We start from the raw sequence: 60,151 nt of genomic DNA, 5'->3' as shown, positions 1-60,151 counted from the left end.
TCTTTGTTAATATATGCAAATAGGGCGTACCTCTGTTTTAACCAACCAAGAGCTACCTTGGAAAAAACTTAGACCTTCCCCTGAGTTTTAATGACAAATATCAAGAGTCATTTTAGTTATTAAAATTATAAGTTATTTTCACAAAACCTATCTTGCTCCTCTGCAGTCAGCTTCTCCAAAGATTTGAATCTTTACCTTATCACAAACAATAATGAGATAGAAGTCTTTTTCATCTTGTAAAACATAACATTCAAACCATTCCCTTTTGGTTTCCGATATTGTCATAGTTAGTACATTTTCAAATACATTCCATTTAACTAGATTAGTACTTGTAACTTGGGTAATATATTTTAATCTAACACACTATTGCTATTAATATTAAGAGGTATATCAGAAATTAAACTAAGTGTTTTCCAAGATTCCTAAGTTGTGGTCAACTCCAGATGCAACTCTGAGCTCCTGAGAAACCCCCGACCTCTGACCTGCGAGCCGGGGAAGATATTCTTTATGGCCTCCTAATTTAAAACCTTTCAAGAGCTTTGTGTTTTATGGCTGGTCTAAATTACAGCCTTGCCAAAAGAATGTTTATCTGTGAACTCCTGCCTTGCATCTGCTTTTGTCCAAATGGAATGTTGGTCTACTTATACGCACATGGCATTAGCTTAACTATATTAAACCATCAAAAATAGCCATGATTCCTTAACAATTCCCCCTGTTGAGGTCTGAGAATTATATAAATCAGACCTCACAAACAAATCGATTATGCATTCTAATAGAGGAACTAAAACTACGTACTATACTAAATGAAATAACAATTCAAATACAATTCCCCCTGTTCAAACAGAACCGCCCAGCTCCACAACCCCCCCATCAGCAGCTCCCCGAAAAAGCATCTGATAGGGCGGTGGAGGCGGTGGGCCGCTGCTTCCCTTCTCAATTGAAACTGCAATAAGCCTAATCCGAGCGTATACACGGAACACAGCAGCATCCGCATGTGACTATTATGGCCACAAACGTAGCCACCGAAACTAACAATGACATAACAATCCCTTTCCATTTACCAAACATAGTAGAGAACCACCTGTCCAAGCCGCCATCAATACCTGAATGTTCATGCATAGTGTTACTCAAAATTCTCAAACCTTCCAACGCTCGAGTGACAGATCCATCAGGGGCCGTATTGTTCGGAATGAAAGTACAGCAGCTCTCCTGGAACATAAAACAGACTCCACCCTTTTCGGCCAACAGCATGTCCAGCGCCATCCGATTTTGAATTGTCATTAAAGAAGTAGGAGCTAACTGCTCCTTCAAACCCCCAACAGCATCCCTGGTCAAATTCGCTAGCCTCAAAAGATTATAATGAACATAATTTATCCTGTCAACATTTTTATTCGGCGTGATAGGAAAAAGAGCTGATAACACCGGTATATTTTCAAAACCTGCTGCAATTTGATCCGCCAATTTATATTGATCCGGGACCCCCCTCGGCACGCCGATGGCATCTACATAAGTGGGAGAATTAGTAGTCAAATCAAATGCAGTATCAAAACGTGTATTACGCACCTGTCTCTTGTGCCCCTGAGCCTGTAAGGTGAGCACCTGCTCCGGTCCTACAGGATCAAGCCTTTCTCCTACAACCATAAGCGGCACAGCCAGACGAGTCATGGCACATACTCCAACAGTCTTAGGAGGAATACGCACATATAATCTATCACCCCCACAAAAATAATAAAGACCAGCTCTTGCCCAACTCCCGATTCCGGCCGCTGTTAAAGTAACATTACACCAATCACTAGAAATCTGTCCTAGATTGAAATCGGGCTTAAGATGAGTAAAATTAAAACACACATATAAACCTTTACCCTTAACCGGAAGAAAAGTTCCCGTCTGAGTATAGTTATTAATAGGTGGATATATTTTTGCAAGCGCATCACAATTTACGGGGTCTGCCTCAGTTGTTAGTCTCAGCATGCAATTAAAACCCCAACTATCTCCCAGATGTAATGGGGCAGGTTCAGTATACAAATGAGGTCTAGCTGTAGCACATGCAATGCAGTTCCCAATATTAGTTTCTTTAGCCGTTTGCACCATCCAATTCAGCCATAAATTTCTTTCCCTATACCCCGTCGCTGTTTGAATGATGTCCAATGGTGAAACTGCTGTGTAATCAATCTTAGCCGCATGCTGATCCGGAATTGCCATATCCCTGTCTTCCTCCCCCTCAGGTCTGACCATATTAATTTTAATAACCCCAAGTGGATCTTTATCATCAACCGAAGCACCTAGAGTCAAATAAACAGCTGAATCTGCCGGATACTGTTTAAAGAAAACATCATGCATCGAGGAAATGGTTAGCACTAAAGGATTTTTACCCGTCGGTGGAGAATGTCTTAAAGTCCCTCGTCTTATGGTAACCTTGTCATATTCAGTGACAGATTTATGAGCATACGGTGGACTCCAACTTGATCCCACCCATCTGAAGGCCGATTTCCAAGTGGGACACAAGTGTCGAACCCCATTTTCCTGAGTAATACAATGTCGTTGGAAGGTCAGATCACCACACAAATACACAGAAGTCTTCTGCCAGGATTGAGGGGTCGACCAGCAGCGACGAATGACCTCACACAGATCAATTTGGTAATTAGTTACAGTACCCAGAGTATAGTTCAACTCAATTCCACGATATTTAGTGAGGCACTTATCAACAGGAGGACTCAAAGAACGCTCCACACGAACAGTCGCATTTCCGCAAGACACTCCGCACTCGACAAGACTCGGTCGGAGATTAAGTGTCTGTGAGGAAATGAGTCCACTCGTGGATCCTCCGAAAACCCACATTCCCAACAAATTGAGTTCAAGAAACACACCCAGCAAAAACTTCCACTCCCAATTCATGTATCTTAAGATGAACCCCATCCTGCGAACCTGTCAAATGTAATCCTGCGTTATTCAACAATTTTAATACTCACCTTTTAACCGCAAAGTTGCACCGGTAAAATTAAGCGTGAAAGGCACTTATCGTTCTACAAATATGAAAAAATCATAAACTCAATTATCAGAATACAACCCAAAAACACAGTACACAGAACAGCCCCAAATGTAAAAATGCAAAAATAAGACTAAAATATGTATATAACAATAGCTAAAAATTATTCTGGAAATTTTAAAAATATACTCGCCACCAATCAAAAACATGCAGACATAAAGAATTACACAATAGTTTTCTTTTTTTTTTAAAGTTTATAAAAAACAAAATATGAAGTCTTATTTTTTTTTTTTTTTTTCAAATGTTCTTTAAAAGTCTGTAAAAAACAAAATATGAAGTCTTCTTCAAAAAATGATAAAAATTACGCGCAAAGACGAAAGTTCTTTTACAGTTCGCAAAAACGAAACTCGCAAGAAAAATGAGTTAATGTGGATCTTCTCGTAGCCTGATCCTTCTCGGTCGGAAACCTCAAGTTTCCACCTTCGCAGCCGTTGCTCACTGAAAATTGGATTATTATGCCAATATTCCAGTGAGTTTTTAAGGAGAGTATGAAATCTCCTTCTTCCTCAATGGAAGGACATCGGAACAGGATTATTATGCCTGTCCGAGCCTTTTAAACTTTGAATTTCAGGAACCTGAAGTGGTTGTGGCAGGAATTCCTGCTACACTCCCTCCTGGAAGCGCCTGACGTTGCTCCTCGTCCGAAGATTGAAGTCGAAGCTCTTCCTGTACATCACGGAGCGCACGCTGTGGCTCCTCAGCTGCTGTGCACTGACTCCAATGAAACCAGGTGTCTCCTTTCCCTTGTAGACGAACAGCATGAGACGTCCTCTCCACTACTCGGTGTGGTCCGGTGTAGCGAGGTTCAGACCACTTCCGTTTGATGACCTTCAGGCGCACCCAGTCGATTCCTGGAACTGGTCCTGAAGCTGGACGCTCCTGTGCCGTCTGGTATTTCGCAAATTCCGCAGCCAGACTCTGTAACTCAGTAAAGAAATCTTTATGAGATAAATGTGCAAGTTCACCTTTCCATCCAGGCACGCGACTCCCAGGTCCTGGAAAAATCCGTCCGGTCTGGAGCTCGAATGGAGAGAACCCTGTTGTTTGATTAATAGACATTCGAACAGACATCAAAGCAATAGGCAAAGCATCTACCCAATTTAATTTGGTATGTGCACATACTTTGGCCAATTTTTGTTTGATAGTTTGGTTCAACCTCTCAACCTTGCCTTGTGACTGGGGATGGTATACTGTACCGAAAGAATGTTTCAATCCAAGCAGCTGCTCCACTTTCTGCAGATCTTGATTCTTAAAATGAGTGCCGTTATCTGATCTCACCTTCTCTGGAAATCCATGGGTCGGAATGTAATGATTGATCAGACACTTTATGACAGTTTTACTGTCCTCCTTTTTCGCTGGCCACGCCTCTGGCCAGCCCGAGTATGCGTCCACACACATTAATACATACCTGTATCCTCTAACGGGTGTTACCATGTCTGTGAAATCAATAATTATTTCCTTACCTGGTTGTGTAGTACAAGGGAAATGTCCCACTGGTGGCCTAATAGTTGGTTTTGCGTTATGTTGTCCACAAATTTCACATGTTTTCACATATTCCTTGACCATGTCTCTCAAAAATGGATGCCACCAGTGCTCTAGATTTTTTAGCATCTGTGCAATACCCACATGTCCGAGTCCGTGAGCTTCCTGGAAAACCTGGAATCTCATATTTGGAGGAAGAATTACTTTACCATTTGGTCCCCGCCAGAGTCCTTCATTGCAGACGGCACCTCTGGCCCTCCAGACTGATCGTTCCTCAGGTGACACGGTTTTCTGATGAGAAATAATTTTTTCAAGGTGATTTTGTTCAACCTGTTCAAGTTCAGTACTCACCATCACCAGAGATGTCAGGTATCCCGCTGCCCTCTTAGCGGCTTCATCTGCGGCTGCGTTTCCTGCTGCAACTCTGGTCTTGCTCTGATCATGTCCTTTGCATTTAATCACAGCCACAGATTGAGGCAACAGTAATGCTTCTGCCAATTCTTTCATTTCAGTTTCATGTTTTATGGGCTTTTGTGTTGCAGTCATAAATCCTGCTCTGAGCCACTGAGGAAGTTCCACATGTACAGCGCTAGCCACATAAGCTGAATCACTGTAAAGATTCACCCTCATTCCCTCAGCTAGTTTCAGTGCTTCAACCATTGCTATTACTTCTGCCCTCTGTGCTGATTGGGCACCCTGCAGTTTTTCTGCCTTCAAAACATGAAACTCACTGCCCAAGTCTTCCACTATCGCATATGCTGCTCTCAAACCGTCTGTGTCATGTTTAAAACAACAACCGTCTGTATAAAAGTTTTTCACATCTTCACCTTCTAGAGGAGAAGCTTGTAGGTCCGGTCTTATCTTTTCTTCCTTCAGTACTAATTCGTCACAGTTGTGTGGCTGTCCATCTTGCATCCTGTCAGCCATATTCGCTCCGTTATGTACAAAAGTTATATTAGGTGATTCCAGAATTTTGCTCAGTTTTTGTTGTCTCAATGTAGTTAATGTGAAATGTTGTGAATTCACATATGCCACCACACTGTGTGATGTCATAACCTGTAATGGATGACCCATCACAATGTGTGCTGTCTTTTGAATCATTTTTCCCACACCTGCTGCATGTCTTGTACATGTCGGATGTCTTTTCTCCATCGGATCCAACATTGCGCTGACATATTGGAGGATTCTCCTGTCTCCCCCTTTTTTCTGAAACAGAACTGCATTGACCGTCAGTTCTGTAACAGAAACATCCAAATAAAAGGGCGAAGCATAATCTGGGACAGCCAACTGGGCAGCAGCAGCCAATTGCTGTTTCAGAGAGATAAAAGCATCTTCCGCCTCCACAGTCCAAGTCAAAGCCTGATTGAGCTTACGAGTCCCATGCTCCCTGACTAATGCCCGTAAAGGGTCTGTCAAACCAGTATAGTTAGGAACATAGTTCCTACTATATCCAGTCAAACCAAGAAAGGACAGCATGTCTTTCACCGTGTGTGGTTTAGGGTGATCGAGAATAGCAGATTTGTGACTGGCAGACATCTGAGTGCCAGTCGCAGTGATAGTCCGCCCCAAGAAAGAAACCTGCTTTCTCGCAATTTGCAATTTAGACCTGCTCACTTTAAAACCTCTGTCAGCAAGGTGTGACAGCAAACGTCGCGTGGCCTCAATGCAGGACTCCAACGACTGTGCTGCCAGCATGAGATCATCCACATACTGAATCAGAGTCACACCGTCCGGTAACGAGCAGTCTGCTAACTGCTGTTTCAAAACCTGATTAAAGAGCCCTGGGGAGAGAGCAAAACCCTGAGGCAAACGCGTATATCTCAGCTGCTGACCCCCGTAGGTGAAAGAAAACACATCTCTACATTCCTCAGCCAATGGGAGACAAAAGAAAGCGTTAGCAAGGTCCACACAAGAAAACCAAGTCTGAGAGGGATCAAGGTTCGTTAATGCAACATGAGGATTAGGGACTGGCACCGTAGGGGTCAATAAAACGGAATTAATTGTCCGAAGATCATGTGCCATGCGGTATTTACCCGTCCCTTTCTTCTCGACTGGTAAAATAGGAGTGTTCCAGGAAGAGGTGGAAGATTCTAACACACCAGCCTCCAGAAGACCCCCAATAGTTTCTGCTAGTCCCTCTTCTGCCGCCTGCTTATGAGGATACTGAGACCTCCAAATAGGAGGACCCGGTCGCAAATCAAAAGTGACAGGTGTGACATCAACAAGCCCCACGTCCGTAGGACCCGTTGCCCACAGACATTCAGGCAGAGAAGCCAACATTGCAGCTGCAGTTGGATGATCAGTCAACTCCCTGCCATGATGCCTAGGAAGTTGAAGATGTTCCAAAACTACAGAATCTACAGCAGAACACTTTATTCTGTAGGTGTTTGTAGAAGGAGAGAAAAAGAGGTCTGTATTAACAGTTGCCTGCCAGTCTGAAACTGCCAGGGAGCGCTTTACCACACCCCCTAATTCCATGGCCTGATGGCCAGGATGGAGAGCCAAAGAAATATGTGGAACAGCTTCATCTTGCATTTTATACCAAAACGACTGATCTTGAGTCAGATCAACAGCCGCAGCCACCCCCTCCGGTGCCACATAAATGTCCTGTGAAAATACAGTCCAGTCACCACCGGCTAAATGTGTCTCAAACTGCTCCTGGAACCATTCAGTCTGGTCTCGGTCATAAAACAAAGTAACATGGGGCAGATCAGGGGTCGGACCATACGGAGCCAGCGCTTGAATCCAGGGCTTCCAAAGCAGAAAACAAGACAGAATTCCAGCATGATCAGTCTTTTCCGGCTGTAAACGCCCCCAGTATATGTCAGCCAGTTGCTCCTCAGCTTGTTGCAGCAAAAACTGTCCATGGGTACAAACCGGAGAACAGGCGTGAGACGATCCATCAGGAAAAGTGACAAGTAATCCATCAGGTCCACACAAAATAGTTGCCCCCAAAGCAATCAACAAGTCCCTCCCTAGTAAATTAACGGGAGATGAGGGGGAGCACACAAAAGGATGCGTCACTTTCTGTCTGCCCACAACCGTGTGCAGAGGCGTGGAGATTGGCAGAGTCTGTTTCACCCCAGAAAAACCAACCACTGATATTGTCTGATCAGAAAGTTTATGTGAAGGCATGACAGCATTCATGGTGGAATATGTTGCCCCTGTATCCACCAAAAATGGTAATGATTGTCCATCAACTGTCACATCAATCAGGGGATCTGCCAAAGCTCCCTGACTTAGGTTCTTCCCCGGGGTGTGTCAATACTGTCCAGCCTGAGAAAACTGTCCTGGACGTTGCGGAAGCAATGCAGCATTCGGAGTTTGTTGTGATGACAAGTCCGGCAACGCACCATCGGATATATAGTGAGGGCACTGTTGAACCCAGTGACCCTCCTCCCCACAATAAAAACACCTGTCTCTGCCGCGTCCACCCCTTCCTCGCGCGACCGACACTGCAGGCCGTCCCCGTCTGCCCCCACGCCACCCCGGAAGACCAGACCGAAAACGAGGAGCTGACACGCCAGGACCAGAATGAAACACCGGAAGAGGAGCGCGTGCAACAGCCGCCAACATAGCTCTAACCTCCTGTCTTTCCTGTTTTGCAAGATTAATTTTCTGTTTAGCTTCTCCTATTTGAAGTTTCAATAATTGATTCTTAAGATCTTCTTGCTCTCTCTCCTTCTCTTTCTCCTTATCCTGAAAAACCTGCATATTATGCAACAAATGCAATTCCCACTTCGCATGGTCACAAGATCTCAACTCCGGGTTTGTCCCCATTGAAGCAGCGACAGAAGTAGGGACACCATTTAAAACAGCTTGACGAAAATGTTCCCTCATTAATGTAGCAACAGCTGGATGAACCCCAGATTGTCGCCTCCAGATATCTACGGCTTTGTCTAAAAATACCTTTGGGTGTTCTTTGGAATCCCAGAAAAACTTTGGAATAAGTGACAGCGACACAGGGGGAAATATATCCCTCAAGGCCGCACCCACAGTAGTCAGAACAGCTGTAAGAGGCGTCTCATCAGGGAAGTTCAAAGTTCCCGCAGACAGCTCGACATCACGGCAATTTGTTGTCGTTGTTGAACGACTCAAAAGTGCCCTGAAATCCCCCAATGCTAAGGTCAACCCCCCTGTCAGTGAATCTAATGCATGTAACCAAGGAGTAGCACCGTCCACCAAAGATGGTAATTTTTCAATAAGGGTCTGTAAATCTCCAAAAGAAAACGGCTTGTATCTCTGTCCTTGGTGGGAAACTATTAAAGGCATAGCATAATGAGAAGAACTGTCAGAACGTACTGACGGAGCCTCAGAATGAACCGATCTATTTGAAAGGTCTGAGTCCAACTCATCCATACCCCCCTGTGATTTCCTGCTTGAACTTAAAAGTCGTTCCTGAAAAGTGACAGCATTAGAGGTGGCACCGCACCTCCCTGGTGTGCTCACCTCACGAGGGGAGGGACTAACATCCCTTCTCTGCATGTCACACAGGTTACGTCCGCTCCGAAATTGCATCGGAGCGGAGGTAAACTTCACATCATTTTTCAAAACAGGAGGAGAAGACACTGAGTTTCCCCGAATGGGTGGGGGCTCCTCAACCAGACGGCCAACCAGTGACACATCTACATTCAACTGAACCTCCCCCTGCTCCCCCTCTTGTGAGGAAGAGGCTACGGGAGGTGCAGGACTGCTGAACTGATGTGAAACCTGAGCCACACCTGAAGAAGTCGCCAAAGGATATCTAGAAAAACAAAGTTTTTCACGTTGAACACGATCCGCCATAGGAAGACTATCAGAAACAGAGCGAACACCAAGAGGGGACGCCGGGCATGGCGTCATTAAATCGGGATCCTCCCGCGCCGGTGGAGCAGAAGAACTCTGAGGAGGAACCCTCAGGAGATCCCATTCAGCTGTGCCCCTCCGAACATCCAACACTGGATACAACCCCGTGCAAGAGGGATTAGTGTCATTATATGGGGGTGGGGGTGAAGCAACAGATGGATTAAGCTTCTGTTTCGGCCGGTCAGAGGAAACCCCCGAAAGATCAACCGGGGCGTGTAATGAGTCTGAAGCCTTCGTAACCGAACCCTTTCCATAAAGGTGATCCGTCCCCTGCCAACCCACCAGAAGCTTAGCCCAGAATTGCCTATCCTGTTCCGCATTTTCCAGCTTTTTAATTAGTTTCTTTCTGCGAAACAGAGTAGCCCCATCCTTTTCACCACGCACCGCATCCCTATCAGCTGAAGCCTGACTTAGACAAGCATTCAGAATCAGTCCTAACGGCTTTTCAGCACTTAGGAGTTCATTGTTTTTGCTGACCGCATTTTCCAACCTGACTTTCAATTCCTCCGCCGTCACATCAAGCGAATTCAGACCAAGTTGTTTATCATAAATACAAATGAAGTCCGCAATCTGGTCCCGCAGAGTTTTCCACGGAGCCAGACTATATGAATGGCCTATAACATCATTTGTCAACCCAGTATCCATAATAACTTTACAATAAATGTAGCAAAAACCACGCAAATTCACACAAGCAGCGCTTTTTTAAACACAGCGTTCCGCTCAAGGCAATTAGCATACACACACACAGACACACGCAAATACACACGCAGATACACACACAGATTCAAACAGCCTCGTGTCGCAGCAACAAGCACAGATCGCCACACACAGAGAAACACAAAGAAACACAGAGAAACACAGAGACACAAAACACAGTTTCGGACAAACGTACAAGACAGAGGGGAGAAAAAATAAAAATAAAAAATCAAAATAAAATGCCGGCTAAAAACTGCAGTAATTTCCAAACTTATAAACTTAGTCCTCCGAGTGATCCAACTCAAATTTCAGTCCTTAATCGGTGATTCAACCTGCTTTCAGTCCTTAATCGGTGATTCAACCTGCTTTCAGTCCTTAATCGGTGATACAACCTGCTTTCAGTCCTTAATCGGTGATACAACCTGCTTTCAGTCCTTAATCGGTGATACAACCTGCTTTCAGTCCTTAATCGGTGATTCAACCGGCTTTCAGTCCTCCGAGTGATACAACTCAAATCTTAGACACAAACTTTCCCAATTTTTTCGAAGGGACAGAATTAAGCCTTCAGGAAAAATTCACTTAAAACCTAGCCTTATAACAGCGGTAACGTTAAGCCGACTGCTTGGACCTGCCACGATCCTCTGTACCCGTGTCTATTCAAATCTATCAACAACAAAATCTTTTAGAAGCATCAACATACATCTGCAGTTTTCCAGCCCTGTAGTCACACACCAAAACAGCCAGCACCGATCGCCCACGTGTCGCAGACACGGAAACAAATCAAAGAGTCTTACCCGACTGTAGCGTCCGAGCCGAACCGGGCCAGCGCGTGACAGAGCCGTCCGCTCAGAATCCGCAACCGAACGAGCCCCCAAATTATTAAGGAAGGAAAGTTATTTGGTTAGCTTAAGTTTTGGAAACAGCATGGCTCTGCTTTCCCTCCTGTTCGCCGAGTCGCGAGCGGATGTCGTCACGGCTGGCAAGGAGACGGCGAGGCACAATGACGTCACAGAAATGCAGAGTTTAATTCAATAGAAAACACCGTATGAATTTAACAAGAAAACTTCAGAGTACACAGAAGTACATTCTTTACCTGAGACAAAAGAATTAAAAGAAAAAGAACAAAGGCGCCTTTGGAGACAGCTGATGCTTAAAAGCAAAACAGGGCAGTTGTCTGAATTCTTATTACTGAGCATTCCCTTTTCTAGTGAAGGCGTTTCTCTTTGTTAATATATGCAAATAGGGCGTACCTCTGTTTTGACCAACCAAGAGCTACCTTGGAAAAAACTTAGACCTTCCCCTGAGTTTTAATGACAAATATCAAGAGTCATTTTAGTTATTAAAATTATAAGTTATTTTCACAAAACCTATCTTGCTCCTCTGCAGTCAGCTTCTCCAAAGATGTGAATCTTTACCTTATCACAAACAATAATGAGATAGAAGTCTTTTTCATCCTGTAAAACATAACATTCAAACCATTCCCTTTTGGTTTCCGATATTGTCATAGTTAGTACATTTTCAAATACATTCCATTTAACTAGATTAGTACTTGTAACTTGGGTAATATATTTTAATCTAACACACTATTGCTATTAATATTAAGAGGTATATCAGAAATTAAACTAAGTGTTTTCCAAGATTCCTAAGTTGTGGTCAACTCCAGATGCAACTCTGAGCTCCTGAGAAACCCCCGACCTCTGACCTGCGAGCCGGGGAAGATATTCTTTATGGCCTCCTAATTTAAAACCTTTCAAGAGCTTTGTGTTTTATGGCTGGTCTAAATTACAGCCTTGCCAAAAGAATGTTTATCTGTGAACTCCTGCCTTGCATCTGCTTTTGTCCAAATGGAATGTTGGTCTACTTATACGCACATGGCATTAGTTTAACTATATTAAACCATCAAAAATAGCCATGATTCCTTAACAAGTGAATAAATCGAGTTTCAATCAGTTTTCTGCACCAAAGAATTAATAATAATAAACAGTTTTTTAACGTGGCTCATAAGAGCCATATGAATGAAATAAGTAATTATTGATATGACAAGAGCACGCGGCTTTCACACCTGGGTGGTGGGCGTGTCGATGCGGGCGTGATGTCACTAGGTATGAACTGCAAGGTGAGTGGCGTCGTGTGCACGAGGAAACGGGTGGCGGAGTGGTCATAGTTTCTGTTGACCGTGTCGTAGATCGTTGGCACTTGTGCATTGATTGTCCTGGTCAGTCTGTCGCAGTCCTTGTAAAGTTTGAAGCAAGATAATCAAAAACCATTATCGATGGATTAAATCGATAATCATGACAGAACAAAGAAGTGGCCTGGAGATGATTGACGGATGAGATTTCCTGAGTGAACCCCGTGCAGCTCTACCACCATTAGTTTGCTTCACATTTAAATATTGTTAAGGAAAAATGATTAATTTTAGTGCTTAATACAGTTAATCTACGACATGTGTAACAGTTATGTATAATACTCTTATTTGGAACAGGTCTCGTCTGAGATGCAGGGCCCTTTGTCTCCCCCACACCAGAGCAATAAAATTTACATTCCGATGGGGGGGGCAAGAGACTTCTTGGCGCCAGGGATCGCCCGTACCAGACAGAGATGACCGCGAAGTGGTCCGCCCTCGGACTTAGATAAAAACCAGACACCTTTGCCAGAAGGAGGGGAGTTTCCGGGGTTCTCTGGTGGGACGAAACGGGTCCCTGATTGGTCAGACAACGGAGCGCCTCCTTTGCATATATTAAATAGGGAAACTCCTCTTCTGTTTAAAATTCCAGGCCAGAAAACGGAGTGAGAGTTTTTTTCATCTTTTCTCCACGTGGGCGCCTTTGTCTGTCTTATGTGTTTCGTGTGTCTTCCCTTGTGTGTCTTATTTTGTGATAAAATGCATATCTTTGTTCCTCTGCAGCTTTGTTGTTCATTGTTTTGTATGAGATTAAACTCTGTGATCTGTGACGTCAACACGCTTTGTTGTTGTTTCGTTTTAGCAGCACGCGGTCGCTGCACGTCGCCCATGGAGAGCGTCACTCGTCAATCCCGGGCAAGATTAAAGAGGAAAAGAGCCAAACGTTTTGTCCAAAGCTAGCATTAAATGATCCTCTCTTTTTTAATAATATACATGTTTGAAATGTTAAATTAACATTCGTGACTGCACACAAAATACACCAGCAAATATTGCAGCAAGCCTATTTGCGAGGGGAAGCCAAAGTTTTGCGAGGTAACGCAAAATATTTTTTTTCCCATGTCCCCTAGAGGACTCCGTAGGCGGTCAGCCTGACAGCACACTGTTCAGTTCCGGGTTGCAGGTGAACTCGGGTCCGCTCTGTGGCTACCTGCTTGTGTTTGGCGCATTTCTAAGATAGCTAAAGAATATTTCTGAATCGGGCCGAAAGAAAACAACCGAACAAATATATTTGATTCTTTCTGGCAACCACTCCATGGTGAGTCGTTTATTTTGTGTACTTTGTTTTGTTTTTAGCAGAAATGTGGTGGCCCATTTTAAATCCCTACAGTAGCGATTAAAAAAATGTAAAACCCGTAATCTTTAACTTTAAATTAATTTGAATGATTACTGAGAAATGCTTTATGAAATATAACAATTATTTTATTTTTGAATGTTTAATTATGTTGGATAAGAGTATAACCCTGAAATGTGAATGTTAATTAATTTGTTACTTATGACCTTGTTTATGTCAGGTTTTCTGAACCATCAGCGCAGCCTTGCAGTAGGACATTTAATTTAGCTTTGGATTATTGGACCAAATTCATTCGGATTATCGATTGATGAACCATTAATCATCCTGCATACAGACGGACTGCCATCAGGGTGTATTTGTTATTGTTTTTGCTTATAGTCATGACAAATTATTATTATTATTATTATTATTATTATTATTATGAGATTGAATACCTTCTTAAATATATGCAATGGAAAAGCGGGTCATATGAACTTGAATATAATGATGTTATTAATCCTTGTTAGTTTCACATGTGACGTTTTGAGTTAAAAGACAGAATTATGGGAATGTTTTTTTCCTCATCTTTACAGAAAATTCAAAGAAAGTAGTATGACAGCACATTAGTATAAAAATGTTTGATATGATAAACTGAGCAGAAAAAAGAATAAATGCAAAAGAATAGTCACAAGATAACTGCTACAAAATGCTACAAATACGCAAGAGAAACTTCAAATCTTCAATTAAAATATTAACATACTGGTATAAAGTTTGTGATTTTGTGATGTTGCAACGTTTAACTAAACGCATAATTATGAAATGAATATCTTAAGTTTTTTGTGGGAGTGGAATAGAAAGCTGTTTGGTTTTCTTATCCTGATTTTTAAACAAATATTTTCTTCTCAGACTAGAGCAAAAAACGGATGAGTTTCTTGTAACATTTTTGGTTCATAAATTCACAACATTCATAGTTTCTTTTAAAAAAGACAATTTAGGTTAGGTTAGGTTAAACTTTATTAATCCCATAGGGAAATTGAGGTTATCTGTTGCTCACACATTAATTCACATCTACACAGCATTAAAATCATACAGCTGGAGACATCCATAAAAGGTACACGAATATAATAAATAAATACATTACCACTAAAAAGAGGTCTAGTAAAAGTGCTTAAATATGTTAAAATACTAGTTAGCCCGTCTCCCTCCTACAGATAGCAGCATTATAAAGCCTAATGGGCCGTGGGGCAAAGGAGTTTTTAATCCTCTCAGTGGAACAACCCAGTGAGAGGAACCAGTCCCTGAAGGAAAACAGTGCAGAGAGGACGACTGGTGTTGTCCAGGACTGAGTTTAGACGGTGTCCTCTGTTCCACCACCGTCTCCACAGACCACGGAGCCAGCGCTATTTAGTTCCATTAGTCTTTTTATTTTTCAAATGTAGCATCAGGCATTGATTTTATTTTTAAATATGACGTATGTTTATCCTTGATCTTTATTAGCTCCACTTTATACCAAACTAACTGTTAGCCACATGGAAGAGATGGTTTTATGGGTAACAGATAAATATGTAATCATATCTCTAATTTGTCAAATCGCAGAGGGAATTACCTTTAATACAGTTAAATAAATATTAGTACATTTTAATGTGTATTTTTTGCCATCTTGGAAATATGGCAAAATTTAAAGAGCAAGCTGTCTGTCACAAAAAAATCAGTTTTAAGTGTAAAGCATTGAAATAATTTCTGTTTCACTGAACATGTTACATTAAATTTTGCTCTGAATTCAACAAGTCATAATTAAACACATTAAAGGGGCCAAATTTCTCCAGCAAAGACTGTGGAAAGCAAAGGCACCTAAACTGCACATTTAAAAACAATTTGTTGTTGTAGTTTTTAGCAGTCAAGGCCTAAACAGCAAACAGTCAGCCATTTTGGATGTTGAAAATGGCGGCTCAGAGGCAAAGTGAACTGCCTCAACATTTTGCTGCTTCAACCCTGATTTCACTTTGACAGGAAGAGAGAGACAGAAAGAGAGAGACAGACAGAGAGACAGAGAGAGAGAGAGGTTTGGGGTTTAAAATTCCTTTATTTTACATTCCTATTGTCAAAACCACAAAAAACACAAACAAATCAAAAGGAAATGATCAACTCAACAGAAAAGGAAAAACTAAAAACTCTTCATCCAATGTACATAGCACATCCTTAATACCCCATTTGCACAGAAAACCCTCCATGTCTTTTGTTAACTTAAAAAACTCAAATTCCACACGAATCCGAGCAACCAACAATCTCTTAAACAATACACATGCGTCATCCGTTTGCTGACTGTTCTTTATGTTCCTCCTGGATAGCCATATTGCCAATTTCGCAGTTCCTGAAAGAAAATTCAAAAGAATGTGAATAGACTTCTTTCTCACACAATACCGCGGGCCATAAATAAAAATACAAGTTGAAAACAATTCCCCAAAACCATCAAACAACTGACTTAAAAGATCAAACAGAGACTTCAACCTCACGCACTCGACAAATAAATGAAACAATGTTTCGTCTTGAGAACAAAAACAACAAGAAACACTAATGCCAGGATCAAGATGCGCCAGATACCTGTTCGTAGCTATGGCCCCATGCACAATCCTCCACTGGAGGTCACCCACCCGTTTTTCAACAGGGGGTTTGTACAGGGACCGCCAACAGCCTCCCGTGGTAGAGCCGGAGTCAAAAAACTCAGTCCACTTCGACACCTTCACTCCCGCCAGAGAGCGTAAATTCAGAACCTTCACACAAGTACAATACAAAGCCTTCTTTTCCAGATTTTCAAAACGCCCCAACGGGGTGTCTCGGATAGACAACAATAAACTTGTATCGTTCTGCCACTGATCTGCTGCAGGAGAGACGATCAGGGAAGGAAAACTGTACTCACATTCATCATCCCATTGGTCAGACAGAGTACCGTTAACAGCAAACGCTCTAAGAAAACCTGGCAAGGACGCACACGCCTCGTCTTTCAACTTTGAAACAAGTCTGATAGACCTTATGTTCAACCTCTCCATTAAAACGTCCACAGACAGCTTCAATAAATGTCCCAACTTCACACAACCCACTTCTATCATCCTAGATCGTAGCGTAACGGATGAGAGGAGTTGTGACGAGACAAAAACATTTTCAAACAAAGGCTCTTCAAAAAGCCACATCCCAGGTGATATTTGAGTCTCTCTCTCAAATGTGAGAGTCTTCCACGCGTTTATCACTGATTGATAAAACGGAGTAAGTCCAGTCAAGTCCACAGATCCTTGCTTCAGTAAGAAAAGATGTTTACCGTACCCCATCCTTCCTGCTTTCTGTAGCAAAAGACGTGCCGTATCCAGCCATGGCATTCCAACTCCATACAGCATCTTCTGCAGACTTTGCAGCCTGAAGGCCGCAATCCGTGACGTGATGTCTATGAGTCCTTGTCCTCCTTCTTCCACGGGTAGATACAAAGCCGCAGCCCTCACCCAATGGCATCCGGACCAGAAAAAATCCACTATAGTCCTTTGGAGTCTTTGTATAAGAGAGGCTGGCGGTGTCAACACAGTCAATTTATGCCAAAGGGCCGAAGCAACCAAGTTATTGACCACCAACACTCTTCCCCTATAGGATAACTGAGGTAGCAGCCATTTCCATTTAGATAATCTGGCACACACTCTCTCCATGACAGCCTCCCAATTTTTATTCAAAGCAGTCTCTGTTCCCAAAAAACCCCCCAAAAACTTAAAACCCTGATCCACCCAGTGCATATCCCCAGGCAATATAGGGAGAGTTTTATTTTCCCATAAACCAACTTTAACTGCAGAACTCTTCTCCCAGTTAACTTTAGCCGAAGAAGCTTTCTCATATAACTCCAAACAACACTGAAGACTCAAAATATCATTCTGATCCCGAATAAAAATATGTATATCATCGGCATAAGCAGAGACTACTAAACCTGAACTATGTGACAAACCTGGAAGAACAAAACCATTAAGAGTAAAACGAAGCTTATGCAAAAAAGGTTCAACTATAATAGAGTACAGTTGACCAGATATTGGACAACCTTGTCTGATCCCCCGTTGAAGTTTCACAGGACGACTTAAACCACCCCCAACTTTAACAACACAAGGTGCTTCATTGTATAATAACCCCAGCAAGGACAAAAAACCCTCACCGAAACCAAACGCTCTTAAAGTAGAAAAAAGAAAAACATGATCTACCCTATCAGAAGCTTTTTCCTGATCCAATGAAATAATTCCTACATCAATTCCATATATTCTACAAATATCAAACAAGTCTCTCAAAAGAAAAAGATTATCCTTAATTTATCTGTCACATTGATCTTTATGTATAATAAATTCAAGAACATTTTTCAGTCTGTTGGAAAGCACTTTAGAAAATAATTTGTAGTCCACACACAGGAGAGAGACTGGCCTCCAGTTCTTCAATAAAGTCAAATCTCCTTTTTTTGGAATCAAGGAAAGAACAGCTTTCCGACAGGATGACGGCAAAAAACCCGTTGACACGCACTCTTGTAGCACCTCCCACAAGTCTTCCCCCAGCAACCTCCAGAAATGTTTATAGAAATCCGCAGGTAAACCATCTATTCCTGGACTCTTTCCAGAACCCATTTGTCCGACTGCAGCCGTCAGTTCCTCCATCGAGACGCCAACATCCAGAATTTCCCGATCCGTAGCGGCAAGTTGCGGGAGACCATCCAACAAAGTTTCCATGGATCCCCCGTCACATGTCTGTTTCTTGTACAAGTCGCCGTAAAAAGCCACGGCGTGTTCTTTCATCGCACAAGGATCAGCAGTCAGCGTTCCATCAGCAAGTTGGAGGCAACTTATCTGTTTCGCCCTGTTGGTACTCCTCTCCAAATTAAAGAAGAAAGATGTAGGGGCATCCATCTCTGTCACTGAAATAAACCGTGATCGAATCAAAGCCCCTTTAGCCCTTTCATGTAAATAACAACTTAACTGATCCCTCTTAACTCTCAGCTGACTATCAGCATTATTAGACACATTAGTTTCCAACACTTTTATCTCATTTTCTAATTTCTGAATCACTTTTTTAATTTTTGATGTAGAATAACTTGTATATTGTTGACAAAAAACTCTTATCTGAGCCTTCCCAACCTCCCACCACTCGGTTAATGACACAAATTCTAACTTTCTCATTTTCCAAATATACCAGAAGTCACTAAACGTTTGACAAAAGAGATTATCTTTAAGTAATTTCGTATTAAAATGCCAATGCGATTTACATCTAATGTCACTTGAACAAAGAAAATCTAGATAGACTAGATCAGGGGTGTCAAACTCCAGTCCTCGAGGGCCGCTGTCCTGCAACTTTTAGATGTGCCTCTGCTGCACCACACCTGAATAGAATAATTAGGTCATTAGCAAGGCTGGGAGAACTGACCTACACCAGGAGGAGGTAATTAAGACATTTCATTTCAGTGTTTTGTAGCTGTGGCACATCTAAAAACTGCAGGACTGCGGCCCTCGAGGACTGGAGTTTGACACCTGTGGACTAGATGATGATCAGAAAAACCAACCGGAGAAATAAAACAATTTAACAATCTATTTCTATCCGTATCTAAAATATAAAAACGATCCAAACGAGCCCCACACACTATCCCGTCCGTCATTTTCACCCAGGTGTGCTGTATATCCTGGGGGTGTTTGGTCCTCCAAGCATCAACTAAACCCACCTCTACCATCATCTCAATTAATCTAGAAGACGATGGAGGATGAGGTTCTTCCCCTGTTCTATCATTTAAAAAACTCGTTGTACAGTTCCAGTCTCCCCCCAACACCACACACTCATTTTGATTAGACTGCTGCAGAAAACTATGAACATCTTTAAAAATTTTAAGCCTTTGATCCCCTTGACTTGGTGCATAAACATTCATAAAACAGAAAAGGTTTTTTTTTATTTCCACTCTAATCACCAGGACCCTTCCTGGAACTAACTCAGAATGAGAAACAACATTAATGTCCAAAGCTGGTGAGAATAAAGCTGCTACACCAGCAGATAATCTTGTGCCATGAGACAAAAAATATTTCCCTGTCCAACTCAGCCCCCACTCCACCTCATTGTCATGGTCTGTATGCGTCTCTTGCAAAAAAACAACATCAAGTTTCTTTTGCCTGATCGTCTCCAAACCAACCATCTTTTTAAGTGGATCCCTCCCACCATTGATATTTAAAGTCCCCACCCTGATACTACTCATACAAATAGAAAAGAGAGGCAGATCAGACAGAGACAGTAGAAAGAAAATCACCTAGTGCACTTTAATCATTATCTTATCTCTGATTCTTCAGCCGCTTTGAACCTTTCGCTTTTTTTGCTGACACCTGTCTCCTGACACTTGTCAGGTGTTTTTTTAACCGGAAACGTTTCTTTTCATCTAACATGTCAAATCCAACCACTTTCCGAACCACTAATACACTCTTGATAAATTTTTCTGCATCAGGAAAATAGTCAAGGATCTTAACTTGTTTGCCAAATGTTTCATCCAAAAATTCATTAATTTCCTCCAGAGTGTACAAATCGCCACTAGATGTTTGTGAATCTGCGATTGAGACACTGTCTGAGTCGTTGTCGTACTCCATGTCTTCTACCTGTGCAGGTGGCGCAGCAGACTGGACCCCTGCAGCGCCACCTTCAGGCAACACTACAGCCTCTGCAGCGCCACCTTCAGGCAACGCTACAGCCTCTGCAGCGCCACCTTCAGGCAACACCACAGCCTCTGCAGCGCCACCTTCAGGCAACGCTACAGCCTCTGCAGCGCCACCTTCAGGCAACACTACAGCCTCTGCAGCGCCACCCTCAGGCAACGCTACAGCCTCTGCAGCGCCACCCTCAGGCAACGCTACAGCCTCTGCAACAACACAGCCAACCATTTGATCTGTTTCTACCTCCAGATTACTCCCCTCTGAGGAGTCCTTGGGAACACCGGTTCCAGTTTTTTCAGTATCCTCCGGTACAATATGTTTATTCAAACCACTGCTTCCCTCTCCTGCATCAAAGCTAGCGGGCGGAGGAAACGCCCCGCCCTCAGCGGGCGGAGGAAACGCCCCGCCCTCAGCAGGAGGAGGAGCCCCGACCACCCGCGACTCCTCTGCACTGCCGCTCACTTCAACCTGAGCTTCTTGATTTTTATGCGGGCAAGAAGAACGCTTATGTCCAACATCCCCACACTCAAAGCATTTCATACTCCCAGAACTCGCATAAACCATATAAGATCCTTCTTCATATTTCACTCTGAAAGAAACTTCTAGCGTCTGTGTAGCAGAGTTTAAGAACATAAAAACCTGCCTCCTGAAAGACTGAACGTGTTTCAGCTTATCATGTTTACATCCCAAACCAACAGTTTTAAAACCACTCGCCAGTTTCCCAAAGCGCTGGAGCTCCTTCTCCAACAAAACATTAGGAATGAACGGCGGCACGCCCGAGACAATAACCCGGGTGGAGGGCACCGCAAGCAGCGAGACCTGCAGGTACTCCCCGCCTACTGTCACCCCGCTAACAATCAACTGGTTCACAAAGCGCTCTTCTCTTAAAAATATCACTACTCCCTTATTCATTCTGGAAGCATAAATTAAATTGCTGTGACCAACTAGATCACCAACTGTCAACAGAACCGTTTCAACTGGGATTGTCGGATCAGGTTGGATCCGAATCCCATTTCTCAAAGAGAGGGGCGGCGGCTCTGGAGACGCCATCCCCACAAACAAACAGCGCTACAAGCACTGAAAACCAAAAACCAGAACCAGAACCCAAGACTTAGAACCAAAGCAAGTAAAGAATATTAGAAAGCAACAAATACATGAAAGAAAAAAGTCAAAAAAGAAAACGATTGAGACACTTTCACTCTCCCAAACTCACCACCCGCAGACTCACCACCACCACTCCCAGAGAGAGAGAGAGAGAGACAGAGACAGAGAGGCCTGAGGTCCATTTCCTCACTGCCTGTGCTTCTCTCTCTCTCTCTGTCTCTCTCTCTGTCTCTCCATGTCTTTGTCTCTTGAGCCTCAAACGGGGTGGTTGGCCTTTATGCGTCTTGGTTCTGGTGGTTCTGACCCATATTTTTTTAGCATCTGCTGTTGCTGTGTAATTTCTGAATGAAGACAATCTACAAAAAGAAATTCTTCCCACCTTATAAGGAAATCCTAGCAGAAGGGGGCGGGGCCTGTCCCTGCTGTCTCCATGGTAACACCTTTGTTGTTGCTAACTGAACTGTCTCTGCAATCAGACATGGAGGATCAGAAGAATCAAACTTGTGACTTTTACCGCACCGATCCGGATCTGCCAGAGAGATTCAACAATCCTGAATTTTTCAGCACTTTCAGGTAAATAATTAATAACATATTAATAACAGTCAGCCATTCCTAAACGATCCAAACCTGCTGCTGTCCTGAGACCAGCCTTTCACACAGGTGGTACTACCATAGCAGTATTAGTAGTAGTATTACTGTGAGCCCATGTTAAGGACAGACTGCTCTGCTGTTGTCTCAGCTTGTACTTTGGGTTCGGTGCCGATTAGGGCTGGGGTCAGTCAGTCAATTCTCCGTTAATGAAGCCTGTTACCTTCATCCTGATGAAGATTATGTTTGGTTCTCAGGGTGAGGAAGACTCATCCTTTATATTGGACCTGGAACCAAACATACGGCAGCAAGAAACCAACAGTTCATGAGATGCAGGTGAGACGAGTTTAGCATTTGATTAGATGATCTGAAGCTTTGGAAACATTTAATTGATAGATTTAGGGGAGAAGAAGGACAGATGCAGGGTTGGCTTTAACCCACTCCTTCCTGTTTCAGACTGGTTTCAAAGTGATGTCTCACCGCTTCTCGGAACACTACCTGCGGTTCGGGATGCAACGCGATCAGGGCTTCAACACGGCAGTGGACCGGAGCCGGGTCATGCATCCCATGGAAACCCAGAACAAGAGATACCAGCTGCAGCACGTGTATCTCTACGGACACCAATGCAGAGCGTCCAGCAATAAATGACTCCCTGCTCTCTGAAAGTTTTGTTGTGTGTATTACTCCAGCTCAACCAGCAGATGGCGGCATTGTTTAAAGCTCTACTGACTAAGTCAGGTGAAACCGTGTCATCCTGATGCTTACTTCATGTATCCATTTTTAAAATCTGTTTTATCCTTCAAGCCTGAATAATTTATGCTTTTCTATGTTGTGTAACGAAAGCGCTGCAAAAGCCTTCATCACAAGATCTCTTATTATTTCTGGACGCCTTAACATTTTAAAAAAACTCAACAAACTTTAACCAAAATTGTCCCGAGCCAGAAATGTTCAGATTTCAGTTCAGTCACAAGTGGGCGTGGCCAAACTGCTCCACAGCGTGAGATAGGATAAACCTTTGGTCGTAGAGATCTGAAGCTCGGGAGATCCCCTCAAATCAAGAAAAAAAGTCCCTGTGAGGTACCCCCTAAAATGCACAGGGAGGCGCCATTTTGGGTCAAAGGGAAAATTTTGCCATTTTTTCACGTTTACACACCTTGAATTTCAAAAAACTCCTAGGGATTTTGACCTATCTGCTTCATTTTTGGTCAGGATGCAAGCATAGGGCTTCAAAAGTTATCAAAAAATTGACCTTTCGTGTATGTTCAGGGGGCGTGGCGGAGCGGCCAACTTGGCGTACTCGCCAAAACAAACAAAACGTTAGAACTTTTACATAAAAAGGTCAATTGGCACCAAACTTGACATGAGTGATCCTGGTGGGATGCCTGACGATCCAGTGTCAACATAGTCTGACTAGTAGGAAGTGACTATTTTTTTCTTGGATAGCTGCATCTCTGACCCCCTTGACCTAATCTAGACGATTTTGTGTCAGATGATGGAAAACAAGCTGGTCTCACTTACTTTAAAGCGCTAAGAGTTTTCAGTGGTGGGTGTAGCCATGGCGCCCAAGTCACAGATGGTGCTTGTTGAAATATGAAACCGTACTGTATTTTCCGCACTATAAGGCGCATCTAAAAACCTTCAATTTTCTCTTAAGCCGACAGTGCGCCTTATAATGTAGGATCGAAAAAGGTCTTAAACTCTTAATTATAGTTGTAGCGAAGGTTCTACGTTTTAAACTTGAGGCTGGTGGAATGTTTACACTCGCCACTGTGTGTCAATCAGGACAAACTGAGGAGGGGATTTCCTGCTTGAGAATCTCTCTTTATTTGGTTGTTACAGCAGTAGTACAGATGTGCAGCAGAAGGTAGGCTTGGAGTTGGAGATGTATGGATGTGGAGGTGATGTGGTAGTAAGTCAAGAACGCACATCGACCTCAACCGAAACCGTAAGCAGCAGCTGCGTGTCTCCACTCCCAGAGCTATAATGCCTCTGCAGCTGCTGAATGTGCGATAACGAACTCGCCACCGGGTGGCGCACCTCCCTCTCCCAGTCCAAAGTAATCAACACCCGAGCCTTTGTAACAATAATTGTAGATAAGAAATAATACTCAGAGACGAGTCCTTTACCTGCAGGCCACGGCGGGTGGAGATTTATTACACTGTTCCACAGATCATCTTACAGTACAGAGCCAAATCTCAAAAATCTTCCCAAAATCTCATCTCATTCTTAGAGTCAGTCTGTTTTATAGAATCTCATTTTCATTGGTGTAAGTTGGTAAGTTTTGACCAATAGCATTACTTTGACGTGTGTCCTTACATAAGAATTCTATCAGCTTTCAAATGAGTGTGTATTGGAGTTTCTTTGGGAATATTCAGACCTATTGACCTCCAACATCTGCTCCATTTCAAAAGTGCAAAACAAGCCACTCCATCACTCATATGTTATTATCGGTCTAAACAGCTTTCCTCCCATCACAATTCGGTCCAATTTTATGCTTTGCAAGCAAGAAAAGGGAAGGGAGTTCCAAGTTATTCAGGTCAAACTGACCTTTTACGGCACCAGATTTCCTCAGTAAAAAACAACTCCATAAAGAGTATTTCCGCTCTTACAATAATCCAGTGTCCCTTATATATGGACCAATATTGAGCCACAACAGTTCTCGCAACTACAGTAAGCAGCCGCCGACTTCATTTTCCCCCGTAGAAGAAGAAGCGCGCGGTGCAGGCTGGGTTTTGTGTAAAGACCCCAAAATGGCTCCTATTAAGAGACATGCTTACGACGCAGAGTTTAAGCTCCAGGCGATCAGTCACACAGTAGAACATGGGAACAGAGCAGCAGCAGAGAATTTAACATGAACCAATCAATGGTTATAGTGGAAGTGGATATATATTGTGATTTGATTTACTGTAACAGTATCAGACTGTTTTTACGTGTTTATTGAATCGAGGAAAAGTTCCCCTCCACTATATGTTATACCTTGCTGTTGTTAAAAGATAAACTGTGTCACCAAAATACCACGTCACTGATTTTACCTCAGGAAAATAATAAAACAGCTTTTTATTCATTTTGGGAATGAACGGAATTTCAGAACGCTGGTTTGTAATCTATTAATAAAGTTTGACTGACCTATCTGACTGTTTTGTTGACATTCCCTTTAGCGCAGCTCCATCTAGTGGATGCATAACGTAACCCCAGCCTCTACTGTAACCTCATAACATTGGAACCTCAAACATTGTTCTGAGCCGTATGCAACAAAATTTCGTTCTGTATACACCCTGTGCATGCAAAATGACAATAAAGTCAGTCTAAGTCTAAGCCTCTATTCTATGCCTTATACCTTATAATGCATAGAATAACCCTAACCCTACCCTAACCCTATGAAAAAAGTTTTAAAATAGGCCATTCATTGAAGGTGCGCCTTATAATGTGGTGCGCCTTATAGTGCGGAAAATACGGTAATTTGTTCAATGGTTGTTAATGGAGAGGCTGTTATGCTGCCATCTGCTGCGTCTTCTGAGTACTGCAGTTTTACTGTTACATTCTGCAAAAACAATGTTCGCTGAAACTCCTGTTTTTATCAACGCCATCATCATACGTTTGGCTCTAACTACCATGTTTCAGCCAAGCTTCACCAAACTCATTAGGATGGATTGTTGTCCAACCGCAATGCAGCCCAATATTTGGTGGGCGTGGCCTAATTCCTCCACAGCGCCCCCTTTAAAAGTTCAACCCCAAGCCATTCTTTGAAAGACGATCATGAAATTTGTTACACGTCTGTATCTCAGCAAAATCTACAAAAGTCTCTTGCAGCCTCGGTCCCTACCCAACATGAAGTCCGCCATTTTGGATCAACGCCATGTTGTATCTGAGTGAACTCTAACCCTAACTCTCTGCATTTCATCTGCAGACTTCAGAATCACTCAGCACAGTCTGGGGTCGTCGAAAGTTATCAAAAAATGTTTTACATCGAAGCATGTGAACATGAAATACCGGAAATTAAAAACAAGAAAAATGTTGTATGCAATGACATTCAAATGTTACTTCAGAGATCTGGAACTTAGCGTTCTGAAACATAAACATCTAGTTTTCATCTGGAGCTTTAAAGCAGGAATTAGTTCAGATTCTCTAGAAAACAGAACGAATGACAAAGATGAAAACATGGATTTCAGATTCACGTAGGCTTTTTTTTTTACCCCTCCAGGGGGTATTTTGTGGCTCTAGTGTCCCTCATATGACAGCAGGCTGACAGGAAACAGGGGAAGACATGCGGCAAATGTAGTCAGGTCCGGGAGTCGAACCCGCGACGGCCGCGTCGAGGACTCAAGGCCTCCAAATACGGGTCGCGCTAACCGCTACGCCACCATGGCACGCCCTCACTTAGGCTTTTTGATGCTGTTCACCGTTCCAGGATAAAATGTTTGGAATGGAGACTTCAGATGTTCTTCACCAGTTGGTCATAAAAAATCTGATATGAACTAATTTTAGTTTCATTTTTTCATTTTATGGGGAACAGCTTGTTTCTTCTTCTCTGGCTGAAATGTTGGTCTCTGTCCAACACACTCAGTGTGTGTGTGAATCTTGCTGACAACCATCTGACGCACACTCCCATGCTGCGCCTGCTGCAGATGGAGATGTTGTTTCCATGACAACCCGTAGAGGAACATGATTTATTTAAAGGCGATCTCTGCTCCTCTTCTTCTGCTGCCGGATTTTTAGCTCAGTTTGTCCTGAAGTCAGCAGAAGCTGCAGTGAAAACGTTTGTTTCAAACAGTTCAAGTGTTTCTCTGCAGCAGAAAAATTGAAAATATTATTTCCAATCAGAGATCCTCATCCTGTCATGAACTGGCTGCTGCGTTTATTCACTTTGGACGTATTTAAAGATGTATCCTGAAACAGACCAAGCAGCTCTGAGGGTGGAAGCAACGACTAACAAGATGGCTGCCGTGATTGTCTGTCTTTGTTAGAGAAACCAGACTTTGTTTCTCAACAGGAAGCCCAGACCGCTTGTATGAAGCAAAGCGTAGAGCAAATTACTTCCTTTAGGCATGGCCTCTGTTGATGTTTTAGTTTGTGATGCTTGTAGTGCGGTAGCTCAATGCTAAGGAGCTAACTGGAAGGTGTCTGCGCTGTAAGTCACCATCTTCCACTGTAAAGAGAGAAGAATAAATCCAACACAGACTGAATGGCTTCCTTCACTTCCTGATTGTAAAGCACCGCAGACTAACCGCGCCATCATTAGCATCGTCTCTTTGTGTTCCCTGATTGGCTGGTAGAAAATCTACCAGAGACAATCTGAGTGAATGGGAGAAAGCCTGAACTGGAAGTGAGAACGATTGGAGCGGACAGGAAGTCAACGGCAGTGGGAGGAGTTCACCTGCAGTTGCTGTGCTGCTGGTTTCATTGTGTCCTTGGGCAAGGCACTACAGCCGCCTGGCCTGCTGGTGGGTGTCAAGGGGCCCAATAGGGGGGCGAGTAGGGGGCCAACAGGAGGTCAGTGGGGCCATCGAGGGTTCACCCTAATCTAGAAAGTCCCAGATTACTGAAAACATCCAGGGTTAAAACTTTCCTTCCAGCTGAACAGGCATGATGCTGCCACCACCTCATCGCTCTCCCTCTCCTGATTTTAGCTTTTTACTTTTATGAACATTAAAAATAATCATCAGTTCATCTATTCAGTTTTCTCAAACCGCCCATCGGTTCTGGTTCTGGTTTCTTCCTGTAAAAGTGGAGTTTTTCCTGTCCACTGTCGCCCCCTGCTGGTCAGGAGTGAAGCTGCTGTTTCCTTAGATAAAAACTTTTTAAATCTATTTTGAATAATTAATTAACCTTTATGTTTTGATTGATAACTGGGATCAATTTTAATATCTGCATGATTGGATTGAAAATAATTTTTTTAGGATCTCACCTTGCGGCTACCGGCCAGTAGCTCACCACCATGAGCCGGTCAAGAGCTTGGCGTCCTCTGGACAAGTTCAGGACATTTATGGTTTTGTTAGCAAAGATTAGTTATGACTCGATGCTATAGAAATGCACTGAATAGAACAGACTGGGACTGAAGGATCCTCCCGTTCTACCAGCAGAACCAGCACTGTGGTACCAGACTGTTTCAGTAGGAACCTCTGGACCGATCAGAACCAATCAGGCCTCTGAAGGATCTGATTATTGAGGTTTTCTGTGTGAGATTATAATCTGGATTATCAGGGAAGCTTAGCAGCAGAATCTGATCTCTGGTTGGGATCAGATGAAGGATTTTAACTTCCTGATAGTTTTGCCTAAATGATCAATAATCTGGAGATAATCAATCAAAGCCAGTTCATCACTAAACTTTCCAAATTTATTTGTTTTATGGATTTTATTATTTTAATTCTGAATATCATTGAAAAAGTTAAAAAATTCACATTTAAGAGAAAAATCCCTGTAAGAACCAGACAGACGGCTCATCTTCCTCTTCCTCCTCTTCCTCAGATCTGCCTGTTAGCCCCTCCCCCTCTCTGAGCTTTGGGTTCTGGTTTCTCTCGGCTGCTTTCAGCCGTTGCATCATCGAAGGATACTGGGTGAACTGGTGAGCGTAGAGCCGGCTCTCTGGGCGGATCGTCGGTGCTGGATGTTTTTGGGAAGCAGCGATGGAGTCTGAGGAGAATCTGCTGAATGTTTTTCTGCAGCTGCTGCTGATCGGCTCTCGCTTCAGTCTGGTAACAGAAATTCAGAACTGAAATGTTTTTTTTCATGTTCTGCTGTTTGATTTGCTCTCTAGTCTTTTAGCTCCCACATTTTCTCAGCATGACATTGTTCTTGTTTCTGGTTCTCAGAGAAAATACACAAAATATTTAAATTTTTCAGTATCTGAAAATTGACAAAATCAACAGTTTTGATTTTGACAATAGCTTGATTTTGTCAAGCTATTGTCCCATATATATGGGACTATATGGGACAATAGCTTTATTTTCTAGCTATTGTCTCATTTAATTTAACCTCAAAAATCAGGAACCCAAAACAGTCTGAGTGAGAAATATGTTAATAAAATGAAGTTTCGGTGCAATTATTTATAATTAAACAGATAAAAACAGAAAATGTAATTATTGAGGAACGCTGGCATTCCTCCATCACTGAAGAAATAAAAACATTCAGCAGGTTGTAAAGAAAAGCGGAAACATTTTAAACTCCAACTGATCCGAGAAAACAAACTGAAAATTAATCTGCTGCACCAAAAATGACATTTTATTGGATCAAAATGCAAAACAGTAAATCTTCAGTTTCTAATTTTATCCAAGTGAGACGGAACAAATTCTCCTCACAGTGAGTTTTAACACTTCTCTAACACATCCAGCCAACTGTGAACTGCTTTATCTATCACAAGATAAAAAGATCCAGAATAAGAGAAACCAATGATGATGGCCAGGAAAAATAAAGAAAAAAAACCCCAGAAGCTGATTGGCACTTAGGTCAGAAATCTGGAAAATGTCTTTATTTCATTGGTTCTTTAAGATGTTTCTCTGTTAGACATAATTTGGTTTGATTATTGATTCTTCTGATCAAATATGTTTTCTGATCCATTTCACTCAATTAAACAACCCAGCCAGCAGAGGGCAGCACATTTCTAGAAGAGGGATTTGGAAGATATTTTGATCATTTTGTCCCACAGGGTCAAACCTAAACCGTGGCTCCCACTTTAGACCCAGAGAGGCCAGAAACTTCTGGACATTTTCCTGGTTCAATAAATAATTTCAACTGAAAATCTAAATCTACGGATGTTGACGATATTCTGAGACTCACCTATTAGGATTCACTCTTGGCATGTTTTCATGTACAATGAAATTTCAGTTAGATTGGCACCATCCTCCAGAACGCCGGCGGCCTCAGCGCCAGCTCCTGCGCTCTGTTTACGTCAGTAAAGATGGCCGCCACCCAGCATTGCTCTGTTTGTAGCAGTAAAGATGGCCGCTGTCTCTGGATGGATTTAAAAGTGGTGAGAGCGACAGCATGGTCAGCAGACGAAGGAAGCTAATAGAAAGCTAACAGCTAATAGTTACACCCTACTTTGGCTGCAGCTTCTGATCCTGTTCTGATCCGGTTCTGACCTGGTTCTGTTTGGATGTGGAGTCCAACCAGAACTGGTGTGGTTGGGATGTGATGCGTTCACTGACTCAGTCTGCTTTCATCACTTCATTATTATCATTTTCAGACGTTTAGATTCTGTGTGGATTCTTCTGCTGCAGAATTTTGACGCATGTCGGATAAAATGCGACGTTCATCCTGCAGACGTTGGGGAACGTTCAGACACAGTTTAGTTCCTCATATGGACGAGGAACTGATCGGATTTTATTGGGGTGAAAAGATTGGAATCAGCCGTTCAAACTGGATCTGGGTTGAATTTTGGCAGTAAAGCTGATTTGGGTCTTGCTGAGTGAACGTTGCCTAAGGTACGTGAACAACGGCTCCAGACCACAGTTCTAAATCCAAAATCTGTGTGGTGTTGTCTTATGCTTTAATATAGTTTAAGTTGTGTTCTTCTTTAGACTGTAAAATAACAAACTAGAGCAAATGTGTTATTCGTAATATAATATGAAAAATTACATAGTGAAAGACTAGATCTGTTCTTAGTAAAATACCTTGGTAGGTTCTGTAGCTGCACATCTACCTCTGAACCTTTGCACTGATCGTGTGACGGCCTGTTTCCTGCAGTTCTTCCAGTCTGTTGGATTTCTGCTGGTTTCGCTGCTCTGGACGATGTCAATGCTACAATCTTTTTTCTAAAGGTTTTTTGGCTCTAATGGCCTTTATTTGAAAGTGCTAGAACAGGAAAGTAGGAAAAGAGAGAGAAGGAAGACTCACGCAAAGTCCACCAGGCCGGGACTCAAACCTGTGACTGCTACGCAGAGGACCAAGGCCTCCCCAACCCCTGCGCCACCACAGAACCCCTGTCAATGTTCCATCTGTCGGTTCTTCTTCTCTTCCTGTTCTAAACTTTCCTGGTTTCTGTCTGAGATCATCTGCCAGCAGGTTGTTGGAAGAAATCCCACTGCAGACATTTCACACCCTCCTCCTGCTTTACAAAAACTGTTTTCAGTTTATTCAACTCAACAGTTAAGTCTCATGTACCAGTTTCCAACTTACCCTGCCTTAGTTTATTCATGATTTTATGCGTTGTTGAAAATGCCAATACATTTCTGTAGTACTAATTCATTTTAGCTCAGTTTCAGTCTGAATTTTGTTCATGAAAAGGGAAATGACATGTGGCTTGGAGCAGATTGAGGCCGATTTCCCTGATGTTGGTTGTTTTGTTCAGGCGGGTCCGTCGCCCCCGGAGGAAGGATGGCAGGTCTACAGCTCGGCTCAGGACTCTGAAGGAAGATGTGTTTGCACGGTGGTGGCTCCACAGCAGACGGTGTGCTCCAGAGACGCTCGAACCAAACAACTCAGACAACTGCTGGAGAAGGTAAAACCACTCCCAATGGAAATTAAGCTTCCTTACATTACGGTTATTACTAAAATCAGCTGCACATAGCATTGCTGTCTGTAACAGATGTTGGGTTATTAGCTTGCTGCTAATAATGGCCTTCTATTCCATACGACGAGATTCACTGTGTTTGTTCCCAGGAGTCACTTACCTTGTATGTCTGCACTGAAAAGGTCACTTTTTGCACTCTGATAATCATACACTTAGATTTTGATCGCTTGATCATTTGTATACATAATCTTTATGGATGCTACAGGATACTTGAATTTCCCATGTGATGAATAAATTGCCGTCTTCCATAACGTAATATTGCATATTTGAGACTAAAAGCATTAAAACCCAAATCACAGAATCCTCTTCAATATGGATATTTGAATAAATTCAGTCACTGGACTTAATGGATTTACTGAAGGCTCTCCAAGCAGCCGGGTCTAATTAGAAGAACAAGTGGAAAGATACAAGTTGGTGCTGCTGCTGATGGAACGTTAATTTGTTTGATGCAATTCACCTCAGTTTTTATGCTGTTTTTCTTTTCTGTATAGAACAACATGAACGTGTATTAAACTGCATCATAATATAGAAACTGTGAATCAGTTTTGCTGACACGCTCAAGGCTCCTTTCCATGACTTTTCTTCTTATTAGGTTTTCTGTAGTGGCCTGTATTTACTAGTGATCAGACAGGAAAGTGGGCTGTGAGACGGGGAAGACGTGTGGCAAAGGTCAACAGGCCGGGACTCGACCCTGTGACAGCCGCGTTGAGGCATGTGTCGCACTTTAGCTCTGTGCCGCCGCTGGTCCATAAATGTTCAAAGCGCCATCGGCTACCAGTCTAAGATGATCCTGCAATGGGATTTTTCTCTTTGAGACAAGACAGCACAAACACATCAACCTGATTTTGTATTCCATTCACATGCTGCTGTTCCTTTTAGAACTGTTTTTAATATTTGATTTTTACTTTTTAAAAGGCTCAATGATCTTTATCGTGGTTTAGGTTTGTGCTGGTCAGGTGTGCTCGTAGTTTTATGCTACTCTCCGATCTGTCTAACTTTTTTTTTTCGGCATCTGCTGGTGTCAGCCAACAGGCGACCCGTCAGCTTTTCAGTTCGCAAAACCACAAAAAGGCTAATAAACCAACAACCCATCAGAACTGCGCACAGTAAGAAGCTCAGGCAGAACTTTAGTCCAACGGGAGGAGCTTGTTCATTTTTAGCTCACAGAAAAAGCGCCAAATGAACAAAACGTAAACTGAGTGACCAATAAGATTGAGCTTTTGCGCCCACAGACTCACACTGATGCGCTACGTACAAGATGCTTTGACGCAGAATATTTTGTTTTTCTCCACAATTTTGTTAATAGTAAAGAGGATTAGATAATAAAACATACAATAACTTTTTTTAGTAATTTTTCTATGCAAAGGAATATCTCAAGGTACTCATATCAATCAATCAAATTTTATTTATATAGCACATTTCAGCAGCAAGGCATTTCAAAGTGCTTCAACTGCATACAGCTGCAGGTGTTACTGCAATAATCCAGACTCTCAGTCACTTGTGGGCAATTTAGAATCACACAGAAAAGACCCAAAAGGCATCAAACTCTGATCTAAGAACTTCTGGTCACATAATAGCAGTTAACCCTAACTGCCCTTACTGATAACTATGTGGGCAGTCCCTAACAATAATGATTAGACTGCATGTAATTATATATATATGTATATGTATTATTATTATAAAGGCTGAGCCAAGAAAATTTATGTCTGCATCAAATAAGTAGCCCTTCGTGTTGCTCTGGACCCGTGAAGTAGCTCCAAGGCTCAAAAAGGTTGGTGACCCCTGACCTAGTGGAACCACATTAACCTTCCGACTGCCTCCATAAGATCTTCAGTCACCCAGAATCAGATATTCATTTGATCTGGATCTCCACCAGAGGGCACCATAAGGCCTGCAACCTTCAGATGCTGCCCTGCTCCAACACACCTGAGTCAAATGAAAGTGGAAATGCCAGGTCTGTTCAGAGCTGAATGGCTGCTGATGAGGGAATTCAGCCATTTGATCCCAGACTGTTGGAGGAAGGATGCATCTAACAGGTGCAGGATGCTAGCTCTGGAAGACTGGACTTGAGCACCTCATCTGAAATCTCTGTGGACGTTTAGCCAGCGATGGCTAGATGAAGCTTTCCAAGCCAAGGTTCATTACCTGTTGCGTCATTCTTTGTTCACTAGTGATATCTGTTGTTACATTGAAACTGTGACGACCTTGTCACTCAAATAAGTCATACTTCAAAAAATACTAGAACATGGTAGTGTATGCAAGATGTCACAGTAACATTTTTATCAAACCCATGTGAGGTATTTTGAACCCAACTTAACTTTGTCATTATCTTTACTCAAAGTAATCCTGAAGGCTGTTTCACCAAACCAGGATTCAGGAATCAGGATCAGAGGTAAACCCAGGCTCAGCTCCTTCAGCTCATCCTGATTTCATCTGTTCACATCAAACCGACTCAGCAGTTGCAGCTGAGTCCATCCACACTTCAGAGTATCAAGAGCTTCAGCAGATTTCTGCAGGAGACCAAAGACATCAATCACAGATTCACTGATGCTATCCTGGATAACCTGTATATGCTGTTTTTCACGCCAAGCAAACATCTTTTATTGAGGATTGTGAGGAATTAAAGATGATCATAATAAAGAAAGAAAACTGCTGCTGCAAGAGCAGATGGATTAAAGCATAATTAGCCCAAAATATATATTTCCAAACCATTCTGAACTAAAACATGTTATCATACCTGTCATTTGCTCAAATAAAGAACTTTAATCTAATAAATTAAGTCAATATTATAATGTTAATCTGACAGCAGATTAATTTATGTTGCTCTTTTTTGTTCAATTTTATAGAAATGTATACAAAATAAACATGACAGGTCAAGATTCGGGCTCGTTTCCGGTGAGAGTTGGACTCCGCCAGGGCTGCCCTTTGTCACCGATTCTGTTCATCACTTTCATGGACAGAATTTCTAGGCGCAGCCAAGGTGTTGAGGGGATCCGATTTGGTGGCCTTAGGATCTCATCTCTGCTTTTTGCAGACGATGTGGTCCTTTTGGCTTCATCAGATCGTGATCTGCAGCTCTCGCTGGAGCGGTTCGCAGCCGAGTGTGAAGCGGCCGGGATGGGGATCAGTGCCTCCAAATCCGAGGCCATGGTCTTGAGCCGGAAAAGGGTAGAGTGCCTTCTCCGGGTCAGGGGGGTGTCCTGCCCCAAGTGGAGGAGTTTAAGTATCTCGGGATCTTGTTCACGAATGGGGGAAGAAGGGAGCGGGAGATCGACAGGCGGATTGGCGCAGCGTCTGCTGTCAAGCGGGCGCTGTACCGGTCCGTCGTGGTGAAGAGAGAGCTGAGCCAAAAAGCGAAGCTCTCGATTTACCGGTCGATCTACGTTCCCACCCTCATCTATGGTCATGAGCTTTGGGTCATGACCGAAAGAACGAGATCGCGGATACAAGCGGCCGAAATGGGTTTTCTCCGTAGGGTGGCTGGGCTCTCCCTTAGAGATAGGGTGAGAAGCTCAGTCATCCGGGAGGGACTCAGAGTAGAGCCGCTGCTCCTTCACATCGAGAGGAGCCAGTTGAGGTGGCTCGGGCATCTGGTCAGGATGCCTCCTGGACGCCTCCCTGGTGAGGTGTTCCGGGCACGTCCCACCGGGAGGAGGCCCCGGGGAAGACCCAGGACACGCTGGAGGGACTATGTCTCTCGGCTGGCCTGGGAACGCCTCGGGATTCCCCCGGAGGAGCTAGAAGAAGTGGCTGGGGAGAGGGAAGTCTGGGCCTCCCTTCTGAAGCTGCTACCCCCGCGACCCGACCTCGGATAAGCGGAAGAAGATGGATGGATGGATGGATGGTCAAGATTAAATACAGTATCTGGAAAATAAAAGTGGATAAAATGTTAACTATAATATGCAAATGACTAATAATCCATCCATCCATCTTCTTTCACTTATCCAGGGTCGGGTCGCGGGGTCAACAGCCTTCCCTCCCCAGCCACTTCTTCCAGCTCCTTCAGGGGAATCCCAAGGCGTTCCCAGGCCAGCCGAGAAACATTGTCCCTCCAGCGTGTCCTGGGTCTTCCCCTGGGCCTCCTCCCACTGGGACATGAACACCTCACCAGGGAGGCGTCCAGGAGGCATCCTGACCAGATGCCCCTGAACTGGCTCCTCTCGATGTGAAGGAGCAGCGGCTCTACTCTGAGTCCCTCCTGGATGACTGAGCTTCTCTCTAAGGGAGAGCCCAGCCACCCTATGGAGAAAACCCATTTCGGCCGCTTGTATCCGCGATCTCGTTCTTTCGGTCATGACCCAAAGCTCATGACCATAGATGAGGGTGGGAACTTAGAGCGACTGGTAAATCGAGAGCTTTGCTTTTTGGCTCAGCTCTCTCTTCACCACGATGGACCGGTACAGTTCGGTCCATTGGTAAAACTTGGTAAAATAATTACCAAGTTGCTCCGATAGTATTTTTACACCATTAGGACAAACAATATCCAGTTCCCTTGCTGAGGAGTACCACCAAATTCAGTTTGTTTGAACAATAAAACCCTTTTTTTTTTCTTGGGAACAAAAATGTACAAAACAGGACCATTGACCACTGTTCATCACACTTCAATGCAGATGCTGCGTCAATCCACCCGTCAATCTCCAGCTCCCTTCTTCCCTCTTTTGTTAACAAGATCCCGAGATACTTGAACTCCTCCTCTTGGGGCAGGACAAGGAGAAGGCACTCTACCCTTTTCTGGCTCAAGACCCTCAGATTTGGAGGCACCGATCATTCACACTCAGCTGTGAACCACTCCAGCGAAAGCTGTAGATCACAATTTGAGAGACCAGTAGGACCACATCATCTGCAGAGACGTGATCCTAAGGCCACCAAATCGGATCCCCTCAACATCTTGGCTGTTCTAGAGATTCTGTCCATGAAAGTAATGAACAGAATCGGTGACAAAGGGCAGCCCTGGCGGAGTCCAACTCTCACTGGAAACGAGCCCGATTTACTGCCGGCAATGTGGACCAGACTCTGACACCGGTCATACAGGGACCTGACAGCCCGTATCAAAGGGCCCGGTACCCCATACTCCCGGAGAACCCCCCACAGGGCTCCCCGAGGGACACGGTCGAACGCCTTCTCCAAGTCCACAAAACACATGTAGGCTGGTTGGGCGAACTCCCAGAATCCTCCAGGACCCTGCTGAGGGTGTAGAGCTGGTCCAGTGTTCCACGACCAGAACCAGAACCACACTGCTCTTTCTGAATCCGAGGTTCGACTATCCAATGGATCCTCCTCTCCAGGACCCCTGAATAGACCTTGCCAGGGAGGCTTAAGAGTGTGACCCCTCTATAATTGGAGCACACCCTCCGGTCCCCCTTTTTGATCAGGGGGACCACCACCCCAGTCTGCCAATCCAGGGGAACTGCCCCCGATGTCCATGCGATATTGCAGAGTCACATCAGCCAACACAACCCTACAACATCCAGAACCTTAAGGAACTCTGGGCGGATCTCATCCACCCCCGGAGCCCTGCCACCGAGGAGCTTTTTAACCACCTCGGCGACCTCGTCCCCAGAGATTGGAGAGCCCAACCCAGAGTCCCCAGGCTCAGCTTCTTCAATGGAAGGCATGTTGGTGGGATTGAGGAGGTCTTCGAAGTATTCTGCCCACCGGCCCACAATGTCCCGAGTTGAGGTCAGCAGCACACCATCCCCACTATAAACAGTGTTGGTGCCGTACTGCTTCCCCCCCCCCATGAGACGCCGGATGGTGGACCAGAATCACCTCAAAGCCGTGCAGAAGTCTTTCTCCATGGTCTCTCCAAACTCCTCCCACGCCCGAGTTTTGCCTCAGCAACCACCCGAGCTGCATGCTGCTTGGACTGCTGGTACCCATCAGCTGCTTCCGGAGTCATGCGTTGAGGTGAGACTGACTGTTTCTAGCCAGAACCTCTCAACCTCACACACTGGCTCCTTCCCCACCTGAGAGGCGACATTCCACGTCCCAAGACCCAGCCTCTGCGAGAATTGGACCTCCAGGGCCCCCGCCCTCGGCCACCACCCATTCCACACTGCAGCCCTTTGGCCCCTCCCACAGGTGGTGAGTCCATAATGTTTTTAATTTGTTTTATCTATGGTTAACTTCCTGTTTGAGTTGTGATGCTTTTGTTTTGAAGGCTCATTTTCTTGTTTATCTGTGCAAAGGCAGCTTAACATAAATCAAAAGATAAATTATAACAGAGTTTATAAAATGTAAAACAGACAAAAGGAATGTTTTTGATGTAAATACATATTTGTTTTAAATGGAGTGTGATCTAAATTATGCATTTATTTAATTATACCCAAAACTAAAGTTAATTTACATTGTAAAGGTCATTTCAAGTTAAGTTAAAATGAATCAGTAAAGTATGTAAAGTACCTTCTCACTAATATGGTTGAATTAAGTACAGTACATTTGTTTCTTTACCAGCCATTTGTCTAATCATCTCATCACTGCAATGGTCAACTAAAGGCCTTTCTGTCAAACTAGAGCAGCAATCTTCAGAAACAGATTCTCTGCATGGGTCATTTTCAAATTTATGTTGGCATTTTCTAACATCATAATGTTAAAATAATAATGCTATTCATACCGAAATGAATCAGTGGCATTTTAATGCAGGGAGATAAAGAAAAGAAAAGAGAATCAGGGACAAAACTCACTGATTGCTTAACTAAACCTGTCCTGTCCTGCAGGTTTTAGATGAGCCACAGGTACGAAACCCTGGAATGAAACGGCTTCATCACCTCCTCCTGGTGTGGATCGGTTCTCCAGAACCTTAATGACCTCATTATTCTATTCAAGTGCTGCAGATGCTCATCTAAAGGTTGGAGGACAGCGGGACTCCAGGACTGGAGTTTGAGACCTGTGGTATAGCTGTTAGCCTAGTGGTTAGCATAGCTGTTAGCCTAGTGGTTAACTTTGGAGCAGGCTAGCTTCACTGAATTAATCACCCTGGTAGCTAATGTTACTGCTTTAAGCTAGGATATTGGGAAAATCCTGGGTCAACTTGCTATCCTGGTTTTGTGAAGCGGATCTGCTGTTTGTCAGCTTGTTTTTCTTTCATCTTTCTGACTGATTTGAAATTAGGAGATTTGTTTGAGTGTCTTGGAAGTGCAGCGATTGTTGGATTTTTTACCCTCTCCTCAGATGCTACTATCTCAGCTGATGTACAACCAAACTACCTAAGACCCGCGAAGCAGCTTTTATTCAACCCTGCAACGTTTCTACCATCCTGGTCCCAGGAGACGTCATGTCCTCTGCCTCCAGCCTCCACTCAGCAATCTGTCCATCTGGCATCTACAGTACATCAGTAAGATCTACGCTCCTCAAGACTCGACGTTCTCTCATTCCCACTCACCTCTCCCTCCTTCCCAGTGAACTTCCAGTCCCATGTCTCCAGCGTCCAGGATCAAGAACCCGACAAGAATCATTGTCTTTTCAATAAACCGTTTACATCTAATTATTTTCCTGAGAGCATTTGTGGGTCAGACATCTGAACAAAACCATGACTTTCATAGTCTTAATCCAGAATTATGATGGCGTATATCTTTCTCTAGGCCATCCAGTTACTTTTCTTATTATTTTTTAACTGACAACTAATTTTGGAGCTTAAGTTTTCTTGTTTGTATTGGACTATTTAGCCTTCGTATGTCATCCTTCCCCTCTCACCGGTTCCAGCTGTTTGTTATTTTCTTGATTGCCTCTGTGTGTATTTTTGCATCGTTGTTTCCCTGATACATCCTTGCATCTTCTCCTGTCCCTGGGAATTATGCACTTTGGGTTGTCATAACACACAATCACCTAAAACAGCGGGTGTCCAAGTGGGTCCTGAAGGACCGGCATCCTGCATGCTTTAGTTTGTCCCTGGTGGTAGTAACTTCCTCCTCAGCAGGTTCTTCTAATGGTCCATCTTTGGATCCAGGTGCGTTAAACCAGGGAGAACTAAAACATGCAGGATGCCGGGCCTCCAAGATCCACTTTGGGCTCCACTGACCTAAAAGATAAAAACAGCACACAGATGTCAGAAAATGCACCTTGAATTGCTTTGATTAGTAGAGAGACAGAGAGCGGTGCATCAAAACACAGATCATGTTCTGCAGTTGTTTTCTTCACTTATTTCCATAATGAGAAGCTGAGAGAAAATGTATTTGATAGACATATCGTTACTCAGATATTCTGAGTTATTGCTACTGACGGCTAAAGGAAACAAAACTCAAATAAGAAAGTCAAGAAAAGAAGCATTAATGGTCAAATTATAAGACCATAGACTTTGACATTGACATTAATCATAAAACTAGAATTAAAATGCAGTTTTGCATGCCATTACACTGATGGGTTCTGTTTGCAGTAAACTACAGAGAATGATGCAGGTTAATACCATGTATTGATTTGATGCTATGCAGGTTCAAAACATGAGTCAGTCCATTGAGGTTCTGGACCAACGGACGCAGAGGGACATGCAGTTTGTTGAGAAGATGGAGATGCAGCTGAAAAGTCTTGAAAACAAATTCAAACAAGTGGAGGAGGGCCATGAGAGCAACATTGCCAGGCAGTACAAGGTACCAACACGCCAGCTTGTCAATGACTAACCAGTGAAGAGGCTTTAAGTTTGAAATCATAACAATTAATCGAAGGCTTGTATCATGAAATGAAGTGTTAACATTTTGATCAATTCAATCACACATCAAGCTGATCTGAACTTCTGGCTCACTGCATGATTTTGCCTGTTCCTACTTTTAAACATTAGATGTAAATGCAAAGGTTTTTACCGGGACTTCACTGAACGTTTTAAATCAATCATCTGAATCAGACATGAGAATTCAGCCAGCAGCAGCACACGCTAGCGCTAATGCTAACGCTAACCCAGAGGAATTATTCACCGTATGCATGGTACTTCATGGTTTTTATGTGTGCGTCTGTTTTATTTTAGTGTTTTTACTATTCACTGCATGACTATTGCTGCTATTGAAATGTAAATTTCCCTCTTTGGGATAAATAAAGTATTATCAATCTATTATTGGTTTGTAAACACAGAAGATGTGCTCAACTTGATTGCGGAAAGAGGCGTGGAGGCCACTGGTTGCCATGGTTACCTGCATTAATCTCACTGTTTGAGCATTAGCTAGCATGTTGTCAGTCAGTGTACTACAACTTTATCACAGTGACAAAATGAGTCACTTTACCAAATGAATGTTAGTGAATGAGACCCATAAGGATTAAATACAGGCGAGTCGATAAATGATGAGAGAAAATGGCTCAAAAATGTCTAACTACCATTATTAAAGCAATTTATTCCCAGTAATATGCTCAGCTCTCAGAGAGATATTGCGAGTCTCTCTAAGACTAATTATTGGGGAGCATTAAGGGAACCAGAATAAGGTTTTCCTAAAATGTAGGTTTTTTTATACAAAAAAGGAATTCAAATTTAACATGTAAAGGACAAATACAGTAAAATTATTTCTTCACAGTTAGAGGAAAAATAAAGATGTAGCTGCACCCATCAAGGCCGATGAGAAACTAAGGCTTCAAAAATGAAAAATGCAGCAAGTTGATGCAGTGAGACGGTGTGCTAAAAATAAAACCTCTGACCACAGCAGGCGCCACAAAGCTTCACGCAGGAGTCGATCTGCTGGCTGCCAGTTGTAAATGATTTTATTAGCCTGATTGCAAATGATTAAAATAGAAAAATATATTCATGCCTGCGCTCTGAAGGCGACTTGACTGCAATGCAACATGACTTCGACTGATAATCCTTCTATTGATTGATCTATATCATAAGTACTGAGGGCCATGTAGGTCCAATGCCACAGCGTTCTTATGCAACTTTGATCAAATTCATTAATTATGAAACTACGTTTAAAAGTTCCTTTTATTTTTCTATCTCAGTCCATTAAAGCCAAGATGGAGGAGCTGCGTCCTCTCATCCCGGTTCTGGAAGCCTACAAGGCAGATGCTCTGCTGGTCCGACAGTTTAAAGAGGAAGCAGCCAATGTGACGGAGCTGCTGGGATCACTGCAGGAACAACTGGGAGGACTGGACTACCAGGAGGTCCACAGCCGGGTCATGGACCTGGAGAACCGTCTGCGCGCCTGCATGCAGAGGCTTGGTGTGTAGACAAACAGGAACTCTCAGTTCACTAGAGTTGTGAAACTTGGTCCCAAGACCTTGTGGGTCTGTAGGTGTGAGTTTCCCCAAATGTTGGGGCAGTAGTTCAACTAACTGGGTTCCATCCACACAGCAGGGAAACGTGACTCAAATCGGCCTTTTTTTGCTCATATAACCAGCATCCAACATTTTCACCGCATTCTGAGCGGCCCCAAAATAATCCAACCAAAATGTGTATCTAATAGTTTTCAAAGCATCTGCAATCTGAACATCAAATAATTCAAATAAAGTATTTTATTTATTTATTTTTACTTTTATGTTATTGATGTGAGACATGCATCATAGTTCTGCGCCAGAAAAAGCCAGATGTGGTAAATCAAGATGTTAACACTCACTGAAAATTATAATGATATATTTATAAAAGATTTCTTGTCAGTAAAGCACATCATGTTACAATTAGTTTTTACAGTCATATTTCAGTTTTTATTTGTGCTGTGATCTTTTGATGGCTCCCAGTAACTTATCCTGCTGAAAACAGTGGAAAACTCTCCAGTCATAATTCTTTTCATAAACACAGCAACGTAAATGTTCACGCAGAAGACTCTTTGTGGTCAGGTTTCATTAGCAACATGTATGCAAAGAGAAATCTAACACCTGCTGTGTGAATATAGCTCCAGTCTGGAGCCCCGTTATCGGTTAGCCGGCTAATGAGCTAGCGCAGGTGGGATGTCTCGTAATACGAGGATCTGAAAATTCCTTCCCGATTCATTTTGGTTTTGGTCTTGGACTTGATTGCACCTCTCACAAAGTCTTGGTCTCTGCTTAGACGGTTTTTAGTTCAACATTACAGATCACATTTCAGATCCTTTCAAACTTTGTAACGACCAGCAGAGCTGGTGGCGTTCAGCGTCACATGACCATAAGTTCACACAACTCCAGGACGTGGCTGAGACTTGCATAAGAATCACTTGTGGCAGTGACCATATTAATATTTTATATATGTATATTTCTATGACCAAAACTAAATAATTTATGTAGCTGAAAAGAATATTTAGATCTCACAGTTATGATTCTGGGTTATTTTCATTATTTCCTTGTTTATTCAGTTTAGATCATGCCTTTTCACTTTAGTTTTGTCATGAATCTATTTTCATTCACAAACATTTGACCTTAGGGAATTCAAATGGTTAGCAACGGTTCTATGGGGGAACTTTACTGCCATAATTCAATCCATGTTTTGTAAGTGAGCAGAGAGGTTTGTAAATGAATTGAGGCAAGCAGAGAAAAGGTTTCAGCACAAGGACAAATGTTTGAGAAAGCACAGTGAATACTGGAAAGAAAGCAGAATTTTTGAGTACAAGCATTGCACATTTTGAGAAGAAAGATATGAAGTCCTGCTTGCAAAGTGAAAATGTGTGCTCTCAAATTATGGCAGAAAAATTCCTCCATACAATTCTGCTTCTAACCTTGTCATTTTGGGAGCACAAGAATAACTTCTGTCTTCTGGAGACATTTCTGACCCTTCACTCATAGTTTAGGCACATTAACCCAGTGACTGTGGTGGATTTTGGTCATGTGGCCAGAACAAAATAAAAGATCTTTGTCAACAACATCAACATACTAGTAGATGCTGTGCGAGATGGTCTAAGCTAATGGGATCAAATAGCCACTGAAGATCAGTGGCTAGATAATGGAGCCTTGAGGTTCTCCACTTAGGTCATTGTTTGCTTGATTCAAAATGACTGACATAATAATGTAGCCTCTGCCTGTTATGCAAGATGTGAACATGTTAATCAAACCAAAGTCTGCCTTGAAGACTCCACTCAGGTGTGTGAATCTTTGAGTTTTTTTCTTTATAATCTTGCTCAGCTTAGGACCCACTGACCTTCCCATTCTTACTACATGCTCTGCTGTCGTTCAACACTTTGAGTCTTAGTTCATCTTTTTTGGATGAAATTTGAAGCCTTCTGGATCTCCCATCGATTCAGTCCCTCTTCATCTTTTTTTAAGATCTTGACGACAAGCTGAAGGATCAAAAGACCTTTTAAATCTTAACCAGAATGTCAGACCAGGACTAAAGGTTAAAAGATAATTACAAAGAAACAGTGAACATGCAAATGAAGCAATAATTTAATGTAAAACCACAACTAATTTCATTCAGTGGCATCAAAAGTCCTCTAATTTAAATAAGTCTATATAATCACTGTAAACTTGATTTGATCTCTTCCACATTTTATCTTGCCATGTCTTCATGTAGTTCTGTATTTTTACAGCTTGTGGGAAACTTACAGGAATATCAGAACCTATCACAATGAAAACATCTGGGTCCAGATTTGGTTCGTGGATGACCGACCCGCTGGCTTCAGTTGGAGACAACAGAGTAAGTGTCACAACTTTCAGAACAGAAACCACCAAAACAACAAAGGACATTTTGTCTTAAGCATTTTCAATTTGATTTTTTTAATTAGCTTTATCTCAAATGTCAGTTGTTAACAATTAATGTCCAATTTATTGATCATAATACATTGGACAAGTGTATTCATTTCATCTCCTGTTGCTAATCTGAAAGACATTGAATAAAGTTGGCATAAATGTAAATATGGTCAGAGTAAAAAATGAAATTCACACAATGATCCAAGCTAGCCAAAGCATTTTACTCATGTTGAAGTCTGTTCTTCACCAAACCCAGAATTTGTGTCCATAATTAATCAAGCTATTAAAAATGATCTAAACAGTTAAATTGCTTTTTCTGCTCACTTGTCTCACAGGTGTGGTACATGGATGGTTATCACAACAATCGCTTTGTCAGGGAGTACCAGTCAATGTATGACTTCATGACAACAGATAACTTCACGTCCCATCGCCTGCCTCATCCGTGGTCCGGTACTGGCCAAGTTGTTTATAATGGATCCATTTACTATAACAAGTTTCAGAGTCACACCATAATCAAATTTGACTTTAGCACATCACTTATCAGCCGCTCCAGACAGCTTGACTTTGCCGGTTACAACAACATGTACCATTACTCATGGGGTGGGCACTCTGATATCGACCTCATGGTGGACGAGGGCGGGCTCTGGGCTGTGTATGCAACCAATCAAAATGCTGGCAACATTGTGCTGAGCAAATTAAATCCAAACACTCTTCAAATAATCCGCAGTTGGACCACCAACCACCCAAAGCGAAGTGCCGGTGAGGCCTTCATGATCTGCGGAACATTGTATGTCACCAATGGTTACTCAGGAGGAACTAAGGTTTACTACGCCTTCTCTACCAACTCCTCCACCTACGAGTACATTGACATTCCCCTGACCAACAAATACAGCCACTTGTCCATGCTCGATTACAATCCTAGAGACAGAGCACTTTATGCCTGGAACAACGGCCACCAAGTTCTGTATAATGTAACGCTTTATCATATAATACAGTAACTAGACTGTATTGTTCCTCTGTGTCACAGTTTGATATATGATTCTCACATAAGACTCTACATTTTCTCTCACATTTTCTGACTTTAAGACAAAAGCAATTATTCAGATAATTTATGTGCTTCCAGGGCAAATAGGTTCACTGACTGAAACTGTTGATCACAGCTGCAGAGAACCATAAAACCGACTGTTCCTCGCTCAAACCCTCTCTGCACTACACAGTTTTACAGGTGTTTCTTAGCATGGGACGCTACAATAAGATGTCAGCGTGTCAATCGTGGACAAATAAAAAACAGCACTCTAAGAACTATGGAACTCCAAAAGTATTTCTGATTTGATAAGTTTTTTAAATTGTTTCAGCACCAAATATTGGATTAAGATGCCTGTTGTGAATTTTACCCAGAGCTTTCTCTTTTCATTCACAAGTCATATAAACCTTAACGCTGGGCTGGAAATCATTAATCAAGCTGTTAAAAACATTTCTATTCTCAAAGACTGCTGTAAAAAAGGTTTTTTAAGGAACCAAAAAGTAATGAAAGTGTTTCTAGTTTAAGAAACTAACCAGATACTCCTGGTTTTTGTAATTTCCCAAGTCCAGACATTTTCTTGGTACTGAAAATATGGAACAAAGTACTGGACTGTTAACTTTTAGATGTTAAAATGTTATTTTATTGTTAAAGATTTTAGGAAATTCATTGATTTATTTTCCTCAAATTGTTCCTTTTAGCCTTGAAGTCACTTGCTTTCTAAATTACAACAAAGTGTTTAAATAAAATATATTTATTGTTTTGGGATTGTTTGTATTTTTTTCAGAATCTATAACTTTAGGATTCCAATTCAAAATGGAATTTTATGATTTTTTTAAATGTAACATATCAAACAGCAATAGTTATTGTTCTTTTTTGCAAATAAGTATTGTTAGAACTTTTTGTAGGACAAGCAGAACTTTAAAGTCTGTAACTTTTCGTATGACTTTCTGTGCTATCAGCTTAGTTTGTGAAACATCATTTCTACTGAAATATAAACCCTTTTTTCCTGAATAACAAAAATCCACATTTACTTAAATGATGCTAATATTCTATGGTGTTTCTCAGTTTTTTTTTTTACATACAAGCAGATTTTTTTATAGACTCAGAAAATTAATTTATTGGCTTGTGAAATAATTTTGTTCATTTTGGTGTTCGGTGCCATGTAAAGTAATCCAAATGGATCCATTAATTATAGATATGGTTAACAGTTTGACTGTTTATTCTATTGGTTTGTGTAGATTTTGTGTAACCATTAATACAAGTCAAGAATCAACATGAACATTTTCACTGTTTTGTGTAGATTAAGCAAATAAAAGTGGGAACTGTGCAGATGTGTGGACTGAGGAGTTTATGGAATTTGTGGCCTTTATTTTACAATGATATGATGGGGCAAAGATGACTAGGAAAGAAGGAAAGAACCTGCAAAAAATGACTGGAATCGAACCAAGAATCCACATAGTCTAACAAGTGATCCAAGCGAAATGGATGAAGGATTATTCCCACTGCTGGTTCACAAAAACATTCAGAATAGCTTTGCTGGAGTGCTGGTTAATCTTCCAGGGAAGTTTTAAATATTGAATTGTGGACAAGGAGTTTACAGCAGTGGTAGCTGTTAAGGCACAGCCATTTTGGGAGACATTTCCATGTTTTTTCCAGGTCACAATCCCTTTCAACACTGTTGGACTCTGTTTCTGTCATACAGACGCAAGTCATGTCAAGGCAGATTCCAGCTGGGGGGTTTCTTTTGTAATAGGTTCAGAGCAAAAGTATCTGTAAACAGAGTACACAGACTTTAAGAAGTAGATGAACACAAATATAATCAGGTAAATTCACTCAAAATTTAAAAGTCTTTGGTCAGAACAAAATCACTTGTAGAATGACAAATCTTTGTGTTCAAAGCATTCATACATATTTTCTTCACATAGGGACTGAAGGATGTTGCAGGAAGAGCAGCTTCCCTGCAGGTTTTCACATATTGCCTTTAGGCATATTTAGTGGCAACTGACCCATTCAAGTTTATGAATATGCTTCTTTTACAAGCTGGTTGCAGTAACAGACATGTAAATGTTCTAAGTTTGAAAAACATTGGTTAGCATTTTAAAGATGAGGAGGATCAGCTTTCCATCAGGTTTAGGGATTCTGAAGACAGAACATCTCTGCCGCCTTCGGCTGGAATCTGGTCACTGAGTCTGGAGATCCAGATTCACTCAGTTCTCCTTCACTGAGCTGCAAGCCAGGTGGGATAGTGTTGGAGAACAAAAACGGTCAATTTCATCCATCCACGATCAATAAAATGTTGAAATAATTGTCTCTGTCTTATTGATTCAAGATGTTTTATCTACATTATGTGAAACGGGTTAGAATGGTGTTTCCCGTTTCACCCACATATTCAGTTTGGCAGGTTTTGCATCTAAACAGGTTTTGATTTTTGGGTGTCCAGATTGATCAATTTTGTAAACTGTGTTAAATTTGTTTTTAATCCAAGATAATTATTTGAAAAATTCTGTCATGATGGATGCTACTCGCTTAACCCACATGCAGAACACAAACAGGAGATGGAGGAATCAGATAAATTAAATTTATTAAAGAACACATCAACAGTTAGTGAAATGTGAGTGACTTCTAGACCGGATCCGGTCTACTGGATCCACTGGATCTGGGGCGTCAGCGATCTGAGGACAGGGGAGTTGACAGGTAAGTGGGTTTTAGGAATTATGGGGAAGGAGTAATGGAGCGGGCTTACTGGGAGAGATGAAGTGGATCCGCCAGGGAGTTAGATGGTTGAGACGCTGGAGTCTGGTTCTTGTGCAAGAGAGGGGTTCAGTCCGGGTTCTGATGGCTGGAGGTAGCCGAAGGGTGGCACGTCGGAGGGCGGGCAGGTAGTCGGACCGTTAGTCGACCGAGGGACGGGCTCCACGAGAGGAATCCTGTGAGAGGGTCAGAGAAAGAAGGCTCAAACTAGCTGAGTGCACGAATAAATTCTCGGGGAACTAAGCGCAGATGGGCTCAGGGTACCAAAACAGGTATAACACTCCGGCGCCAGAGAACTGGCCACCTGCTCCTCTTATGTTGGTGTTGATGAGGCTGATAACTCACAGGTGCGCGGGGACCATCCTCCTCCAGAAGCTTCCTCATGGCTCCCCCTGGTGGACAAAACAACTCCCTATGAATACAAAAAACTCCAGCCTCTAACAAATTCTCTATATCCTTTGACCCTGGGTTCTTTTAACGGTTTAACCCAGGCATGGATGGACCAAATAGTTTTTTAGGTTTTTATTTCTGCTGTAGGCTGCAATAATTCTGTAATTTGGTAACAGTGAGGTGTCTGATTGGAACTTGATGTAAATGAGCTGGCAGACAGACGATGAAAATGTGGTAAGAAGAGGGAGAACAGGAGAGATCTCCGGTTACCTGGACTCAAGGAAAGAAACTCTGCATCTCCTCAGGAAAGTCCTGGAGTTTCCCCTCAGAAGAACGACCTTGAAGAGGACTCCATGAAATCTGCTGAGTAAATGAAGTGGAATCTGAGTACTTGTGATTTAATTAGGCATGCCTAGGTGTGTTTGGGTGATAACTGGTTTTATAGAGGAGAGCATGCATCAGTGGGCTCAAAATAAACTTTAATGTTTAGTTTATGGGTGGTTTTGAATTGTGAGCCTTCGTATGTGGTGGTCTCTAAAAAGTCTACAGCTTTAACGCTGGTGGCAGACTTGAGTGATGGATGGGTTGTGTGTTCAATGTGTGAGTAAAATGTTTAAAATCTTTCTCTGAGTGAGTCCAGACCTCCAGATGTCATCCAGGTATCTGAAGTAGAACATGGTTTTTTAATGCATTTCCTGAATCCTCTGTTTCCTATTGTTCCATGTTGATGTTTGCATATGTGGGTTCAAACTTCTTCCCCATGTTAGTGCCCTTGATCTGGAGGAAAAACATGATTCCCCTAATTGATTTGTAAAAGTTGGAGTAGCTCCTTATCTGTTCTTCTACAGATAAGGAGGAAATATTTATAGAAAATATTTTCAATGGACTTAATGCCCTCAGATATATCAATATTAGTATTGATAGAATCTTCTGGTGAACAGAAGAAATTTGTCCAGTTAGGGTCAAGCATATAGGAAGAAAACCAGAAAATGAGTTTGCTCACTTAAAGTAACTCAAACAGTATAAGTGGAAGTGATCTATGGGAGGGGCCCCACATGCCCACCGAGTTTGGTGGGCGTAGCTTGTTCCCTTGATGTAGCTACCATTGATTCCCATTCATTTGAACAATTTCTCACCCAAAATATCTCAAAAATTATTTTATGGATTCTGTCTTTTATCTGCTTACACACACACTGCTGCTTACATAACCATATCACATAAGACTGACAATCACATATAAACTGAAACTGAATAATTAGAGAAGGAACAGAATGAGAATAAAAGCAGAATTTGCTCTACAATCTGCTTCACTTACTGTCACCCATAGGTGAGCTATGTGACACTCAGTGCTGGACGGTGAACGTCTCTGTTTCTGTTCCATTTCTATGACTTGCATGGTTTGTAACATTTGATCATTTTTGGCATTAAAGCCCGTTTTATACTTAACCAAATCTCATTATTTCTCAAGCAAATGATGTTTCAGGTCCTGAAACTGTTAAACGGACCTGGGTGGTGCACAGAAGGGAAAATTGGTGAAGTACAAAAAGTGCTCATTTTACCTAACTTGATTCGTATTCTCCCTCCAACCCTCTGCAGGTCCCCGCCACGTTTGGTGGTCCTAGCCCATTCCTTTCATGTAGCTGCCATAGACTCCCATTCATTTTTCGACCTAGTCAAAGTCTGGCTAGGAACGTCTTATCGAGCTGGGACTTAACCCTAACTTCAGTGGCCTCTTACCTCAACCAGGTCTCAATACATTCTGATTTGTTTTTTTAGCTCAATTTTTTAAATAAATCAGCTGAGCTTTAAAAACTCATCTGAGTTTCTGTGGAATGAAGGAGTTTTGCCTCAATGCTGCTCGGCTCACCAGGAATTAGCCTTAAAAGTAAATCTTTAAACAGATTTTCTCTCCTTTTACTTTTTAAGGAGTAAAAAGGAACAGATGAACTCATGTTCATTCATGTTTATTGGAATAAACATGAGTTCATTCCAATAAACTCATGTTATTGGAATGAACTCAGCTCAGCTTTAAAAAGTCATCTCAGTGATAACTGTTGGAGTTTTTTTTTTAAAAGATTTTATTGGCTCTAGTGACCTTTATTTGACAGTGAATAGGCTAATGAGAGAAGGGGGAAGACATGCGTCAAAGGTCGCCAGGCCGGGAATCGAACCTGCGACACCCATGTCGAAGACTAAGGCCTCTATATATGCTTAACCCCTGCGCCACCACAGCACATCTGGATGATGGAGTTTTATCTTAATGCTTCTCTGAAGGGGCTTGAATTTAGTTTTAAAAGTCTGATATTTTAACCAAGTTTTATTTGTCTTCAAACCAGTGTTGTATAGTAACGAAGTAAAAATACTTCACTACTTTACTTAAGTATATTTTGGAGTACTTCATACTTTCCTGGAGTATGAAAATTTTTCATGACTTTCACTTTTACTTCACTATATTTCCGAACTTAATTGCGTACTTTTACTCCGATACATTTTCAATGTGTGGTTTAGTTACTCGTTACAAAAAAGCGAGAGAGAGAAACAAAGTGTTTTGATCCCACCTACTGATTAGCAAGTAGCAAGCAGGCTACCGAACAAAGTCGATAGCCTGCTAGCCTGGGCTTGTTCATCACCACCAATAGGATACACCTGTTTCGCTTCTCCCATTAAACACAAAGCAAGTCTCGCAATCAGCAGCAGCCACATGGAGGAGGAGACGGAGACCACAACGACTGCAACTACGTCGGACACGGCTCCAGGGGAACCACCAGCTGGTGATAGGGTGACCAGACGTCCTCTTTTTCCCGGACATGTCCTACTTTTCAGACCTAAAAAGATGTCTGGGGGGAATTTAAAAATTGTCCGGGATTTTGGTCAATTGCCTCAAAACACATTACATAGCTTACAGTGCATTGTAGGGCACTGCGCACGGCGCTGCGTGTCACGTAATCCCTGAGCCGCGTCAGCGGGCAGCACTCCCCCCCCGCTCCAAAGTTTTCTGGGGTTTTTTTCTTTTGCATAATGACCAGTTGTGTGCACCCCCTATTGACTGATTCACTGATTTGTGAAGTAGAGTAATCGTAACAGATCTTTTTCTTCATGTTGGCCGCATTTTCTGTACTATTTATTTTTCTCATTTTCAGCACTGACCTTACTTGAAGGGAAAACTTGAGGCTTACAAAAACTTTGTATTTTCTGTCCTGGAGGGTATACTAAGAAGCTGGTTCAGTTGTAAAGCAGGTTAAGTTAACCTTGTGCTATAGGTAAAGCACCTAATTTTCTTAACTAAATGATGCCTGCAGGTATATCTATCAGCAGGTTTAATTTTGCCTGCACTTGGTTGGGTACATTATTTTAAGTGTATTTGACAAGTTTACCAAAATATAAAAAATGTCATTCAAACTGCATTTGCCTTGTTTTACTTTTTACTTGTACTTTTCATTACATTACTTGAGTACATCCATTTTTACAGTAATTTCCATACTTAAGTACAAGAAGTTTCAGATACTTTAAGACTTTTACTCAAGTAACATTTCAGTCAGTGACTTGGACTTTTACCAAAGTCGTATTTTGGAGAGGTACTTGTACTTTTACTTGACTCTGAGATTTCAGTACTTTATACAACACTGCTTCAAACTCTGTTTTGAAGACAGAAATCACATCTCAGCTTCTTATTTCATTGTTGAGCTCCTGTTAGGTGCCAGAAATGTGTATTATCACGGTTCTGAACATCAGAAATGGACTTTAAAAGAACCCAGAATGCATTGCATGGTGGGGCTTCATATTTTAGCTTCTAGTTCAGCTGTTTTTGCTGCAACCCCTAACAAACCATATACTGTTTTCATTAAAATGAGCTCCTCTATCAAACTATATTGCTTAGAATGAATTTGGAAACTTATAGAAAATCAGCACCATGAGTCAGAATGGGGTGTTTATTGTTGAACTGCTGCCTGATGCAAGCTTCAACACAACCCCCCCTGCTGGCTGCTTTAGGTAAGTATCCTTACTTATTAATGTGGTCATGAACTTAAAACTGAGCATTCTAGAGGTCTTGCGGTGTATGATGGCACTAGAATGGCTCTTTGGTCTCATTTCAGGGATGATGGTTTGAATCCCAGCAAGTGTCTAGAGATCTGGAAGGCAGCAGCTGGTCCAGGTTCTTCTTCCTTGGGAGAATGGCTGGGTGATGATGACTTGTTATGACTGCAAATGCTCATCCTCCTGCTTGGCGTTATTGCACGGGGAGCCATACCAATCTGGTGCAGAACTGCTGGTGTTCAGTTAACTTTGGCTAGCTTGACAAAGGTGAGTCAGCGCCCCACCAAGCAGACTCCCACTACTCAACACAGACCAGACCAGCAGAGAATCTACGGAGAACTCTTCTGCTTCCTGGGCATGCTAGTTCCACCTTGCGGTGTTAACGGATAGCGTGTTTTTGAAACCAGGGGCCCGGTACGTATCAGCCTTCCCAGGTTCCGCCTATAGGAACAGCACGTGGGAAAGGTGACTCTAGGACTCAGGAGTCTTAAATGCAGTCCAGTCTTCTATGAGCAATAGCCTCACACACACAGCAACATACACACCTACTGGTATTCTCTCTTCAATTCTACAGCTCCACCGCTTCTAACTGCAAAAGGAATCAATGTTAGGAAATTTTCAGCTTAAAGGTCTGCTAAACAGCTTTAACCTCCTAAGACCTGAGCTCTTGCATGGCATGTATTATTAAATCCTCTTTTATTTTTGCAATCATTAGGTCCCAATCAGTCCAAATATAAAATTCTTTTTACATGATTTAGTTGCTGAAACAAATTATGTCCACATATTAGCACATTCATTTTAAATATAAAAACATGAACAATTTATTGATGAAATCCAAAACTCTTTCTTTAGCATTATTTCTGAGTTCAAAAACAAAATGCTACACAGTAGTTGTGACTTTTTCCATGATGTGGATTGAAGGTTATCCTGCAATAGTCAGCCCCGCCCACTCCTCACTACTTCCCAGGGCTGCCTACTGACCAGTTCTCTGTCTAACAGGTCCGGAAAATCTCTGAGACCTGGGTATTACCCTAAAAGTACTCTATAAGAGATAATCTATTTAAACTGGTGGCGAAAGTGATTCGTCTAGCTCTAACTACCTCCAATCCAGAAGTTATGACCCTTTACAGTTAAGAAACAATCAGCTGAGTAGCCCTCACAGCTGCATAATTCCAATAACCACTCCTGTTAACGGTAGCCCACTTTCTAAATCATAACTTGCACTTGGAACCGGCTAGATTATGTTTAGTGACTTAGATGTAAGTCCCAGGGTCATTATTTACTCTCACCAAAGGAAATTATGAAGCCTCCTATTTACTGGAATCATGTACATTAGTTTTACCTTAATTAAAAGAACTGAACAAAGATTAAATGACTCTATTAATTCCAATGTCCACCAACCTCATTAGAATTTTATAGTATAAATTTATTAAGCAAGCTTAAGCAGGGATATGCGACATACAAATCAATAATCAATCTTATATAATTCAAAAACAGTGTAATAAAATTTACATGTACAATCATACTACCCTGTCTCCTTTCCCTAACTTAAGTCGCACGTTCTGAAATGGAATTTCAATGAGCAGATTCAACTCATACCCAGACGATGGTGGATCTTTTGGCAACAAGAATTTCTAGCGTCCTTGGTTGAGGTCTTTGCCTTGTGTGGAAAAATCCTCCTTAGAAAGGAATCAAAGCAGAACGGGTCCGAATCCTTTTGCAAAACCCAGTTCCTCATCCCTAAGGGACCTTTGTCCTTCCTCCAAGTCTTGTTGCAGAGTTTGAAATTGCTGGGTTGAGACGAGACCAACGGTCGAATGAAGAACCAGAGATGGGGCGATGGAACCCAGTCCTTTCTTAGCGGTGTGAAGTCCGAGCTCCCCCGTAGTTCTGAAGTGCGGTCCGTAGCTCAATCTGCTCCTGCAGGTTGTCTCTTCTTCTGCGCCGCCGGACTGGGAACGGTCGGTTCCTCTTTGCAGCCCGTTTTTATACACTTCTCCACCATGTATGTGTATGGGGAGCTTCTGGTCTACGTGACTTCCTGAACATCTGCTGTTTTTCGTGAAAAAGTCCCCAACGTTTCCCAACCTGTCCGTACTTTCCCAAACCTGTTGCTTCAGCCAAACTCACCGCACCACCCATCCTGTGCGCCCTGGCCATCTGTTCAGAACTGCTTGCAACATTTCCTGTTTTCAGGGCTGTACTGCATTCTCGTCTTTTCTATAACTCACTTTTATCTATTACAACTCAGTAAACACATTCAACCTGTTGTTAACCCTGTTTGAATTGATTTCAAATGATTACAACTCCATATTCATTGACAATAAATCACATCTTTCTCTTATTATTAATCATTAAACATAATCATTACATAGTTAAATCATTACAGATCATTAATCAGAGATTCTTTGCAGAAAGTTATTGAGTGATTACTTATACTCCTATTATTCAGACTTATTCAACTTAATTAACTTTTAATCAGACTACAAGATTACTTTATTTCTTCCAAGCCATTATGCACCTTTTTCTGCATGTGCCTGGAAAGATCTCATACCCTTATGCCAGTTTTCTTGACAGTATCGTGCAATGTACTGCTAATGGATACGGTAAGACACATATCCCTAAAAAGTAAAATCCCTCAAAGTAAATTGCATTGTTGCTGTTCTAAACAGTTAATTTCAAACATTTAGTTTAATCTACTTCAAACTATTTTTCCCCTTATGGGATCATGCTTACACTTATGTGTAAACAGCTTTGTAACAATTGCAATCTGCCTGTAAGCAGAGCACCTTGCAAATAAAACAGCACTCAAATTTTTTTCTGATGTGCTTTTACTCGGCACCACATGGGTGATTCTCACGAACCCAAACTATTGAATGTCTTAGAAGATTTTAGGGGCATACTCATAAAAAACTCAAAATAATCCACTTTTATTTGGACAATCATTATTTCTAATATTTGGCACAGATCATTGTTGGTTACCAAAATAAGTTTTTTTATGTTTTTTAACTGTTTTTGGAGTCATAAATTCATTACCGTAATGCGTCCTAAGGGGAAAAAAAATGCTTTCGCCTCAATTTATCATTATAAATAATCAAGCAGGTTCATAAAAAATATCATAAATTTGTTTAAATATACATAAATTAATAAAATATGATAATATATAATAATTTCCTGTTAAGTAATTCAGAATATTTTAATAAAAGTGAGTGTCCGGTGGTTCAACTCTCATTACCGTTGCACCGTGTTCAAAGTCCTGTAATAGTCACAGCATTTTTTTAAATAAAGTTATTCTGACCCATGATGCACCACAAAGAAGAGAAGACAAAAGATGGCTACAAGGTAAGATTGTTTGACATCTGTTGATCATGATAACTGTTAAGTTTCTCCTTCCATATGCCTATTTTTACACTATAGGTGATCATTACCGTAATGTATAATACCTCATGTTCTTAAAAAGTTATTAATAAGATACCTTTTTGTATAGAAGAAGTTAGGGAGTTCACACTGTTTGTGAGAAAAGTTTAATTGAGTCATCACGACATGCTAGAATTTTAAGCTAGCTCATGTGGATGTCATTCATTACCGTAATGCGTAACTTTCATTACCGCGTAATCTGAGGCCTGTTACGGTAATGAGAAACAAGATTACGGTGATGAACAGTGTCATTTTGTAATAACAAATAGATAAATGTATAGGTTATTTAAACTGTAATGTTGTTTGTTATTGTTTATTACACTTTCAAAGTTTTTTAGGCTAAATTTCTATGCTAATTTATGCTAATTGATATCACCTAATATGAAGGGCAAAAGGAAGTGAACAGAAGAGGGCAGCATCAAAAGCTAGGGTGGAAAAACATAGGCAGAAGATTTATAACAATCTGGACCTTCTAGAGGAGTATAGAAGAAAGGAAAGGGAAAGGTAGTGTCTCTCTTTCTCCTTCTCTTCTCCTCTCCCTCTCTTTTTCCCCTCTGCCTCGTCGCTCCTATTCTCTTTTTTCACGCTCACACTGTACAAATACAATATGGAGTATGCTGAAGACTTTGCTGTCTCACAAATGTTCCTATTGATATCTTATTTTAACAGGTATCAGAAGCGCAAAGAAAAAGGGTTGTTAAAGGCAGCTGCAGATCTGACACCCAGGCAGCTGCAGAAACAGCGAAAAAAATGGAGGGAAAATTCTAACCGATATAATAAAAAGAAACAAACAGTTCAACACATACTAAATGAAACCCCTCCCTCAGATGACAGTGTGAACGAAATCAACCCTCAGCCTCAACCACGACTTAGTAAAATAATCATCCAACCAAAGAACATAAACTCTAATCCGTCTGCAACATCAACACCAAAGCGGAAAAAAACAGCCAAATTAAGAGAAAAACTAAGGAAGGCACAACAAATTCTCAGTGACAAAAAAAAGGAACTAGATTGTCTGAAGAAAAAAATAAAAAGAATGGAGGAAAACAGGTCCACAGTTCTACTTACAAGTCGAGCCAAACAGAGGAGAGAGAACCGCAAGAAGCAGTGTGAGAGAAGCCAAAGAAGAAAGATGAGTGACAATGTCAGACTGTTCCTAAATAGAGATGATGTGTCCACATTAATAAATGGTAAACTTGGGGAAGTCAGGAAGGGTGGACAAATTTACAGGAAGAGGTTCCTCTCAGACACCATGGGAAATCTCCACAAGAGATTTCTTAAAGAGAACCCAGGCCTCAATGTGTCCCGCTCCCAGTTTTTTAAGCTGAAGCCCTTCTGGATAGTGAGACCAAAGGTCACAGACAGAGAAACATGTGCCTGCAAAATTCATGAGAATTTTTCAAGTAAAGTTAAAAAAATGCACCATCTTGGAATGATACATACATTATCTGTTACTGATGTAGTGGCTTCATCCGTCTGTGATTCTGAAAACATTGATTGCATGTATGGTAGATGTGAAGCCTGCAAAGATCTTACTTTCCCTGCCAACGTGGATCCAACAACAAAAAACAACATCATATCTTGGACTGAGTGGACAACAAGGTCAACACCAGTAACAAAGAAACTGCAGGACGGCACTACCACTGAGACTGACATCAGAACCACAACCCTGGAGAAGAAAGTAGCTAGTGTTGAAAAACTTGTAGAACTAACAAAGACGGAACTGCCCCGGATCTCTACTCATTTGTACAACATTTGGCACCAGTTCACTCATCTTAAGCAATTGAAAGAAAATTTAACCCAGCATGATGTTGTAGTCCATGTTGATTACAGTGAAAACTACACCTGCAAATGGAGCAAGGAAATAAAAGACACTCACTTTGGTGGATCCCACCAGCAAGTCACACTCCATACAGGGGTGTTATACTTCACTCGTGGTCAAGCTGAGTCCTTTGCTACTGTGTCTGCCAGCTTACAGCACGATGCTGTTGCCACATGGGCACATTTGCAACCAGTTTTAGGATACATAACATCTAACTACCCCCTGGCAAAAAATATCCACTTCCTGTCTGATGGACCAACATCTCAATATCGGAATAAGGTAGCATTCTACCTTGCGTCCACAGTGCCTTTTATGAAAGGGTTTAAGACGGTGACGTGGAACTTCACTGAGGCCTCTCATGGGAAGGGAGCTCCTGATGGAGTAGGAGGTGCTCTTAAAAACCTCGCAGATCGTGTGGTGGCCTACGGCACAGACATCCCAAATGCTTCTGCTCTACTAGAGAATCTGGAAAAGCACTCATCTGTTAGGATTTTTGAAGTAACAGAGGATAATATTGCTGCATGTGGGGAACTTGTTCCTCCATTCCTGAAATCAGTCCCAGGAACTATGAAAATACACCAGGTAAGCACCCACATGTGCAACTAAACAAATTCATACTAATTTTATCTTGCTTGGCTTTTTTTGTTTTAGCTTGATTTCAATTTTTTCAATATTTTTTGTTGTAAGTTTGCATTTCAAAACAAATGGGTTTTTTTATAGATCTGACCTTTTCATGGTTTTGCAGATAAATCTAAACATAATGTCTCCACAGGTTGTTGCTACTGAACCAGGAAATATTAGATTTCGAGAGGTCTCGTGCTTCTGTAGTCACTCTTGTGACTGCTTCTCCCCAAAGGAGTTTGTTTTCACTCAAAGGGAATCTGAAGAGACCATTAAAGTAGGAACATGGGTCCTTGTGGACTATGACGGAGACCTCTATCCTGGCACAGTAACACAGGTAGGTTTAAGACTGAATGGAGAATTGGAAGTCAGGTGTGCAAGTATTGGATTCAGATTGTCAACATGTAATGTGGAGGTAATGATCATGTAATAATCAAATTGTCTTTGAAAAACGCAGTTGATAACATTTTTTTGCTTCATTAATCCAGATTGCCAGTGGTCAGTATGAGGTTGATACAATGAGCTGTGCGGGAGACAACCGCTTCTACATCCCATCAATAAGATTTGCTGGTGAGAAGGTGTGGTATTATTTGGATGACATCAAAGAAATTATTCCTGAACCACTGCCTACCTCTTCATCCGCAAGACACTTCTGTGTGGTGTCAGAAATCTGGGCCAAGTACAAAAAGAAAGTCCAATGAATTATTAGCTACATTGGCATATTAAGGCAGCTGTAGATAGAAACAAAGGATGGAAAAAATTTCCACCAAAAAATCTAAAATTTTGTAGAATATACAAGTAAATTTGTAACTTTTGAAACTCAGAAAGTTCCACATTTGTTTCTCAAAAATTTCTGATTTTAATCTCAAAATTTCATGGGTTTTTGTAGTAAATTTTTGACTTCTTGAACACAAAACTCAGAAAGATTGTGACATTTTTTAAAAAACTACATTTTTTGGCAGAAATTTACTCCTCTTTTTTTCCTATCAACAATGGCCCTCTTACATTGTCATTTATCAATGTTAATGAGAAGAATAAAAAAAACCCAGAATATTGGCTGTACTTCTGAAATATGTGATTTCTTGTATACTAGCATTGTTTCCTGTTTATCTGAGTGGACGCTGTTCATCAGCAAGACACTTCGGATTCACTTCCGAGTCCTGATAGCTGTTACTGTTACACAAATATGGGACTATTATTCTGTTCAGTTTGTGTATGTCAACTTAATAAACTTAAATAAAAATTGAAAATGTATGTTTTACTAGGGTATTTTATTGTTTGTGTAGTTAAATATTAATATAGTTATGAAGGGTTCACTACCGAAACATTGTTTTTCATTACCGACATATGTTTTTTCATTACCGCCATGTTAACTTTATGAGGATTTATTTAGATTAGTTATATGAATTACTTTTATATTTTAATCCCTTGATGAAATGTGCCAGACCCTTTATATTATGGTTATATTGTTTTTTCAATGTAATGATTTGATAAAAAATCACAATCAAAATTGACTTTGAAATTTGCATCGCTGTTACGGTGATGAAATGATTTTTTGCATTAAAATAAAACATTTTGTTAAAAATGCCTGTTTTTGTTTATATTTGTATCTCTGTGCACACTGAAGTCCTTGGTGTCCAAAAAAAAAAAAAAAAAAGGTTTTGTGGTTTGAAATTTCTTCATGGAAATTGTGTTACGGTAATGAATTTATTTGCTCAAAGTTAGAATAAAATGTTTAAAATTACCTAGAAAATGTGCATATAGATTATAATTTTACAATGAAAAGTAAAATTAGGATCTATTTTATAAAGAGTGAGTGTTTTTGTGTGTATATAATGTTTTTTAATTTTTGCTACAAGTTGGACCATGTTCGTGAGAATCACCCACATTGCATTCTTCAAGTTTGCTGCCTTTGGCATATGGCTATTAGCCCTTTCATGGACTGAGACATGGATCAATGCCTTGACTGGGCGCTTTTTCCATTGCAGAAAAATATCTGGGTCAAATCCCACTCTGAAAAGTCAGTTAGCAAGCTAAACCAAGACCATTTTGGCAGCTTCCATGCAGGAAAGCATGATGCTCTTGTTTGTGTGTCACACATTGGTCTTTGCAGTACAACA

The 60,151-nt window shown here is 41.8% G+C and overlaps 3 protein-coding genes across 5 annotated transcripts; 2 read left to right on the top strand and 1 right to left on the bottom strand.

Moving 5' to 3' along the window:
• Nucleotides 1–3,335: 3,335 nt before the first annotated feature.
• LOC111610329 lies at nt 3,336–6,808 on the bottom strand. Its single transcript, XM_023344025.1, has one exon. The coding sequence runs from the start codon at nt 6,806–6,808 to the stop codon at nt 3,614–3,616; it is 3,195 nt and encodes a 1,064-aa protein (XP_023199793.1). The 3' UTR covers nt 3,336–3,613.
• Nucleotides 6,809–21,563: 14,755 nt separating this feature from the next.
• Nucleotides 21,564–22,564, top strand: c12h9orf116 (chromosome 12 C9orf116 homolog). Its single transcript, XM_005815285.2, has 3 exons — nt 21,564–21,887; nt 22,160–22,238; nt 22,359–22,564. Exons 1-3 carry the CDS (start codon nt 21,745–21,747, stop codon nt 22,548–22,550), a joined length of 414 nt encoding a protein of 137 aa, XP_005815342.2. The 5' UTR covers nt 21,564–21,744; the 3' UTR covers nt 22,551–22,564.
• Nucleotides 22,565–28,405: 5,841 nt separating this feature from the next.
• On the top strand, nt 28,406–46,322 carry LOC102229295 (noelin-like). Of its 3 annotated transcripts, none has more exons than XM_005815286.2 (6): nt 28,406–28,594; nt 31,189–31,338; nt 39,837–39,992; nt 41,320–41,539; nt 43,812–43,918; nt 44,307–46,322. In XM_005815286.2, exons 1-6 carry the CDS (start codon nt 28,526–28,528, stop codon nt 44,967–44,969), a joined length of 1,365 nt encoding a protein of 454 aa, XP_005815343.1. In that variant the 5' UTR covers nt 28,406–28,525; the 3' UTR covers nt 44,970–46,322. The 3 variants fall into 3 exon arrangements, with proteins under 3 accessions (XP_005815343.1, XP_005815344.1, XP_023199595.1); XM_005815287.2 differs by lacking the exons at nt 28,406–28,594; nt 31,189–31,338 and adding exons at nt 37,186–37,494; nt 38,581–38,743; XM_023343827.1 differs by lacking the exons at nt 28,406–28,594; nt 31,189–31,338 and adding an exon at nt 37,532–38,743.
• The last annotated feature ends 13,829 nt before the right edge of the window (nt 46,323–60,151 follow it).

This window comes from Xiphophorus maculatus, chromosome 12 (genome assembly GCF_002775205.1).
Source record: "Xiphophorus maculatus strain JP 163 A chromosome 12, X_maculatus-5.0-male, whole genome shotgun sequence".
In the NCBI taxonomy this organism is placed as follows: Eukaryota; Metazoa; Chordata; class Actinopteri; order Cyprinodontiformes; family Poeciliidae; genus Xiphophorus; species Xiphophorus maculatus.
This window is presented reverse-complemented; position numbering and strand designations above follow the sequence as displayed.

What these genes read in the sequence shown, in the direction of transcription:
- c12h9orf116 (XM_005815285.2), top strand. Translation starts at nt 21,745, where the DNA reads ATGGTAACACCTTTGTTGTTGCTAACTGAACTGTCTCTGCAATCAGAC. An exon ending in GAATTTTTCAGCACTTTCAG is followed by an intron (nt 21,888 to 22,159) that starts GTAAATAATTAA and finishes TTTGGTTCTCAG; the next exon opens with GGTGAGGAAGACTCATCCTT. An exon ending in CAACAGTTCATGAGATGCAG is followed by an intron (nt 22,239 to 22,358) that starts GTGAGACGAGTT and finishes TTCCTGTTTCAG; the next exon opens with ACTGGTTTCAAAGTGATGTC.
- LOC102229295 (XM_005815286.2), top strand. Translation starts at nt 28,526, where the DNA reads ATGGAGTCTGAGGAGAATCTGCTGAATGTTTTTCTGCAGCTGCTGCTG. An exon ending in TCAGACAACTGCTGGAGAAG is followed by an intron (nt 31,339 to 39,836) that starts GTAAAACCACTC and finishes GATGCTATGCAG; the next exon opens with GTTCAAAACATGAGTCAGTC. An exon ending in ACATTGCCAGGCAGTACAAG is followed by an intron (nt 39,993 to 41,319) that starts GTACCAACACGC and finishes TTTCTATCTCAG; the next exon opens with TCCATTAAAGCCAAGATGGA.
- LOC111610329 (XM_023344025.1), bottom strand. Translation starts at nt 6,808, where the DNA reads ATGTTGGCTTCTCTGCCTGAATGTCTGTGGGCAACGGGTCCTACGGAC.